We start from the raw sequence: 72,089 nt of genomic DNA on the forward strand, positions 1-72,089 counted from the left end.
TTCTTTCAAATAACTTTAAATTTAAAATTGAACATTTAAAAATAAATAAATATTCATTATAACTTTGAATTAAACAATATCAGAGTTCTTCAAATTAGAATATTATCAGAGTCTTCGAGAACTTGTAAATGCTCACAATCCAAAACACACTAAAAAAGGAAAAAGGTCTGGCTCGGTCCTCGTCGCAATCTCCCGTCATCGCATGGTCCGTTATTCACTATCTAAAAAAAAAGTAATTATAATATAGTAAGATAATTAAGTCTTCCGTAGGGCAGAGCTATTCAACACACATAAATTAAAATACACATTAAAAAGATTAATTCAATACTCACATGTTTAAACATCAATTAATTATGCTAAGAATACATGCGTACAATATTTTACAGGACTTTCAAACATTCCTTTACATAACTCTTTCAATCAAAAGCAAACACTTAACCATAAGCATTTAAAATATGCATGAGTAGTTAAAAATGCATGCACTTACCATTATGGAATTCGAACTCTATGCATGAGTAACTTTAATATCTTTAATTAATTTTTTTTTAGATGATGCATGTCATGCCTAGCTAAATGCATATTGTAATACCCATAAATTTTATCAAATAAATAAACTTGAAATTTATGTCCTTGAACTGGTACAAGGGTATTTTTTATTATTTTATGTGTTATTCATATTCGGATATTGGATATTTTGTTTGGATCTTCAATATCGGATCCATAATATCATGTTCGGATCTTTGATATTCCATTTGGATCTTAGATAGCAGATCACTAAATTTGATAAGGGATTTTAGGCAAATGTATCAAATCTTTGATATTGGATCCAGGATGAATAGAGTGGATCCACGAAGTTTAAATCAGATTCTTAATAAGAAAATTTCTATATCGGATTTATAACACCTTATGGAAATCCGTAATAGCCTATGCGATGTTTGGATCCACACTACTTCATTTGGATCCTGGACTTCAGAGATTTAAATATGGTAAGGGTCCAATTAAAATTCTAATTGGATCTCGGATACTTGATATTTTGAAATTTTAATGGAGATTGCACATTGGAAACCATAATGCCCAAATAAATATTTACTTTTGGATCCATGATACTCTATTTGAAATCGTACCAAAAAATTTATTTTGTTTCAGATCCTTGGGCGGATCCGGATTTGCTTAATTGGATCCATGAATATATTGGGTCCTGGACCCATAGCATCTATTAGGGCATGACCCAAATCAAAAGATTTGGATCCTTAGATCCAAATGGTTTTAAGTTGGACCCAAAGTTTAAATGGGTCTCGGGTCGTAGTCGATCCAAAGTCGCACATACATGTGCGTTAAAATAAAAGATGACATGCATTAAAGAAAAAGGAAATACACATTAAAAAGGGTAAGAAAGAAAATATATTTTAAGAAAAAAAACTTATATAAGAGAATGTGAACCCCTAAGAGGGGTTTACGCTCTTAAGCAAGGGAGAGGAGGGCAGCTGCACACCGCTGTGAGGTGGGTAACCGACCCACGACTTTCCCGATTTTTCCACCCACGATCTCTCTCCCTCATCTCTTCAAAACCCCCTCCTCTCCGATTCTCTCTCACTACCTCGTTATCTCTCCCTCTCTCTCATTCACGATTCATGGAGACTCCGCAGAGTCACGACTGATCATGAGCACAACGATAGGAATCTCAACAAAAAGGGAGAAAAGCTTAAAAAAGGGTGGGTTTTTGCGATGATTTTAGCATATATATATTGAATATCAAGCATGCATTGGATTTACTGTGAAACCTAAATAAAAAATTTGGGATTTAGGGTTGCCGTAAATCCCAAATCGAAAGCAAAGAGGATTTAGGGTTGCTGTAAACCCCAAATCAAAAAATTTGAGGATAAGTGGCCATGAACCCCAAATCGATTTTTTTTTTGTTGTAGAGTTTTACTATGATTCTGTGTGTATTGTGTTTCAAAGTCTGCACTGTGTTGTATCCCACCGCAGGTTTCAAAAATTTTGAAGGGGTTTTTCATATGGATACCCATCTTTGTAATAGGTAACAAATGAAGAAAAGTATAAATGAGTTTGGTGGTTCTGGATATAAACGTTGTAGGTAACTTGACCCAAGTATATATGTATGAAAAAAATAGATTCCATGAAATGTCTATCTTCCATTTTAAATTTGTGCAAATGTTTATTATCAGTCAGCCATATTGTTGCTGGACATCAAGAGTCAATTCATGGTCGTAGATTTTTGTTTTCCTATCATGAATTCCTGATATTATGTTTCTAATAACCACGTTAGTGACACAAAATGTTAATCTGTGCATTTTCGATTTTCCCCGTAGTATGTGGTTCACATTTTTGTTTTCACAGCAATGTCATGTTGGGAATACAATATTTAATTGGTAGCTTCTTTAGGATGACATGGCATATTGTTAATCGATGGATTTCACACACAATTAGATATGTTTTATGGGTAGATTGTCTGTTGAAAAGATTTTTTTTTATGTTTTCCTAGCATATACAGGAATGTGAACAAAAATAAAAATAAAAATAAAAATCATATGTAAATAATTATAAATATCTATACCCTTTTTATGCCTATGATAGTACTGGATCTGGTGTGAAATAAATTTGTTTCAAGCATCGATGCATGTTTATATTAAGTGTGCGACACAGGTGTGACCTACAATTTCTAATATGTTTTGAAAATTGTTATGTTCCCTGTTTGTGAGTAATGTTTACAACACATAGGTTAATTCAATGTTAATCAACATATGTTGATAACCTTATTTGTTATTATGTGATCTGAAAATTTGGTTGCACATGCCTTCATGCTTATACTCTTTGCATCTTCCTAATTACTTAGACTCATTATGTAATTGGTTCCAAAATACTGACCATGTCTGCGATGCTTTTATTTGTTAAGTTGCACATTCTCTTATATTCACATGTAAATTAAACTGCATAATTTTCTGGTATTCCAATGCATAGTTAGCAGCATGTTAAGACAATGCTCAAATGCATATTAAGTGATATAACTTCTGATATTCAAATGCATATGAATACCAATGGTATAAGTGTATTATCCAAATTTTGATACTTAGAGACTTGTGTTGATATCTTTTGTTTCTTCCTGAACATTAATTACAACAAAGTGAGGGTGTTTGGAAGTATAGACACACATAGATTGTAAATTGAATTTTTTCCAATGAACACCAGTTGCTTGTACTAGGATCTGCAAATATGTACATATTAATCTTTGCTAAGAAATGAAAGATGCACCATTCTGTAATACTCACACATATATTGCTGCACCCCTCACTACACACCATACTGTGCATACACAATAGTTTATACGTGTTCTACCTCGTGGTGGTTATACAAAACCTTTGATATGTCTGGTTGTATCTATTTTTGTGCACATAGTGATAAAGATGCACGTTAGGTTTAAGAAAAGTTTCTACACATTCCCACAACACTCACACACAGTTGCTGCACATATCACTGTACAACCACAAAATCTCGCAAGTATTCTTGGATGGTGATCCTCATGGTGAATGAAATGCGCCGTTAATATAGTCTTCGACATACATTCTGAGCACAAAGAGATAGTTACATAGGGGTTGGCCATGGCTGTTATGCCTATGCTTATATACTCATAATGTCCATAAGAGAAAATTCTCCATCTAGAGAACTAACCTCTATGGAAATATGCAACTTGGGAGGACTAGAGAGTCGACCCTGTCACAACATGAGTCAGTCCTTTGTTGTCTGTGTATGAGCATTATGCTTATAGCTGAAAATGGGTGATATGACACATTTGTAAAAAAAAAGTGTTTTAATTTCCATTAAGAATTGTAATTTGCTATGAAATTTCATATGGGCTTTCCACTTGTAGTTGGATATATGTGATGCTACCGATTTGTGAAGCATTGTGTTTTATGCTTTATTAATAGAATGAATTGTAACTTGATATAGAAATGGGCGTATGTGCAATTTGTTATATCTGAAATTACGGTGATGACTTGAGAACAAAGCTTACGCTCTGATAATTAAACAAATGTCATGATTGGCCAAGCAGGGGATTCGGGAGTCTCGATTGGGGGCCCTGAGCTTATACAATTAATATCCAAGAAAATGCAAAGTTAATATTTTGCCCGACTGGTTTAAAGGAACCAGGTCATTCGTGCTTGACTGGTTTAAAGGCACCAGAGCACTTTGAGTGGGTGTTTAGGAAATCTTGCCTAATTGGGCAATATGAGTTGGGTACCTGATGCAGGTACTTGGGTTGATGAGCTTGCACTCAATGTCAATAACACTGGTGAGAAACTTAAATTTAAATTTTGTGAGCCTGACTGGTTTAAAGGTACCAGGGCATCCGTGCTTGGCTGGTTTAAAGGTACCAGAGCACTCTGAGTGGGTCTATGCAATCAAATAGAGAAAAACTTGGATTTTATACATTTGTAACATAATAATGGTTAGGGATGTACTACTATGGTAGTAGAAAATTAATTTTGGGGGAATACTCTTGTAATTCAGAATAAAGAAAATAAATAAATAAATAGAGCAACCCACTCAGATTCGAGCTTACCTTGGAGAGGGTAGGTAGTACAAAACTCTGATGACGTGTTTCTGGCTTCGAGCGACAACGGCTCGTTGGTTCTCAGTTCTCAGAGTTAGGAGACCCGAACTACCAAATTTGTCCTAGGCGGTAGCTCCACGTTATTCTGCAGCAGTTAGGGATGCATCCTGTTTTGGTTTTGGGCCTTTAGGAGGTTCTCTCAGTCACTGACCACTCTCTTAAGATTTACAGTTTCAGTTAGAATGTTTGGGTTAATAAAACACTAATGAATAATGAACCCTCGAATGTTCTCTTATGCAATGGTTGCCTTGGCCCGCGTGTACCCACGAGATAATTTAAAAAAAAACACTATCTAAAAACATCTTGTGTACATCAGTTGAGCAGAGAATTGGCAGGTTTACACTTTAACATGTTAATAGTTACTTTTAGTATGTGATTGTTTAAATTAACATAAAAATAAATTCAATATATTCGTGAGTTTCATTTGAGCCTGCTATTATTCATATATGTTAGTTAGATTCTAGAGGGTGTTGTGGTAATACTTCAGTTCATGTTATTTACTTTGCGTTTTTACCTGTCACTAGTTAACATAGCATGAATTAAATTCTTTATTCCTCTAATTGTTAATTTAATCTTGTTAATGTTCATATATATTAGTTAGAAACTTAAATTGCCAATATGTAGTAGTTTAGTCATGTTCATATTCTCATGCTATGGTTAGAGTCATGCCTTATTGCCTGTAATTAAACAAATCCCTTGCATACTTGTTACTTAGTATATTTGCCAAATTCACAGTAATTTTATACTTAGACAGTTGTAGTCTAATTCCAATCAATTTACCATTTTTCAGGTGAAGAATAGAATATCATGAGCTGCTGCAGGATGGGGCATTGATCGAGATATTGATTTATTGTGTTCCCGGGACATCTCAGATTAAATTTCAATATATTATTATTAATGTTATTTGGAACTCTGATGTCATTATTTATTTGGAATAAATTTAATATTGTTGCTTGATCACTCTTGTAATGCGCCTGAATGCTTAACCCAATGAAATGATTGTTTCTGCTGTTATAAAAAAAATATTCTCAAAAGTTTGGGTTAAAATTTTGGGGTGTTACACATATTCACTTTAGGTTTCAGTTCTTATCCCTGTGAGTACTAACACAGGCAATTACCTTGATCAGGGCTATGGCGCAGACTGTGTTTTCAAACAATTATGGTTTTGTCTTGGCTAAACACCATTCATCAGTGTCAAGTGAGGGACGACTAGAGTGAGAAAAGCACCCAACACCACCATCTCGATGCACCAGACTTTACTTATGAGATTTTGTCCTCCACACTGCAATCTAATGTGGAAGGTTCTTTTATCTTCGTGGTTGAGGATGAGTAACCTTTTTTGCTCAAATACGGTATCCACAAAGCCAGATAGTACCGCTTACCTTCTTGTAAGCATCAATATTTAGTGTTACATGTTTAACCTCATTTAGTTTGTTGATTCCATGCAATACACAATTGAATAATATTTACAAAATTCAAGCCTCTTCAGGGCTTATGGATGCACATGTTGCAAATGTGAGACAATATTCATGTATCCATGCATTTTTAACTCTAACATTCATTCATGAACATGCAATGGTCATACAAAATTAAGCATCCACAATCATTTACAATACATGTTCATTTTGCTCAATTCAAAAACAAATGACAACAAAGCCAATTTGTGCGTAATCATTTCATTCAACACGTTCCTATGTTGAGCACTCAATCCCTATATAAAAAATATTTTAATAGCAGATATGCAACATGATACAATTCGCAAAATCACACTCGAAAGCCATAGAGACATCACACATATTTGCTCACCGGCCTTCAGTCAGTTCAGAACACGTCGAACCTCAATTCTATCTAACTGTTATAACTATCACAGAGAAGTATACACTTGTTGAACAAAGCTGAAATTGTGATGGGTTGTAGAAAATTCTGTCAGTTCATAAAAATTCTTCTATACAAGGGAGATATGGTCAGTTTAGTGCATGTCTATGCTTTTTTGTTATGACTGTCACAGTTCAGTGCTCATTCTGATCCAAGAACAAAACTCAAAATTTTATAAATTGTGTGAAATGTTGTTAGCTTTCTAATGCAATAAACTGTTCATAAAAATGCCTTTGGATGATAGAGATACGAACAATTTACTAGTTGGGTGTCATGCTAAAAGTATGTAATAACGGGCAATATGCATTCAGGTGAGCAGAAATAGGCCACCCGAATTCATATTTTTTTTTTCATATTAAACCATCAAATAAAATCTTAAAAATATTAATATATGATTTTTACATAATCTATCATAGACAAATCCCATTTTGTAGCCGTTATGCTAAAAAATCGATCCATCTTCCCAAACACTATTTCCTCATAAATAATTTTGGTATTTTTGTAATTTTAAGCATAGAGATGCATATTTTTTCATGACAAAAAATAACAAAATCATGACTAGCAATATACATGCATGAGATCATTAGATCAAGAATTTAGCTAAGATCTTTGCAAGAAAACAACATATATTAGCCTACCGCATTTCAAAAATGGTTTTTGTTTATGAAAAACTCATAACACATGACATGCATAGAATTATTTGATTTTATTTCAAGTAAATCATTTTATCTAGGAGTTGAACCAATTCTTTCCTGAGAAAATCAGATTAAACCTCTCTTCACTAATCCAAATCAAATTTTATAAAGACTTTTCTTTGTGACAACTTGATATTTTAAATTTGTGCTAATCGGCTAAGCCCGATTTGCCCGTATTCGAACCTCATAGTCGTTTAGCATATTTTTGTTTTTTTTAGGGTTTAACTTATGGTTTTTATCATACGTATGGGCACATATACACTCTTGATTTGGAGAGTATGCACGAACATTATTACTAAAATCTAATTTTGATTTGGTTCCAAGAAAACCTGAATTTTTGCAAAAAATGATTTTTTGAGAGGGGTTTTCTTCCAAAAATCCTCTCTATTCTAATTTTGATAAATCCAACACCAATCCCTCACATGGGGGGTTTGGTACAGGGTTTATTTTATTAGAAAATAGAATGAATTTGTGCCTACAAGTTTTGATCTACGTATAGAGAATAGAACCCCCCGCCTTTTTGAGAAAATTATCCTCTCAACCAAAAAAGATGTCTCCCCAAGTCGACCGTCCGCATCTTGTGGTGGCTGCAGCTAGATGCTCAACCCACTTCCTCCAACGCATGTAGGTTCACCCCTTGGTTGCAAGAGGAAAACTACAAAGAAGATAGAAGAGAAAGAAGAAGAAAGAGGAGGAAAGAAGGGATTTTGAGAGAGAGAGAACAAAATCTTAAAAAACTAAAAAGGGCCAAATAGGGGGGGCATGAGCCCCTCCTCCCTTTTTATAGACTATAGAGATTAGATCAAGGGGCTAGGCTAATCTTAGCCCTTGATTTAATCTTCATCCTCCTTTCCTTTCTTATATTTTTTTTCTTTTGCTTAGTATTATATATATATATATATATATATATATATATATATATTGGCAGGACCCATTGGCATTTTGAGTGATTTTATTTTTTTCTCTAAGTCTTAATCTAAGACTCTATCAATGTATATTGTATAATACATGTTATCATTATCAAATTATTACTTAAAAAAATATTTCATGAAAATTTACAAAAATTTTAAAAAAAATTGTGGGCATTACACTACCTCGTTTCATGCTTAGTATGATATAAAGTGTGAACTCTAATGCCATTATGAAATTGAGAGTGAGATCCATCATGATTATTTCACGATATCATTCATAGAAGAACAAGTAAAACACGAGCTTGAAAGTAAGGTTCAAAGTAATAAACTTAAAATATGACTTAAGGTTATATTCATACAGTATCTGAGACTCTAGACAACCATGGATGATTGAAAGTCATTATGGTTAGGATGTAGCATGGACCATGCCAAGTTTGAGTTTGAGCTTGAGCTTTACCTCCCAGCTAGCTTTCAGTGGGGTCCCCATTGTTGTTTCACTGCAGTGCCTGGTGATCCGAGAATCAAAAGGAGTGTATGATTCATAGTCTAGCCAATATTATAGAATTGAGGTGTTCTACGCGGTTGCTACGCCCATAGACGATTATGACCAGTATACCTGACTTAGTGTTATAGTCTGGTGTGAATGAGTGTCTGATTAAGAGAGTTAAGTGAGAAATTTAAAACATACAAACCTTATGTGATGTGTCAAAAACTAAACTCGGACTAGGGGCTTAAAGTTTACTACAATTGTAAGTTAAAGTCATTATTTGCTTATAAATGTTCTTTACTGAGTTGTAGATTCATTTTCTGTATAATTACAACTATAGGTTTCAGACACACTAGCGTAGACAAGACGTGATCAGCTACTATGACTTTGCAGTAGAGTACCTGTGAGTTTATTTCTTGTCATTGAATACTCATATAATCATTATTTTTGCATTGTTATGAATGATAAAGTTTGTTAAAGAAATTGAGTTTATTAGAAAAAAAATAGCCATGTTTTCTCTACGTAAACTCTATATGATTTCCCTCCAGGAAGTAATACCAATCGGACTTGGACTCTCGAGGTCTCAGATCAGGGTGTTACACAATGATATCAAATTCTGGTTTACACAAAAATGTTCATCCTTCATAACAAGTTTAATGACATAGAATATAATATAAGTCTTTGCTCGCTAAAAACACGATAGTGAGTTGATTGTTTTATGATTAAGAATGACTAACATGCGCGATAATCACAAAGACTCTAGGGCGTAAAAACCTTCTAAGCCGTCGATCATAGGGAGAGAGGAATTCAAGAAGCTAAAGCAAGGGGATATGACTGTAGCCTAGTATACAGCCTGATTTAACTCTCTTTTCTATTTTGCGAGTCCTTGGTGGTGAACAAGAAGGAGAAGTGTAGACATTTTGAGAGGGTCTTGAGACCCAAAATTCTGATGTTGGTAGGGCCAGTGCAAATAAAGAAATACAATCGGCTCATGGACTATGATTCAAAGTATGAATTTTAAGATTTGAGGATAAAGGAGAAGCCCCAAGACAAGAAAAAAACCCAAAATTGAAGAGAAAGCCAAACACAATGGCAGTGATGGGGCTGGGGCCACTCGAAGAAAGTTTCAGTATAAAAAGAAAGTTCCAGCGAGAGCACTATAGATACTATGTAGGTTAGACCAATAGTTAGACTTAGGGTAAGCAAGTCAAGAATTTAGGAGGGCATCAAGCTAAGAGGCAGAAGACTCAGAAGTCGACCTACTCAGACAATTCATGTAGGACTTGTGGCCTTCAGAGGCACGAAGGCAGATGCAACCTAAAGAATGTCAAGTGCTTCAATTGCCAACAGATGGGTCACTATGCCAATGTGATTGAAGAAACAATACAACCCTGAAGCAGAAGCTGGTAGTACTAAGTCACGCATATGATGTTGCTCTCTAAGAAGCTCTTGCCAGCCCTGAGGTGGTTGAAGGTACACTCGCTATTTCTAGTATTTTAGTACATGTGTTGTTTGACTCTACAGCTACACATAGTTTTACCACTTCAACCTTTGGAAAACGATTACCCGTTGCACATTCACGGTTGATTGTTTCTTGATAGAAACATCCATAGAAGAGTCCACTATAATGGACACTGTGTACAATAATTGTGTAGTGAGAATAGAGATCTGTGAGTTGCCTTTGAACTTGTTACAACTGAATTTCAAGAATATGAGTGTTGCCCTAGGTATGGACTGGTTGTCAGACCACCATACCACTATTGATTATAGAAGAAAATACATTATTTTTTAAAACCTTCAGACTCCAACTTTTATATATCAGAGTATTAGGAAACTACCCAGGCTGACCATTATATTATGCTTGAAGGCCAATAAATACATTTAAGAAGGATGCATTGAATTTCTGGCTTACATGAAGACCCACGGGAGAGAGAACCTCATCATATGAGATATGAACATAGTTCGAGAATATGCTTATATTTTTTCTGAAAGAACAACCATGTTTTCCTCTTGATTAAGAGATTGAGTTTCAGATCAATCTCATCTCAGAAACAACACCTATTTCAAAGGCCCTTTATCGGATGTGACCTATAGAAATTAAAGAACTTAAAAAATAACAGGAAGAATTATTGAAGAAAGGTTTTATATGACCACCGGTATCTCCTTAGGGTGCTCTAATTCAGTTCATCAAAAAGAAGGACGGATCACTGCAAATATGTATAGATTATTGACAATTGCACATAGTGACCATAAGAAATAAATATCCTTTGTTGCAAATTGATGACTTGTTCAATCAACTTCAAAGAACTACATACTTCTCAAAGTTGGATCTGCAATTGGGTTATCATCAGTTGAAAATTAAGGAAGAGGATGTGGCTAAGATGACTTTTCGATCAAGATATGACCATTATGAGTTTTTGGTCAAGTCTTTTGGACTGATTAATTCACCAACAACTTTTATGAATATGATGAATAAAGTTTTCAGACCATATTTGAATAAGTTTGTGGTGGTATTTGTCGATGACATCCTTATTTATTCAACCATGAGGGAGCAACACATGAAAAACTTGAGGATATTTTTTCAGACACTTAGAGAACATCGACTCTACGTCAAATTTTTAAAGTGTGCATTTTGGTTGTAGCAGGTGTTCTTCCTTGGTCATATAGTATTCAAAGAGAGAATTATGGTAAACTCTACATAGATTGAAGTAGTCACCAATTGGGCTAGACCTAAAAATCCTACAAAGATTTATAGTTTCTTGTGATTGGTTGGGTACTACTAGCAATTCACGAAAGGATTTTTTATGTTGGCAGCTTCAATGACCAAACTCTCTAAGAAAGACATAAAGTTTGAGTGAAATGACAAGTATGAATGGAGTTTTCAAGAGATAAAAAAAAGTGTTTGACCACTGCTGCAAAAGAAAGATATATTGTCGGTATTGGTCAGATGGGGTCATCACAATAAAAATGATGCCACATGGTAGCGTGAATCATACATCCATGCATAATTTTCACAATTGTTTCCAAGTAAAATTTGAAACAAATATTCTTTTAAGAGGGGTAGAATTATAAAACCACCGACAAGTTCGGCGGGTGGAAACAAAAAAAAAAGATTAAGGAAAGACGATTCCCCCATTTGTGGAACTGCCTTCCCCATTAACGTCACAGGAGGGGTGAGGATAAACCTCGCCCCCCATGATTGATAGGTGGGGTGAGGTTTATCCTCACCCACCATGAGGGTTTTATAAAGAGCTCTCACGGTGAGGCTTCCACCCCTCGATACGCAGAGAGCAAGACTGTGTGAGGAAAAAAAAACACAATGAGAAAGAGTTGCAGAGAGAGGGAGAGAGTATAAAACCTGAGATTTTTCTTTGGCAATTAAAATAAATAGATGTTGAGCTTTATGTGCATCTACGACGAGTTCAATTTCTTCATTTTCTTGAACTTCTTGATTTTCATGATTTTGAAATATTATGAAATTAAGTCTCAAGTTATAAAAAATATTACAAGAATAATTTTAAAATTTAAAATATGTAGACTAAATAAGAAAGTAAATGATTTGTATTTTTAGATTATGGATATTGGACTTTTATCTAAATCTTAGCATTCGAGTTTAATATGATTTTGGACCTTAAATTAGGTAGTGGATTTAACTAATGTTATTTGGATCTAACCCAATTAGGTTGGATATAATCTATGACATTTGGATCTAATTAGAGATGGGTTGGATTCGATATAACTCAGGATTTTTTTTATCTAATTTCATTGGATTGGACCTATAGGGTGGGATGCTTTGAAAACATTATTATTGTTTTGATAGAAATTTTGGCTGATCAGTATCTCACCTATTAAATTGGAGTTGATCTCAACGTTTCTAATTTCAAGGGCATCAAAATCGACTATCTACATGACCAAATTGGTGTCGATTTGAGCATTTTATCATCGACTAAAGTTCATGTCTAATTGTAGGTTAAAAATTAATATTTTTTGACATCGACTAAATTTTCTTGATGATTCGTGTGCGTACGATTAAATTTAAGACCACAATGATGATCTACATTTTGATGGCTATCAAATCAACTATTTAAACATCAAATTTTGTTGAGTCTTTGGGTCTGTAGGCCTCTCAAAAGGTTACCATATCACTAGAGCCCAAACCAATATTAGAAGACCCCACCTTTCTTATCTTGCTTAATTAATTTTGAAATTTAATAAGTTATGGCCAATAATTTATTTACTTATTTCATTAATAAATAATAATAATAGATATTAATCTCTTATATTGGAGATGAGACTCTTGCTTAGGCCCATCTATAAATAGAAGCCCTCATGATAGGGATGCACATCTCTCCCTTCTTCTTTCTCACGTCTCCTTCTTCCTATAAGCCATTAGGAAAGTTCAGACCTCTATTAGAGACTTGCAACCACCCTGGTGAAGGTCTAATCCAGCCCATAATGAGGTACTAGTGGAGGAAAAAGTGACGATGTCATTGTGAGAAGTGTATTTTCGGTAGGAAATTTCTACTTTTATGATGTCCAGTTTTGAAATGCATTAGCATACCCTCTTTCTGATTCAGGGCTTGGATATTCGTGTAATCTATGCCTATTCGATCTACATGAAAAAGATTTTTGTAAACCCAAAACAGTGTTTTAAAAGATCAGTTTTTATAAAACGATTTGGTAAAGACTAGTTTCAAAGCCTTAAAAAGCAAAAATCATGTGAATAGATAGATCTGTAGTTTATTTGATTGTTTAGCATGCATAATGAATGTAGAAGCATGTTTTTGAGTGTTGTTTTATAGATCTTGATGCTATAAATATGTCTCTTGCATAGTTCTTGGTTAAAAATGCGCAAAAATTATTTTGAAGAAGGTTTTGATGCTTTATGATAAAAAAAGTTAATCTGATCATATATGGTAGATTAAAACATGTATAACATGATTAAATAACATGTTATTGAATAAATAATCTATGATTTTATGTTATTTTTATGTATTTTCTGATTCTTGCATAGATGAAATCATATTTGAGATATTTCATGAAGGTTTTATGATTTTTGAATTATATTTGTTAATGTTTTAGCAAGATTAACATAAATATGATCAAAGATGTGTTGTATGATGTTATAAATGTGTTTAGAGCATCTAAAAATCATGATTGTATGGGTTTCACCATGTTTCTTGTTATTGCTTAATAGATCTTGCATGAGTTTGGATCTTGGTTATTCTGTCCTTATTTTTTTGTTCTGACCAGTCTCAGAAAAAAATTGATCTCTATAAAAATGAGGTCAATAAAAAAAAATACTGGAGTGTTTTATACATCTAGGGCTTGAATTTAGAATATTGTTTTGCCCCATTTGGTTTAGTTTGAAGGCTAAAATATCCACTGCAACAGAGCATAGATTTTCTGCTCTGTTAACAGGACTGTTTCGACCAAAGATTTTGCAAGCTCTAAAACCCTAATCAAAACTGATCAAAATAAATTATGAAAAATCTAGATAACATGTATAAAAAGATTTTATAAAAAAAAAGTGTCAAAAGATTTTTCTGTAAATCTTGAAACATTCCTCAAACCAGATTAAATTTCTGCAGTTAACAAGATTTGTCTGATATATTTTCTGAATAGGGTTCAGTCCTAGAATTTTCTTGATTTTATTATAATGAATCTTACAATTGCATTTCTTGGACTGTATTTTATAAGATGATGGGGCAATCCCAGTAAAATTTTGGTACGTATGATTTTTGGTGGGTTTTTCAAAATTGGGTTAATAGGGATTTGAACTGCACAGTATGGCATGTGTTAATACCGAGTTGTATTTTATGTTTTGCATCATGTTTGTTGATGCTTAAATAAGATATTGGATTGATATGCATGTTAAATGAATGTATTTCATTATTGATTGAATTGAGCATGCATAAATATCAATGATTACCCTAAATTGACTGTGTAAATGCATAATGATTGCATTATTGTATTAATTTTATAGTAGAGACTAATCAAAAGCATGCATAGAGTGCCATGAATATTGTTGTATATGAACCCTGAATGTGATTGCATGTTTGCATTGGTACTATTAACAAGAGAGTTAATTAAGAAATCAAAATAAAATTAATTCTCTTGGAACTTATTGAGAGTAAGCATGGTACTGATAGTTTTGTGGGATATTTAGCTTAGCACAAAAGGTTATTCTTAACCTATATCCACATGACCAGTAATCAGAAGAACTACCATGATTTGTCTACGGTGTGATAAGTAAGACTAATGAAAAAAAATATGATATATCAGGATTACAGGAGTTGGAAACTCTTTCTATAAAATTATATTCCCTCTCTGAATTATGCACAGTTGGGGTGTCGTGCAGGTTAATAAAACACAATTGTTTGAAAATAAAAACCTAGGTCATACCTCCATCTAGGAGAGTCTGTGTTGTACCCATAAACAAATATTGGCAAGTAAAAAGATAGAATATGACATGCATCATTTAAGCAAGAAAACAATGATTCAAGAAAAAAACTTATTTATGCATGAAGGACACACAACACTGAAATGGTAAGCTCATGCATCTTATATATGTTCAAGAATTTTATAAATATTCATTAATATGGATAATTTATTGTGTTGATGCAAAACTTAGGATGAATGGATGTGCACATAACTGATCTGTTATTTTAATTGTTAGTATGATTTTTATGTTATAGTCTGCTAAGATGTGTATTGCATAATTGATATATTTGAGACTGTGTTTGAATGTATTCTTATATCGTACATTATGCAAGTATGTTATTTTCTACCAAGTTTTCATGAGTCTGACCCATTTTATGGAGTTTCTGGTAGATTAAGATGTGCAACTACGGAGCGGATGCGAAATGCTTAGGCACCATGGAGAGCTAGTTTTTTCCTTTCCCGAAGATAGTTTTGAAAAAATAAATGCTGCTATCAAAATACTCTGATATATATTTTAAATGATTGAAATTCAATTAAATCTTAATGTTTATATTTTAATTTAGTTATGATAATTGATTGTACTGTAACCCGCTCAGAATGTTTAACCTAAAGAAAAAATATTGTTTTTATTTTAAAAAGAAAAAAAGAATTTTCTCTGAAATTTTAGGGTTAAAATTTTGAGGCATTACAGAGAGGCTTACCGGAGCTCATTGCTGGCGATCCCCGCAGGTATGCATCCATATTTTCCTTTCTTTTTTCGTTTGTTTAGAGGGCCAGCAACCATGGTTGCCTGTTGGCCTTATTGCCAAGAGAGAGAGAGAGAGGGCCAACTCTGGTTGCTGGTCCCTCTACAACTAAGGGAGAAGAAGTCAGAAGGGGTTGTGCCCCTTCCACCTTATATATGAAACCGACTTGGGTCGGTCTTGGTGCGACCCAGACCGAACCAAGTAAAAAAAAATTCAATCATACCGATTCGAACTGAACTGGTCTGGGTGTGAACCAGACTGAGTCAGGTTTGACCAAGACTGACTCAATCTAGTTCAGTCTAGATCCGGTTCTGATATGTTTTGAACTCGACTCAGTTGACTGAACTGGTTCTAACAGAATCAGACCGAATCAGGTCTGATAGGGTCTCAGTTTCATATTTGGGTCTACTCTGATCTGGATCAGACCGAATCTGGGTCCAGTGCCATCCAATCAGTCTAGATCGATCCAAATTGAACTGGATCCAGACAAAATTGTGGTCTAGATCCTGTTTGACAAATCTAGATCCAGATCAGAACTAGATCTAGTTTGGATTAATGTTGGATCCAGATCAGAGCTGGATCTTAATCTAAATGGATGGATCAGTTCTAGATATATATCAGAACTGAGTCTGGATCCTGTTTGACAATTCTGGATCCAGATCAAAGCTGGATTTGTATCCAACTCATAACTAGATGGATCAGTTATAGATCAAGATGAGAAGTAGATTTGGATCTAGATCAGAACTAGATCTGGACCTAGTTTATGATTAATTATGAATTTTGCTAATCCAATTGAGTTTTTAAACCAAACCCATATGGGTCGACACTAGGTTTAGTAAACCTAGTACTCTAAACTCAGACCGAATCTGTTTTGACCTAGGATAACTCAGGTCATATCATAAGAGTTGAAATAACCAAATTACCTTTATGTGTACCCAATATCCGATTACATAAAATGGGCATAACTTTGCACTTCAAACTCATAATTGAGTAAAGTTTGGTACTTTCAACTCGTATCGTAGAGGAGAATCTTCTTGTCCTCTGGTTTTGGTCAAATTAGGGGCACAAAAATTGAGGTCTGATGAATTAACTTGAGAGGGGTATTTTGATAAATTTATAAAAATATAAAGAAGTTATGTGTATTAATATAAACATATTTGTGTGATGATCAGATTCTATTGTTAGAGTCACTTGAGATTCAATTGCAGCAAAAGTATGACATTCATGTTTGAGGTAAGAGATATTATAAGTAATCTTAATTGTGAACAAATCATATTCCGTTGCATGTTATTATTGATGTTGTATATTAGCATGTTTAGAAATATATCTATTGAGTGTGAGCATGATATGCATGAAATGCCCATGAATGAGATTATTGCAATGAAATGATTATATATACATGTTAGTCATGTCATGCATATTAGAAAGAGATTATTTTTATGATAACATATCTATGTTATAATTTACAAATAACATGCATTGTGATGAGATTGTGATTAGCCTCGAGTTCTTTAAATCTAGTCATGTCATGTAAATTTTATATTGAGTTTATCATGCATAATCTCTTAAATTCTGAAAGTGTCGACTTGTGGAAAGGGCTACCTATTTTGCGTCCTAAGTGCAACCACCATAGAGAATGGACCGCCAATGATTTAACGACATAGAGACTTTACCTCATTGCATGCTTAGTATGATACAGAGTGTGAACCTTAATGCTATTCTGAGACTAAGAGTGAGATCCATCGTGATTATTTTATGATATCACTCGTAGAAGAATAAGTGAAATACGAGCTTAAGACTAAGGTTCAAAGTAATGAATTTAAAATATGACTTAGGGTTATATTTAAACAGTATCTGGGACTCTAGACAAACATAGATGGTTGAAAGTCATTATGGTTAGTATGTAACATAAATCATGCCGAGTTTGAGTTTGACCTCCCGCTCCCCGCTAGCTACTGGAGGAGTCTCCCTTGTTGTTTCACTATAGTGCCTGGTGATCCGAGGATCATTGGCAGTGTATGGTTTATAGTCTAGCCAACATTGTAGAATTATGGTGTTCTATGCGGATTGCTACGCTCATAGATGACTATGACTAGTATAGCTGACTTAGTGTTATAGTCTAGTGTGAGTGAGTGTTTTATCGAGAGAGTTAAGAGAAAAATTTTAAATATACAAATCTTGTGTGGTGTGTCAAAAACTAAACTCACACTAGAGGCTTAGAGCCCACTGTAAGTTAAAGTCATTATTTACTTATAAATATTCTTTACTGAGTTGTAGACTCATTTCCTGTATAATTATAACTATAGGTTTCAGGCATACTAGCGCAAGCAGGACATGATTAGCTACTCCAACTTTACAGCAAAGTACTTGTTAGTTTATTTTTTGTCATTGAATACTCATGTAATTATTATTTTCTCATGTTATGAATGATGAACTTTGTTAAAAAAATTCAGTTTATTAGAAAAAGAAAAAAAAATAGCCATGTTTTCTTTATGTAAACTTTGAATTCTTTTCCTCTGAAAAGTAATACCAACCGGACTTGGACTTTCGAAGTCCCAGATCAGGGTGTTACACAAGGGGTTTGGCATAGTGGAATGAGACCTAAATCGTATGGTGGTTACCCACCTACGTAAGCTGTAGCTTGGTGTCTCTATGGAGTCAAGGGGTAAGCCCTTGAAGTTTTACGATGACATGAGCAAAGACCATAAGTAGGGCAGGTTGAGCCAATGCAGCTAGCTCTCTGCGTCTGAAGTGGTTTCTCCGAGTAAAAAAAAGAAGACATTAGGTGAGAAAGGAAACACTCGAGTACGAGATGCATATTCATAAAATTAAACGATGAATATTTTCATAAAATATTTAATAAATATCATAAAATGCTTAACAACTTTATTTTGGTTTATTTATTACTCAAGCTTGAATTTCATTTGGAAGGATAATATATCCTGGCCTTGAAGATATGTAATTATCTCACAATGTATTGGTAGGGGTCTGCCTAATCGCAGTTTGATTGTGCTAAAGGAAACAAAATAATGACGTAGATGGCCAATTTTGCTTAGACGAAATCATGGAGCATGATTTTTTAAGGTGACAAGTTAGATGTAGGCTGATTTTTTCAGGCGACAACTTAAACAAGTGGTTTGACCAAAGCACCTAAAATTTTCAGACAACAAAATAGCAAAACCATCAAGCAAAAAAATTCATTTTGCTGGATTTTTTTTTTCAAAAGAGAAGAATTTGTTTTTTTATAGGCAAGCTGGGGTTAGGAAGACCGCCACAAGTTACACAAGGTACCATTGGGTTTTGAACTTGCAACGTTCCAACACAAGGTGACGTGCACTAACAGCTCCTATCAAACAAGCGGAGCCCCTGTTGGTAAGAAAACTTAATTTTATTAAAACAGAAAACTGCAAGAAGTTCAGGGCGATGAGATATCGACCCCCCCCCCAGCTTTACAAGAAGGGCAGGGTGGCGAAAAGGAGATGAATCCAATGAAGATTCATTGAGGGGCCACTTAAGAGCAACCATATGTAGAACATCAATTGGCCAGATTTGTCATATTTCTTATGACCAATCTTAGATTCTGCTTAAAAACTGGTGCCATCTACATCTTTATCGAAATATAAATGATATTTCCTGTATTTTAAAAGCTACTGTAGTCTAAGTGTACTGCCCTGTGAGCAGAGAGGATCTCAAGGCTTTTACCAACAGATGTATCGTCGTTGGTGGGGGTCATTATTTTTTTTTTTTAAGGCCAGCTGGGGTTAGGCAGACCCCCACCAGTTACTATTTAACGTACCACTGGGTTTTGTACCTGCAACGTCCCACCGTTTGATAGCATGAACATGTCACTGTCATTTGAGTCTGGAAATATCTCATCCAACGTTTTAAAGATTTTCAAGCCAATGATATTTTTTCAAACAACAATAAACCGATTTTTGTTTCTCTTTTCTCACAACCAAATTTGATAATCAAATCATACAATGATTAGACATTAAGAAGTCTGAGATCGACACTCAAACATGTTCGTGGAATGAGTTTTCATATAAAAAAATTGCAATAATGAATTTTGGAATTTATAATCCATGTTTTCTCAAGAAACCAATTTTTTTTTTCTTTTTTCTTTGTTTTGGTTTTAACAAATTGATGAGGGCAGTACTAACACTTTTAAACGTTCATTCCTGGCCACTGAAGTTTCAAAATGAAAATATCACTTAATGATGCAAGCAACATCATGACACTGGAGCTAAACCAAACAGGTATAACTAGGGCTGGTAAACAAGCCAAACGAAATGAACAGGGCATGTTTTGGGCTCTATTCGTTTACCAGTAACTTGAGCTCGTGGCTCAGCTTATGTTCATTTTTAGCTGAGTCCAAATTGACATTGGCTCATCCCTAAATGAGCTGAGCTGAACATGAGCTGACTCGTGTAAAAACATTTCATATATATATATATATATATCGAGATCATGCTGCCCTCTTTTTTGTTAGGTCACGTTAAGATCCTCTAAAAATTAGAGTTTTAGGTGTTTTATGCTAGATTTGAACTGTTAGATGTATTTATCATTGTTTATTCAATAGATTCAATTGAAAACATGTTTCTGATTAAGCTTCTTTGTGTGTATTTTGAAGAGGTAAAAAAAAATCAATGATTGATATTGTACTAAAATTTGATGGTTAAGTATTCACCTATGATAAACACATTTAATACTTCAGATTTAGCATAAAGCTCATAAAACTATGATATTTCGAGGGTCCTAATGTGACCTAATGACAAAAAAGGGCAACACAATCCTTATTACTACAACATGAGAACTAGAAATATGGGCATTTTCAACACTTTGCTGCAAAAAAAAGTGATAAAAATTTCTAGGTTGACTCCTCGATCTCGATCCAACAGTGGTATCGAAGCTTCTAGGTTAACAAAGGCTCTTCCGCCTTCGACAATTGAACTCAACATCAAAGGGGAACAACGACAAAAAAAAGGTCAGCGTATTCTTTTTTTTTTTTTTTCAAAAGCAGAGGTCGGTGATCTCTGCTTTCATTATTTCTTCTTTAGAGGACACAAACTCAATACAGGGTCTGCTGGTTCCTGGTTACAGATACCTTCCTTGAAGGGGAGGTTACCCTCCCGTTTTGGTCACCAGTAGTCGGCAACCTTATTTGGTTGTTGATGTATTTTTTTTTCCACATACTTAGCAGGTTGCTAGTAACAGGTAGGGGTGGCAAAATCTGTCACGACCCGCCAACCCGCTTCTTAGCTGGGTTTGGGTTTGGCTTAAATGGGTTCATGTCGTAAACGGGTCGACCCGCCTAACCCGTTTATTAAACGGGTCGGGTTCATGTTAGGGGTATGCCAACCTGCCAACCCAGCTGACCCGTTTAATAAATGGGTTAGTCGGGCGGGTCAACCCGTTTATCCGAACCTGACCCACCAACCCACCCGCCAACCCGTTTACCTGACCTCGACCCGCCCACCAACCCGTTTACTCGTATCTGACCCGCCAACCCGTTTACTCGTTTACCCGAACCCGATCTGCCAACCCATTTACCCAACCCGACCCGTTTATTAAATGAGTTAACCGTGTCGTGTCAGGTTACCTGTTTAATAAATGGGTCGGATTCGTGTTTGCCACGGCCGACCCGTTTAATAAACGGGTCGGGTTCATGTTGAAGTATTCTGACCCACCAACCTGCTGACCCGACCGGCCAACCTGACCCGATTGCCACCCCTAGTAACAGGCGAACCCCTATATCAGGCAAAATAAATAAATAAAAGGAAAGGAGAGGGGTAGAAGAAATAAATTTTTTTAGCCTGGCAATCCATCAGGTTGAGAGTTTAAACCGGATGGTTTATCGCACAAACGACACATAGTTTTAATAATAATAAAAAAAAGAAAGCTTTTTTATCGATTTGAGTATCCAATCACCTGAGCATCCGATCATATGAGAATCGACAATGAGGCCTATATACCAAAACAAAAAGGAACAACCATTATCTTTTTTCTCTCACCGAACATCTGCCATTTTTTCCTGAGTATCTGATTACCTGTATTTTTTTGGTAGCCATCCTCCCTGTTTTCTGGCAACCCAACCTACAGGCTGATCGAACTGGCTGATTGGCATCATCTTCTCTGATTTTTTTAAAAAGGGGATAAACATTTTTTTGTTGACATCTTCATCATCGAAAACCAAATAACCTTTTTTTTTCAGCGATCAATTTGGAAAGTAGATCGCACCGACTGCTATTCACCTGATCGAATTTCTTAATCTATAATTAAAAACAAAACAAAAACAAAAACAAAACAAAAAAAACAAAAAAAGGAAAGAGGATTACCATTTTTTTACTGCCATTTTTTTCTCTATTTTCCAACAATCTCTGGACAACATCGACATTCCTACATTTTCATCTCAATGGTTTTCATGTTTTTTCTGGCGAACGAGATGAAGGAGATCAGCGTTCTCTTATCAACTGCAACAACAAAACAAAGAAAAAAAAAACGAAAAAAAAAACACACCGACATAGATCGGTCTCTTCTTCCCTTTTTTGGCGAACAAACCGATGAAGATCGACCTTTTTTTTTCTGGCGAATAACCGATATTTTTTTTCTCACTGACTGAAACAAAAAGAAAGAAAAATGCAAAAGCTTCATCGAGAAGCTTCTAAATTTTTTGAGAAATTTGGTTTTATACTCTTTTATTTATAAAATTATGCTACTGCCGCCAATCATTTTTTTAAAATTTTGGTTGTATCCCTGTCAGGTAATATTACCATTTGATCGAGGTGTTTTTCATTATTCTTGGTCAAGTCCCTGAATAATTAAATTACATGTTTATCCTTGTAATTTACATTAATGTCAATTTTGTCCTATTATAGTTTATTTACAATACTACCCCTACTTTTAATTTAATTACCATTTATATCCCTCAGTTATAAAATTATAGATATACCTTTACTCTTTGTTGTATTTTACTTATGTGTCCCTAAATTATAGCAAAAGACCTCATTTTTTGGTAATTTCAAAATAGGACCCACACTCAAAAAATATTTTTTGAAATAGGGTAAATTTCTTATTTTTGCGGAAAACTCCCAATTTTTTTAAGTCCTATTTTTTGAGGGATCATTTTTTGCAGTATAGTTCTCTGACTTTTTTGAAATTACAAAAAAATGCTCAGAGTTTGCAGATTGGCTCATTTTTATTAAAAATCACAAACTTGATTGACATACATTTTTTATTTGGTATTTGCATGACATAATAAGTTTTATATCATGAATTTGCTGATTATCAACATGATATTTTATGAGTTCATGTCTAATATTCTCTTACTTATCTACTTGTTGAATGTTAAACTTATACTTATCATGCTTTGCCATCTTAAAATAACCAAAAATAGAAAATTTACAAGTAGGGTTTGTGCCACTGGACTAGCCAAAACTAATAAACTTAATGGTACTAATTTGTACATTTGAAAGAAAATAATACCTCTTGTTTTAACTTTAGAGAGCATTGAAAATGCCCTCACTACTGAAATGAGGGGCCCTGGTGATGTAGCTACCCAAGAGGTCAAAGCTGCTTTCATAAAATATAAAAGGGACAACATGTTGGCCGGAACTATCATGTTAACTTATATGAACGATGACCTTATTAAGGTATTTGAAGATTACCCTACAGCTAAGTCCATGTTTGAAGTCATCTCAAAGAAATACAACACTACTTTTGAAACACACATATAATTACTGTTAAAACAATACAATTCATGTCGTATGCAGGAAAATGATAATGTAGTTGACCATGTCAACAAAATGCTTGTTATGGCAAAGGACCTGATTATTGTTGGGAATGTGATTCTTGACCGGATGTAGATATCCACCATTTTGTATGGTCTACTATTCTCCTAGAAGATGGTGCAAACAACTCTTAGGTTAAATTCAAAAAATCTAACCTTGGAGAAGCTTCTTGCTCAACTAAAAATTGAGCAACAACATATACAACAAGATAGAAAAAGTGAATTACACTTCGTTAAAGATGCTCCCTCTCGAGGCTATAGTTCGTCTAGTTGCCCATAATTTAAGAAGAAATATTTTAAAGGCAATGACAAATTTGATAGGAAAAAATGTCCAATATTTTGCAAGCCGCAGACGCCTCACAAGTGAAGTGCTTCAAGTGTGAAAAAACTGAACACTTCAAGAAAAATTGCAGAAGCCGGTCAAATAACAACACTGGAAGGAATAATAGAAATAACCAGCAAAAGGAGATGAGATATAATCTGTGTGATATCATAATGCTCTTATGCAGACCAAGCACTTTTCGGTTGGTGGGTGGACTCTGAGGCAACGCGACATATAGAAATGACCAAGGAGGGGATGGTAGATATGATCGACTATAAACTTGGTGAACATCGAGTATACACGGGCAACAACTCCTACTTTCATGTTATGAGAGTCGAGAAGTATCGCATTGAAACCTCTAAAAACAATGTTCTGTTGTCCAATGTCCTGTTCGTATCATCCATGAGACCTAATGTAGTGTCTGTTTTGATATTAGTTGCCAAGGATTTTGAAGTTCATTTTTTATTAGGGAAGGTCACTATAGGAAAACATGGTTAAGTCCTATTTGATGGGGTCTTTGATCAAAATCATGGATTGTTCAAAATTTATGACTCGAATATGAATAAAATTTCTTTAACTTCTGCTTATATTGATATTGTCCTTAATGTGGATGTAAATGTTTGGCACCAAAGACTTGAACACATTAACTGAAAAAAGATAAAAAAAACTTGTTGAATTAAAATTAATACTTGACTTTCATGAATCTTCATTTCATAGATGTGAACCTCGTATTTATGAAAAATGATAAGAAAACCATTTCCACAAAATATTATTAAAGCATCAGATCTATTAGAAATCATTTGCATTGATATTTATGGTCTTTTCAGGACTCAAACTTATAAAGGAATACAATATTTTATATCATTTATTAACGATTTTTCTAGATACAGTTATGTGTATCTTATAACTTACAAGTATCAAGCATTAAATAAATTTAAGGAATATCATCAGGAAGTCAAAAACCAACTTGGTAGGAAGATTAAAGTTTTATGGTCTGATCGGAGAAAAGAATATACCTCAAACAATTTTTTTGAATATTGCAAAGCCAATGGGATCAGACCACAAACTACTACTCTTGGCACACTTCAGCAAAATAGTTTTGCTGAAAGATTTAATAAGACTATTCTTGATATGGTTAGATGTATGTTATCTAACACTTCATTACCCAAAATATTTTGGGAAGAAGCTTTACATACAAAAACATATGTCCTAAAAAGGGTTCAATATAAAGTTATTGTTTCAACCCCTTATAAGTCATGGACAGAAAGAAAACCTAGTCTAAGTTACCTTCGTAGGTGAGGTTCTGTAGCTCATATAAAAGTTATAGAGTGATCAAGAGATAAACTTGATACCAAATTTATAAGGTGTATATTTATTAGATATCTCAAATGATCTAAAGGCTATAGATTTTACCACCCAGATAATGGTTTAATTGAAAGTAGAGATGTTATCTGCTTGAAAGATCAAAACATACAAGAAGTTATTCCAGAAATTAATGAAGACGATCATCTTGATCTACAATATGATTCTGATGACTTACAAGAACCTGTAAGAATCCACGAACCTTATGAAATCTCTTCATCTTCTTATCCTCAACAGTCTCAAGTTGGGCATAAAAGTTCTAGAGCTCCTCCACCTTACTTAGATGACTATTATATCTACCTATCAGAGGAATTGTGTTATACTTTAGACATGAATGTCATGGAAGATAACATGTCATATGGTGAGACAATAAACTCACGTGAGTCAACAGACTGGGTAAAAGCCATGGACAAAGAAATTGAGTTCATTGAGAAAAACTAGGTTTGGGAATTGACTGATTTACCTGAGAAAAGGAAAGCCATTGGATGTAAATAGACTTTAAAGAAAAAAATTAAGTCCAATGATAGCATTGATAAATTTAAAGCAAGATTAATTGCCAAGGGTTTTTCTCATAAAGAAGGATTAGATTATATTGACACATATTCACCTGTTGTAAAATTCATCTCGATAAGGATAATTCTTGCGATAGTAGTTCACTGCAACCTAGATCTACATCAAATGGATGTTAAAACCACTTTTTTAATGGTGAACTTAAGAAAACCATTTTTGTGGAGCAATCTGAAGGTTATATAATAAAAGGCAAAGAAGATAAAGTATATAGGTTGAAAAAAAGTTTATACGGACTCAAGCAATCACCATGTCAGTGGTACTTAAAGTTTCATAAAGCAATTACGTCATTAGAGTTTATTGCAAATAAATTTGACCACTGTATTTATGTCTGAAAAAGTGAGAGTAAATTTGCTATTCTCTTACTGTATGTGGATGACATTCTTCTGACTGAAAACGACAACAATATGATTGTTAAAACCAAGTCATGGTTAAATTCTCATTTCGAAATGAAAGACATAGGGAGAAGCATCCTATGTTCTTGAAATTAAAATCACTCGAGATAGAAACTCCAGACTTTTAAGCCTAAGTCAAGACAGATATTTAAATCATATACTCAAGAAATTTTAAATGAGTGATTGTAAGATAGTTAGAACACTTATGGTAAAAGGTATCAAGTTGAGTATGAATGATAGTCCCTTATGCTCAAGCTGTCCCTTATGGACAAGAAAGACTAAATGTCCCTTATGCTCAAGCTATTGTAAATTCATGTATGTTATGCTATGCACTAGGTCTGATATCAGCTTTGTTGTTGGCCTCGTTAGTCGCTATCAGAGTAATCCTGGTTGGCCACACTGACAAGCGGTAAAAAGAATATTTTGATATTTAAAAAGGATTATAAACTCGAAACTATGTTTTCAAGCAGATTCTTTAGAATTAACTAGATATTCTGATGCTAACTTTGTTGGCAACAAAGATGATAGTAAATCCACCTCTGGATATGTTTTCTTTCTGAGCGAAGGAGCAATTTTTTGGTCATGTAAGAAACAAAGTTGCGTAGCACAGCATATTCAGGAAGCTGAATATATTGCATGTAATGAAGCTGCCACATTTGTCCTTTGGATAAGCCACTTTATTAATGATTTAAAGAAGAAAATAACTAATGGGCCAGTCTAGATTTATTGTGATAATGAGGCTGTCATCTTTCTTATGAAGAGTGGAGCTGATAATTTAAAAAGTAAACACATAATGGTAAAGTACCATTACATTCATGATATGATTGAAAGAAATGAAATCAAAGGTAGTTATTTACCCACATCTGATATGATTGCTGATAAGAGGAAATGTTTTCAAAACATGTATCATGCATGAAATTAAGATATGTCTAAGAAAGACATATGTCTGGATGATAAACTCATTCTAAGAATGTTGATGCAAGGAAAATACTCCAATAGTGGAAGGCTAAATCTTGCATCTAGTTTTTGTTTCACATGTTCAAGTGGGAGATGTTAATCCATTAGAGATCACCGTGGCATGTTTCACAGAAGATCTCATCCGTTAAAGAGAGATGTGGACCCACTCTCTCTTTAACAGGTGAAACCGCCTTGGTTGAAGGCCTTATCCAGAATAATCTCTTTATTTTGTATAACCTCAAAGTGAAACAGAGTAACTGCTATGCTGGGGTAAACAACTACTCAAGGAGAGGTAAATTTTCAGCAGCCCTTCTACTATGAATAGAAGGAAGACTTACCGAAAACCAATCGTGCGTGAGATAAACCCCCTTTAAAGAAGACCATATATAATCTACTTTGTCGACTCCTCGATCTCAATCCAATGGGCATATGGTGGTGCACTCTCTTGTTTGCATGTATTGATCTACTTATTTATTTTCTATATTACTGTGTATATTTATCTTCAAAAGATTTTATTTTTCATGTGGTTAATAATAAAGATTTAGCTAAAAACAATGCGTTGCTGCCAATTTTAAAGACTGAAAATAGAAAATAGAATCTGACAGACACTATCCCAAGGTTATCTTTTGCTTGTAGCTAGTGATTTTTTATTTTGCTAGGCTAAGTGAAAACACCTCCCGACCGCATAGGTTGGTAAAGCCCTTAAGTTCTCTCTTGTCTGCCAGCTAGTTTCAGCCTTGAATCAAGGGATGCCGTCCTTACTGTGTGTATGTAAATTAGGGTGGCAAAACCTGACACGGCCTGCCAACCCGACTCTTAGGCGGGTTCGGGTTGGGCAAAAATGAACCCATTTAATAAACGGGTCGACCCGCCTAACCCGTTTATTAAACGGGTCGGGTTCGTGTTAGGGGTATGCCAACCCGCCAACCCAGCTAACCCGTTTAATAAACGGGTTAGGCGGGCGGGTCAACCCGCTAACTTGCCAACCCGTTTACCTGACCCAACCAGTTTATTAAGTGGGTTGGCGGGTCGTGTCGGGTTACCCATTTAATAAACGGGTCGGGTTTGGGTTGAGGTATGCTGACCCGCCAACCCGACCCGATTGCCACCCCTAATGTAAAACAAGAGTATACCGTACCATGACTTAAGGTGGTTCAACACGTACCACAATATGGATATAAACTATCTTTATTGAGCAGAATCTCACGACTCTTACATGTTCATGTACATCGAATCATATGGATAATTTATCCATTTATTGGAGGTCATGCTTTCATTATATATATATATATATATATATATATATATATATGGTGCTGACATGGCTTTTGAAGGGCTGACCATATACAGATGTGTTGGACACGATTGATTTATTAGAAAACGATACTGGGATCATGTTTTTTTATCAAAAATATGTTTTTATAAGATTTGAATATTAAAAAACCATCTTAGACTGATGAATTTTTAAACTTTATAAAAACCTATCAGCATAGAGAAATGGGATGATCCAAGAGTCAGTCCTATAAAATCAAGCTTGTAGAACGCATCTTCGTGATCATATTTAAGGAAAACATGAAAAAACCCATCTAAAGCTTGGTTAGCACAGTGGTTAGCGAGAAAATGGTTAGCATCTCTCTTTCTATATATATATATATATATATATATATATATATATATATATATATATAGAGAGAGAGAGAGAGAGAGAGAGAATATAGAAACCCTAAAGGTTGATGACAAAGCTTTCATGCTTTCTTTATATATATATATATATATATATATATATATATATATATATATATATATATATATATATATATATATATGGTGTTGACATGGCTTTTGAAGGGCTGACCATACAGATGTGTTGGACACGATTGATTTATTAGAAAACGATACTGGGATCATGTTTTTTTATCAAAAGTATGTTTTTATAAGCTTTGAATATTAAAAAACCATGTTAGACTGATGAATTTTTAAACTTTATAAAAACCTATCTGCATAGAGAAATGGGATGATCCAAGAGTCAGTCCTATAAAATCAAGCTTGTAGAACGCATCTTCATGATCATATTTAAGGACAACATGAAAAAATCCCACAGTGGTTTGGCCAACTATTCAGGTGGATCCGTCGATACCGATTCTCAAGTGAATCGTTCTGAATCAGCCAAAAAATAATTAAAAAATATTACATGTCATTCAGAGCGTAACATGTGTTGTATTAAAATAATAGTACAAATTTAATTTTAAGCTATTTTTATATTTATTAAAAATAGCAGATTCAGGTCAGTATCCTATGGATTTTCTGGCGTCGATACGCACTGACAACACTGGGATAAACGGTGCAGCTGGCGCTCCAGACCCGGAGTCAAGCTATCTTAACCCTTGTGGGAAATAGACATCGTGGATAAGTGTATCACCAACCCTTAAATTTAAATTCCTCTCACCAGTCACCACCCTTTACTACAAATCTCAATAATATTTTTGTACGTTGCGCTGTAATAACGGAGAGAAATTCCGTTACGGTGACGTTATTTTAGTTTGAGGGGGAGGGGGACGCACGGCGACATCGTCCGAACGGGGATGTCCTTATCGTTCATCTGTAAGATGCACGGCCCTGTTAGGTCGTAAGAACGTTGACTGACACGTTAACACGCCCTAGATTCTCACGCCGTCCGTCCTGGAGATCAACGGCTGACGGAAAGGGATGGTCTATCACCAACCAAATCACGACGTGCAGCTCATTCTGCCAAACGGGATTTATGGAAACTCTAGACTAATGTTGTCAGTATCGGTTCGAATCGACATAAAATCAAAACGATATTAACCTGAATCGGCTTTTTTAAATAAATAAAAAATACTTAAAAATAGAATTTTGCTATTATTTTAATGGTTTTAACACATGTCACGTTCTGATTGACATTTAATTATTTTTAGCCGATTCAGAACGATTCACTTGAGAATCGTTATCTTCCGATTCACCAGAATTCGTTGGCCAACGATTCGATTTGGACAACATGGCGCCAGACCGTTATTCCAAAACGAGCTAAATGCAAAAATATAAAGAAAATAAAAAAGATGAACAAAAAAAAGAAAGAACCGGACTCTCTTTTAACAGAGGACTCTCTTTTCACTTAAATTACATTAAAGCCACTACGGTAAAAAAATAGCGATAAACACAACTAGGAAGGGTGACAAAATCTGACCTGACCCACCAACTCGCCTCTTAGCTGATTTAGGGTTTGGCTTAAACGGGTTCATATCATAAACGGGTCGACCCCCCTTAGGGGCATGCCAACCCGTTTAACAAACGGGTTTAGCTAGCGAGTCAACCCGTTTAATTATTTATGTTTATCTTGATGATTGTAAGACAACTTGGTGGATATGTTTGTATTATGGTTGTTTTTATGTTAATGTTGGTAGTACAATTCTATATTGAGATTTGCAGAAAAAAATTATAATATGTATTTTTTGTGTGTGTTTCTAATTGTGTTATTGGGGTTAGACAGGTTATTCGGGTTACTTGGGTTGTGTCTATGTTATCCGGTTGACCCGTTTAATAAATAGGTCATCGTGTCGTGTTGACTTGACCTATTTATTAAACGGGTTAGTCTGTGTCATGTTGGATTACCCGTTTAATAAATGGGTCATGTTCGTGTTTGCCACATCCGACCTGTTTAATAAACGGGTCGTGTTGGTGTTGAGGTATTCTGACCCGTTGACCCGACCCACCAACCCGCCGACCCGACCCGATTGCCACCCCTTATGTCGATATTTCATCCAAACGAAAAGAGCATTAAGTTCATCTGACGTATCACTCCGTCCGTCCCTCTTGTTTAATGGGCGCCAGCCTGGTCCCTGGTAAGAACTGCGCTATGAGTACGAAAATACGTATGTCTGGCATTATACGGATACGGTTCCCGAAGATTCCTCACGAGATTGTCGGCACTCGCCAGGAGAGTCCACCTCACCGTACCGGAACTCAGTTTACAGGTGTCCGGCCACGCGTATAGATCTCTGGCCCTCCATCTCCGATATGTGTACGTCCCGTCCTGACCCCGACCCCATCGCGTACGTGTGCGTACATCCGCACCTACACCTTCGCTCGTGTGGGCCCAAACTCCTTTAAAAATAAAGATGAAATAAATAAATAAGTCTGAATAAAATAAAGGAGAAAAATCCCTGGAGAGTTCAACGTGGATTTCCATGGCGGAAAAGGCTACAATTTTTCATCCCTCTATCTTTGTTCCCAACCAAACGGTACAGTGAAGAAGAAGAAGAAGAGGAAGAAGGGTGGGAGAAAACGACGGCCGTTGATTGAACTCTCATTCTGCATCACCACCGTCGATGGGCGTCGTTCTCGAGCTGCCAATGCTGGAGTTGGTGCTTCGTTCCGGGGAAGCGGAGGGGGAGAGGATCTGCGTCTGATTCCGGGAGAGGCGAAATCACGTCCGTTAGATGAAAATCTGGGGTGTGTACAGAGACCAGAGGCTGGCGGACATCAAGGGAACGCTGGTCATTCTCCAGCTTCTCATCAGCCTAAGGTACATCGGCGGCCGGGCGAAGGCCCACCGGAGAACTCGCCGGAAAATGCTGTGGTTCGTGAAGCTCTCCGGCTTTGCCTCGGCGGCCATGGTGATGATCATCCTGTCGCCCTCGCTGCAATCATTCCCCCCGGCGGAGGCGTTTCGGGAGGGCTACCTCCGGCTCCCGTCGCAGATCCCGCCCGCCGGAACGACTTCGAGCCGGTTTTCCTTCCAGACGGCGCCGGCGTTCCGCAATGCCGGAGAATGCGAGGGTCCGGGCAGCGAAGGGAAGAACGTCTGCGACCCGTCGCTCGTCCACATCGCCATCACGCTCGACTCCGAGTACCTCCGCGGGTCTATGGCCGCCGTGCATTCCGTTCTGCAGCATTCCATCTGCCCGGAAAACGTCTTCTTCCACTTCCTCGTCGCCGAGCCGGCCTCCGATCTCGAGCTCCTTGTGAACTCCACCTTCCCCTTTTTGAAATTCAAGCTCTACTACTTCGATCCCGATCTCGTCCGGGAGCTCATCTCGACGTCCGTCCGGTCGGCGCTCGAGCAACCGCTCAACTACGCCCGGAACTATCTCAGCGATCTCTTGGAGCCCTGCGTCCGGCGGGTCATCTACCTCGACTCGGACATCGTCGTCGTCGACGACATCGCGAAGCTGTGGGGGATCGGGCTCGAGTCGAAGACCGTCGGCGCGCCGGAATACTGCCATGCGAACTTCACCAAGTACTTCACCGCCGGATTCTGGGGCGACGCCCGGCTTTCCGGTACTTTCCGGGGTAGGAACCCGTGCTACTTCAACACGGGGGTGATGGTCATCGACTTGGAGCGGTGGAGGCGGTTCCGCTACACCCGGCGGATCGAGCGGTGGATGGAGATCCAGAAGGTCCGGCGGATCTACGAGCTCGGCTCGCTCCCGCCCTTCCTCCTCGTCTTCGCCGGAAAGGTCGAGCCGATCGACCACCGGTGGAACCAGCACGGCCTCGGCGGCGACAACGTCCGGGGGAGCTGCCGGGACCTCCACCCGGGTCCGGTCAGCCTCCTCCATTGGAGCGGAAGCGGCAAGCCCTGGCTCCGGCTCGACTCGAACCGCCCGTGCCCTCTCGACTCGCTCTGGTCTCCCTACGACCTCTTCGGCTCATCGTCATCCTCCCCTTCCTCCTCATCATCATAGGGCGAATCACGAAAACCTTCCTCCTCCGTCGGCGATGACGTATTTTCCCGGCGACGGCTCGCCGGAAAAAGGGAGCTGTTCGTGGTCTGTTCTCTGTTCCTCATCCCCGCCCTTCTTTTTGTTGTTCGCTGTTATTGATTTTAGTTGCGTTTTTCTTTTTTCTTATTTTTGTTTGGTTTTCATTTTTCTCTTGTATTTTAATATTATCAGATTTGTCATTGACGATTTACAGTTAATTTCGTTTCTGCAAATAATCAAAAAGATAAATTCGTATTCTTCTCCTTCTTTCATTCCTTTCCCTCTTGTATTCGTTAAGCTCGCTAATTATTCCTTAATTTTTTTTTCTTTTTTTTAATTTTGTAATTATCTCTGTACACGGTGGGCCCCGCGTTCACAACCCGCCAACTTCCAGAGCATCCGATGTTGGTGCTCCTTTCACTTTTCGCCCCCCCCCCCCCCACTTTTTTTTTTTTTGGATTATTTTCTCTCTCTAGACATATTAAAATATAGCAAATTGGGGGATTCTGAATTTTCTTGGTGGAATTTCCAGATTGGTGCCTCCTGAGATGGCATTAGTTTGGGGGTGAGGGTGACCATTCACCAGCCAGGTGGCAGTACAGCTTGGCATAAATAATTCAGGGTGGGATTTTACAGATTTGGCTGCTTTTCCTACGGAAAACGTAAGGGAGAGGGAAATATGACAATGAATCGTGGGAAAAGCAATGGGGTCTCAAATGCCAATTCACAAGTGATGATGATACGGTAGCATGTGGGAAGAAGGGTTCCAAAGAAAAGTTGGCCGATCATTGTTGTGATTTTTCCTCAAGCTGCTCTCGGGGTGGTCTCCTTTTTTAGGGCAAGTTTGGAATGAAGAAAAATGTCATAAAAGGGATGCAAAATAAAAAATTCTGTATGGATTTTTTGACCCTTTTGAAGGAGAGTAGTTTTTTGGCTGAGAGAGTTTTTCTAAAAAGTATATTTTTTGATAGAAAACATTCTTCCTGAGAAATGTTTCCTACCAAAAAATAATTTATTTTATACTCCATCACCCATCTCACCACCACCCACCCACCTCTCTCTCGTTTTTTCACATTTTCTCATGCTAGAAAAACAAGAGAAAATTTTTCTTTTGAAAAACTCCAAGTATCATAAACTCTCATAGGCAAAACTTTCTTTTCTGAAGAGAGTTTTTCTCTCTTCCGAACTTGCCCTTAGGGTTGGTGTTTGCTTTAAGTGGTTACTCATATGAGGTTTGGAGTGTGTAATTCGTGCTTATCATTAGGCTTTGTATTAATAGCAATTTTTTTTCTTTTTTTTCTTTTTTTTTTAAGTTTTTGCCCGGCGGGTTGGTTGGTTGGTGTTAGAGGGTCGGCCTAGTAGGGCTAGACCCAAGTTGGGGTTGGTTGGGCTGGGACTAGTCCAGATGGGGAAAGCTCATCAACCTTCATCATCTTGGTTGTGTGATGAGAGCCAACTAGAGTTGTCACTCTCCTACGAGTCCACGTCATGTGGTTAAAATCTCGTGACCCTTTCGTTTTCTGGTTCATTTCTATTTGGAGCTGATTCATTAAAATCTCTCCCTCTCTGGGACATCTACTCGATTAATCCCTTTCTATAAAAAGCAGCACCAACTAGGGACGGCAGTGGACCGGGGGACAACCGGCCTCCGCCCGGCTTCGCCCCGTTTGGACCGGGGATGAAGGGCATGAAAGCAGGATGGAGGCGGGGATGAAGGTTAAAATCTATCCCCGTGCAGGGATGGAGGCGGGTATGGACTTAAGCTTTTCTCCGTCCCATCTCAATCCCCGCCTAGCCCCGCCCTGTCTCAATCCCCGCCTAGCCCCACCCTGTCTCAATCCCCGCCTAGCCCCACCCCATCCCCAATCCTTTAAGGGATGACTATAGACTAAGGGGAAACGGGCCCCGCCCCGCCTCACCCCTGTTTGAATCGGGGATGGAGGACATGAAGCAGTGATGAAGGCAGGGGTGGAGGTTGAAATCCATCCCTGTGCGGGGATGAAGGTTTGGATTTTGAAACAGGGTAGGGGTGGAGACCCTGTCCCCCGCCCCGGTCCACTGCCATCCCTAGCACCAACTCTACATACCGGTAGTGGGATGGGCATAGGCCACTAAACGGCTGGTCTGGGTTCGCATTACAGCGGAATTTAGACGACTCTTTGGGGGCGAGGGGTGTGCTCAATGTTGTCAGTATCGGTATCGGCCAACGCCAACTATTCATCGGGCAAGTGAATTGTTCTTAATCGACTAAAAAATAATTAAAAAATATTGTGTCAATCAGAACGTGACAAGTGTTAAAACTATTAAAATAATATTAATTTTTTAAATTTTAAGCATTTTTTATATATACTAAAAAATAGCCGATTCAGGTTACTATCGTATTGATTTTCTGCGGGATACACTGATTTTCATGTTTGGTTTAACCGAAAAAACTCTACAAACCAGCACTTAGTTCATGTTTGGTTTAGTAGAAACTGATGCTTGGATCATGTTTGTTTGACGTGTATGCTGATTTTCTAGGGGTTTGAAAAATCGCAAAACCAGCCTACAATGTATCGAATTTTCAACTTTCGAAAATCTTATTTTTACCTAAAATGTAAATTCTAACAAGTGCAAATTTTTATTTTAACATGAGAGATAATTTTTATATCAAGTGCATTTTCATGGATGAAGAAGCTTTCTACCAATATGCACATGCGATTCTCAAGTGAATAGTCCGCATACCGATTCTCAAGTGAATCGTTCTGAATGGGCTAAAAAATAATTAAAAAAAATATTCTGTGTCAATCAGAACGTGACATATGTTAAAATCATTAAAATAAAATTTAATTTTAAGCATTTTCATATTTATTAAAGAATAGCCTATTCAGTTTAATACCCTATCGATTTTCTGCCGATACTGACAACATTGTCTCAACCACCCACAAACATGTGCCGATACTGACAACATTTTCTGCCGATTTATTGGCATGGTCCTTTCGGAGGGCAGTCCCGATGATTGCTGCCTTGGGGGTTCTAGGAGTTGTGGTGAAAATATCAGGTGCAATATGATTGCAAAAATATGTGTGCATTAAGCACCTGTTCACCTTCCATCTTGTATGATAGGGCTGGTCAGGTGTGGGGCCCAAGACCTGATGGAGGGCGATCGTGTGCTTAATGCACAATTTTTGTGCAATCATATTGCACCCGACCCGGACTCCAGGGTTGTGGGCCATTTTTTAATGGGTTGTATGTGTTTGCGATAAACATGGCAAACTCATGACACAATATTACAAATGTTATCAATTGATATTTTTCTTGATGATTTTACTTTTTTCTCACATGAAAAATTAGGGTGTCTTAGTTAAATCAATTGTCTAAGTTGTCACCTAAAAAAATGAGGCACCAAGTAAGTTGTTGGATGAAAAAATTAAGCACCATAATTTCCACCAAACAAGAAAACAAAACTGTCAATAAAAGCATTAAATCGGCCATGTTTTGCGGTCAGTTTTGGTATTGTACTAAAAATTAGTTCCATGCACATTATTATGCATTTGAAACATAATCAAGATTTAGTTTTGATCATATCACACATTGGTAGTACTGATAATGTAACTATTTAAATCATGCATAATATATTGATGTAGCCTATTGGCAAGATACATTTGTGCTTTCTACCAATATGCACATGCGTGTGGCGAATTATTCTTCACGAAAAAAAGTCTTATTTAATATGTGCAACGAGTCGGGTTTACCCGGACCTGACCCGCACCAAACCCTATACGGTCCGGGCATGGTGATAAATAAGAAGACCCAATTAAGATCCGGGTCCAGACTCGAAGGTCCAATTAATACATGTAGCCGGGTATAGTTTGTGAAATTTTATACCAGACTTGGGCCTGACCCGAGTTTCGATTAACCTGCAAAATTTCAATGTAAAAATTATAAAAAATAGTATTTTACCAGGTATGGCCCAGATCCGGTTCATGTAGTTCTTATCAGGTTCGTGTATGGTTTCTCTTATGATGGGTCGAATTAAACTCAAGTCCAGACCCAACACCAAACCCAAAAATCGGGGCCAGAATTTCACCTGGGTCCGAACCATATCGATCCGACCCATTGATACCCCTAAACGTGCTTAAGTGCCCTAGAGGAGCATGGTGACTAGAGCTTTTGTTGGTCAACATTTTAAAGCTTTTGGGCTGCACCACTGGAAAGAGAGGCAGCTGATCTTCTCAACTTGAGATACACCGGTCAATGGCTCACATCACATGAGATATGTGGGCACGTTCTTTCCTTGCATTATTGCTACTAGCGCATCTAAATTTGACTCAACAAGTGAGGCTTTTTTTTATAGCCCCCCAAACTATGAATAGAACTTGGCCTTATGTCATGCGTGACCCCAACTTCGTGTCTCTAAAGATTTTGTCATGTTTGGAATCATACAAGAAAAGTTCATAAGTCAATTACAAGCTTATGATGACAATATTTCTAATAATTCATGATCTTGGTATTGAAATTTTGGTATCATATACTTTTTTTTGGGTGATGAGGAACTTGCCTAAAAACAGAGGTTGCTTAATGCCACCTCTTGACCTAGACTGCAAAGAGCACCAATCAGGCAAGCTATCCGTATATTCCAGGGGGGATTCGATCCGGCGACCGTAAGTACAGCAAGCAAAGCCAATGCGGCGGGGTCTCTGATCGTGAGGGCGGTTTCTCCGTGTAGATATCCAAAAAGTCTTAAGTGATGCCCAAGTAAACATCATCATGTGCGTGCAATACATGATGATCCTGCCTTGGAGAGCAAAACATGTTTTCACTCAAATAGGGTATCTTGCATGTGCAATGTCCCACAGCTATGGGTCACTCTGAACTCTCTTTGATTTTTTACATGCCAAAGAGAAACTATTACACGAGGCATGTGCTCATGTATCTTAAATGAGCTCAAAACTTTGATCCTTGAACTCAGGTAAGTGATAGCCCAGCTAGATCAGTAGAGGGATCCCACTTTAGTAGACACGTATGGTCAGAATAAATCATGATGATGATGACCCTGACATGCATATGCACTGCGACTGTATACGTACTAACCAAAGAATCCGATTACTTGGTGTTCAAGTTCATATCAAAATCATGTGACATGCACATGAGCATGTGCATTCAAGCAGACACACACACATACACTATGCATGTTGGGTGTTCCTCCACTTGGTTAGGTTGGTCATAAATTTGATCCAGTTGGTTCATTCAATGCAAGTTTGTCAAGGTCAAGCAATCCAAGGTTGTCCAGAATCATTTCATCAACGATTCAGGTGACTGCTGATACATGTTCTCAAGTGAATAGGCCAACTTTTAACATGAAGACAATTCTGATCTAGTTCATGACCTATTACAAAGTGTTCTGCTCTGGTGCGATAAGCATAGACAGATTGCAGTCAGTTTGATAATTGTGAGTGACATTGTTTTTCCAGCCCGAACCAAAAAAATCAGTTAGATAAGATGCAAAATGAATCTTGTACTATTATTGAAGGGGATGGAGAAGGAACCCTTGAGATATGGGTTGGAAGAAAGGGTGGGAGAAGGAACCCTCGACCCGCAATAGGAGAATGAGTATTTATTCAATCACATAGTTTGGGCTTTTAAACAATGGGACCCCCATGGCATGCAATCTATTTGATTGTATTGAGTAGAAAACTTTTTTCTAGCATTTTTTTATTCATTTGAAAAAAAAACAAAATTGGGTCAGTTGTGAATCGATTTTTTAACAATACGATGCAAATTGGCCGATTCACAATGATAATGACAACATTGGGCTTATATGATACATTGTTTTGACTTACCTACTTTTCATAATTAACAAGAATTACGGTTACATGGTCCCAATGATCATATATCTATATATATATATATATATATATATATATTTAACCTTCTTGTGGGGCACACTTGGCATGTTACCCGATCCCAACCCATGCTGGATGCGGTAAGTTTTGGGTTTGATAATAAAGAAGGAGGTTTGATTAAGAATTCTGGTCAGACCCATGAGGTGCTAAACCAGATTTGGATCCAACTTAAATTTCAATTAAGGTCCACAACATATCAATCTAAAGCAATGTTGTCAGTATCCTATAGGCTTATTCTGAATATTTAAAAATATGTAAAAAATATTTTAATATTTTTTAAAATTAAAAAACCGAATCAGCCATGTACCGTATTGATTTTTGGCCGACATGATATGAATCGTCCGATTCAGGCCCATAGACACTGATATTGACAACGATGATGAAAAGTATTAAAAGGGAAATATGTTATTTTAGTTGATACTAACTGGATCTGGTTTATATAATCATCACAAGGCCCTAGGACGGTTGTTTCTACGATAATTTTTGTTAGACCTGTCAGATATGAGTTTGGATCAAATAGATGTAGTGAAGGTCTGACCCGTTGACACACCACCTACCATGTGAGACCTTACAGATCGATTACAGAGATGATAGTCTGGTTTTGGGTCACTGTAACACCTAACACCCTGAAATTTAGCCCAAATTTTGAGATTTTTTTTGTAAATAACAGAAATATTCAATTTAACCGGGTTGAGCTTTTTCAAGCACGTCACAGGAATCATCAAAGCAACCAACATTCATTTCATTTCTAATAAAAGTTAAAACATAAGTTCAAAGTTTCGAATAACGAAATGACATAATTGACAATAACCAAATTAAATTTAAACATTTCGAGAATACAATAAATCATGTATCATGATTCACACATCATCTCACAACTTCTTTTGATATTTTACTCTTCTCTTAAAAAAAACAGTAAAATAATTTGTGTCAGACTATAACCAGTCTGCGTAAGAGAATACTATGGTTTTGCAGATGTATTATGTAACAAGTATGCAATGTGATTGAATAACTATGGACAATAAAGCATGATACTAAGTATGACATAGAGGAATAAGTAACAAGAAACTAATTTATTACATATCACAATTCTAACTCACGAAATAGCATATCATGAATCATCACCTAATCTAATAAATAATCATAGGTTCAAATAATTAATCATATGCTCAATTAACTAATCACAAGTTAACATGTTCAAGTACAAAGCTCACAATCTTTTGTTTGAGTGATAAGAAATTAATTTTAATGTTTTTCTGGAATTATCCCACGGGTACTCATAGGTCAAGGCAACCGAAATAGAAGAGAACATTTAGGTGTTTATTATGCATTGGTGTTTTATAAACCCGAATGTCTTAACTAAAACTGAAATCCTAATGGAGCGGTTGAATAACTTAGAGAACCTCCCAATAGCCCAAAACAATAGGATGCATCTCTAACTTCTGCAAAAGAACATGGAACTACCACCTAGGATAAATTTGATAGTTTAGGTCTCCTAACTTCGAGAACAGGAGACCAATGAGTCATAGTCACTCGAAGCAAGAAGCACATGTCCTCGGAGTTGTTTACCACCTACCCTCTTCAATGTAAGCCTGAATTTGAGTGAGTTGCTAGTTTATTAAATTTGCATTTCTTGATTTGTCAGGGTTTTCCCTGACTTAAACCCAATAGCTCAAAGACACTAAAGTTTTTCAAAATTTTGAATCATACCACAGTAGCAGTAGATCCCCAACCGTTCATACCTTAAATAGGTATGTTAACCAACCTTTATCCATTTAATTGTGCAAACACACCCAGAGTGCCCCAATATCTTTAAACCGATAGGCACGAATGCCCTGGTGCCTTTAAACTAGTCAGGCAGAAATATAATTATTTCTAATTTACATATGAATTCACCTTATAATTTTGAGGGCAAATGTGTGACCCTCACACCCTGGCTTGACACTTATGTGCCCACAGTAAACTGACCCGCAAGATCAGTTAAGAGATTTTTTTTTTCAATGGCCTGCTGCCACGACATCCCATTAGGTTTTAAACTCGCAACGTCCCAACACATGGTGACATGTGATGACAACTTTTGTCAAACAAGTATAGACCCATTTGTTTCTTTTAAAGAGCACACAATGAAATCTTGGAGATTTGTTAGTACAATTATATACACCTTTCTCCAAATATATTCGCATTTGAACATTCTAGAAGATATACAACTTAGTAGGCATTTGTACATTTGAATAGGCAATTGATCATAAAAAAATATGCAGCTTAATAGGCATTTGAACATTTCATAAAGTATATATCTTAATAGAAATTTGAATATTAGAAATTATGCAGTTTAATATACGCTTGAACCTCAGCAAATATGCAGTTTAATATGCATTTATCATCAAAGAATGTGCAACTTGATATGCATTTGAACATCAGAGAATGTGCAACTTGATATGCGTTTGAACCTCAGCTTAATATGCATGTTTCTGTGCACTAGCAGGTATAAATCAAATCGGTCATACGCTGATTGCGTATGTGCAATAATATACATCCAGGGATATATATATGCCCATACTGATCATAAAATAAAATATAATTGGATTAACAATATAAAACTAGTGTAACCGCTGCGTGTGCATAGTGATGGGTGAAACGATATGTGCAGTATCTATGTAACCAATCGAATGCGGGTGTGTGCTACAACATGGCATCCTGATCATCTGTTAAGTCTGGACCCCAAATAAATTTACTCTGGTTTTCATATAAGATTCATCTATTATGCTCTTCACAATTACAACAGAAGCATCTTCCCTTACAAGGGATAACATACCATGTTGTATATTACAGTCTCATATGAACCAGACACATTTGCAGTTGAAAACGTAACGAAAACAAAATTTATCAATTTGGATACAAACTTAACACATTTCATTCATGCACCCCCGTTACTGCATACCTAAACCGTGGATCCCGATCCGAGATGATGGAGACTGGCACTTCGTGCAACCGAACAATCTCTCTGATGTATAGATCTGCTAAGCTCTCAAGAGATTGATTGATCCGTATGGATAAAAAGTGAGCCGATTTGGTAAGTCTGTCCACTATTACCCATATGGTGTCATGTTGTCTTCGGGTTTTGGGCAAACCCACTACGAAATCCATGGTGATCTCCTCCCATTTCCATTGTGGAATCTCTATCTGATGCAACATTTCACCAGGTTTCTGATGTTCGATCTTGACTTGCTGAGAAGTCAAGCACTTTGAGACATAATTAGCAAATCCAAGCCAATAACTAATGTTATATTGCATCATGATAAAAATGGACTCATCAAAATAAGTAATTAAAGTTTAATTTATTTGTCTTACCTAGAGACCTCACACTTTATTATGTTTCACCAATACCCTTGTTGTAAGTCTTTAAACATCTTTGTACTTCCTGGGTGTACGGTGTACTTGGACTTATGTGCTTCACTCAATAGTTATTCCTTTAACTTAGGGTCACTAGGAACCCAAAGTCGCTTTTGCATCCAAATATTGTCATCTTTCTTGAGTGTGAACGAGGAATCTTCTTGTTGAGCAAGTGACTTAAGTTTCTCATATTGGGGATCCTCCTTTTGACCCTCAACAATTCTTGTGAGAATTTCAAGGCAAGCAGATAGACTGGATAGTTTGATAGTTCCAAGTTCATCATCGAACAACTTTCAGTCAATAAACTCTTCTACCAATTTCCATCCATTTGCCACTAAACTAGACAAAGTGCAGCCCGCTTTGCGACTAAGAGAATCTGCTGCAACATTTGCTTTTCCCGAATGATAGGAAATAGTAAAGTCATAGTCCTTTATGAACTCCAACCAACATCGTTGTCGCATATTTAACTCCTGTAAGAACAAGTATTTAAGACTTTTATGATCTATAAATACCTTAAATTGTTCTTTGTACCGGTAATGTTGCCATATCTTCAGAGCGAACACTATGAATGCCAATTTCATATCATGTGTCGGATAATTTTATTCATAAATCTTTAGTTGGCGAGAAGCATATGCTATCACTTTGCCATTTTGCATTAAAACATATCGCAACCCTGTACCTGATATATCTGAATACACCGCAAAACCACCCTGACCAGAGGGTAAGGTTAGGACGAGAGCAGTAGTAAGCCTCTTTTTCAGGGTTTGGAAGCTCTCCTCGCACTTATCAGTCCATTCAAATTTGACACCCTTCTAAGGAGTTTACTCATAGGCACGATGATTCGTGAAAAGTCCTGAATGAACATTCGGTAATAGCCTGCCAAGCCCAGAAAACTCCTGATGTCACTGACATTTTTCGGTTGTTCCCAGTTTAATACATCCTCCACCTATACATTCAACGCTAATTAACACAGTACTTTTATTGGATATATATTATTTCTACATATAACTATGAAAAAGTAGTTACCTTAGCTGGGTCAATCGATACTCCATCTTTCGAGATCACATGGTCTAAGAACATGACCTTCTCAAGCTGAAACTCACACTTGGAGAATTTAGCGAACAACTGATGTTCCTTAAGAGTCTCCAATACAATTCTCAAGTGGCTCAGATGTTGCTCCATGCTTTCAAAATATATCAGTATATTGTTAATAAAGATGATCACAAAAGTATCCAAGTAGGGCTGAATATCCGATTCATTAGATCCATAAATATGATGGGAGCATTCGTGAGTCTGAACAACATTACAACAAACTCATAATGTTCGTACCTTATTCGGAAGGTTATCTTCGAAATATTATCATCCTTGATTCTGAGTTGGTGATACCCAGATCTGAGGTCAATTTTTTAGAATACCTTTTCCTTTTGTAATTGATTGAGCAAGTCTTCAATGCGAGGTAATAGATACTTATTTTTTATAGTTAATTGATTTAACATCTGGCAGTCTATGCATAAACTCATAGACCCATCCTTCTTCTTTACAAAGAGGACTCAGGCTCCCTATAGCGATACACTTGGTTAGATGAAGCCTCGCTCCATTAACTCCTGTAGCTATTTATTTAGTTTCTCCAGTTCCACTGAAGCCATACGATAGATACCTTGGAGATTGGTGTCGTCCCGGGCACCAACTTGAAATGAAAGTCCACCTCACATTGTGGAGGCAGTCTAGGCAATTCTTTTAGAAACTCATGAACTACCTCGAGTTCATCTAAAGGTGTGACCCTTAGTTTAATTAAGGATACATTAACTAGAAAAGCCATGCATCCTTGTTGCATATATTTTTGAGCCTTCGATGTCGATATTACCCGGTCCTTCACAGCGGGTCTGAAGAGTCTAAATTCTATTTTTGGCAATCCAGGTCAGGATAACACCATTTTTTCTTGACGGTATAGAATATTGGCGTGATGTTCATATAACCAGTCCATCCCTAATATGACATCATACTTAGTCATATCGAGTAGGATCAGGTTGGTAGGTAAATTCTGCCCTTCCAACATGATTTCTAGGTTCGGTATGTAGTTCACACATATAGAGTTATATGCAACAGGGTTATACACATCTAATACATGTTTCAATGGTTCAATGTTCACACCCAATTATTTAGCAAAGTCTATGGATATAAAAGAATGTGTGGCACCAGAATAAAAAAGAATAAGTGCAGCATGACCATCAATAAACATCGTACCTTGTACCAGGTTTTCCTTCTCTAGATTCTCGGCAATGGTTGCATAAATACGTCTCAACACCCTCTTCTGGATGTTTTGTTGTTGTTGATGTTGCTGCTGTAGAGGTGGTTGTTGTTGTGGTTGTCCTCCTTCGGCATTCTGCCTCTGCATGTCTATAGTCTTATTGTGGCACTGACGAGCATAATGATTCATCTTGCTACAATAAAGACACGTGCCAGTGTCTCTAGGGCAAGGTTGTCAGTTGTTGGATCGATTGCATTTCTGACATACTTGATTCTGGTTCTGTTGGGGACGAACACCACTATTCTGCTTCTGTTTCTTATGAGGTGGTTGATGCTTTTTGTCACCCTGGTACTGTTGCTTGTTGGCTCCACTTTTACTAGCAGGTCTAGTTTGGTCCTTCTTTGATCTCTCCCATTCTTCACTCAAAGTGGTAGTCGCTTTTATGGCTTGATAGAAGGTGGATGGTAGACTAGTCATCACTCGGTATTATAGTATGTCCTTGAGTTCACGAACATACCTCGTCGCCCTGGCTTTGTCGTTGGTGAACAAGTTAGGGCAATACCTCATCAGGCTCTGGAATTAGGTAATATAGTCTACCATGCTTATGTTTCTCTGAGACAACTCTAGAAACTCCTGGTGTTTTTTGTCACGAGCATACTGGGGGAAGTAAGTCTCCAAGAATGCCTCCCAAAAGACTCCCCACGGGATATGATCCATCCTGGCGAAATTGACTGCCTGGGCTGTATCCCACCATTTTTGTGCATCGCCCTTCAGGCGATAGGTGCCGAAATTTGTCTGCCTATCCTCTGGTACTGGCAGAACACATAAAGCTCACTCGATTTCTTTAACCCAACTTTTGGCTATCTCCGGGTCAGCCTTTCCAAAAAAATTTGGTGAATCCAACTTGAGAAATTTCTCATACGTGATCATATTGGCATTATGACTTTCACTGGCGACCGCGACAAGCTTTGTTTGGTAGCGTATTTGAGTATTCATCGTCTGAGCCAGACTATTGAGGGCTTTCATCATGAAAGCCTTCTACTCTTGCCAGTCATTGCTCGCACTCGTACTGGTGTTTGCTCATCGATACATCTAGTGAAATTTTTATTAAACACATGTTTATAATCAACAAATTGTAGTATTCTTATAATTATTACAAGTGTGTATATATATATATATATATATATATATATATATATATATACTTTAAGGGAATACGCAAGTGACATAAACAATAAAAATAAAATATACTCACAGAGCGCTTGTCGGGTTGTTGTACAACCATGATTCATGAATTATTATTCCCAGGCTCTGATACCATAACTGTAACGCCCTAAAATTTAACCCAAATTTTGAAGATTTTTTTTTGTAAATAGTGAAAATATTTAATTTAACCAGGTTAAGCATTTCAAGCACGTCATAAGAATCATCAAAACAACTAACATTCATTTCATTTCCAATAAAAGTTAAAACACAAGTTCAAAGTATTGAATAACGAAATGACATAATTGACAATAACCAAATTAAATTTAAACATTTTGGGAACACAATAAATCATGTATCCTGATTCGCACACCATCCCGCAACCGCTTTTGGTCTTTTACTCTTCTCCTAAAAAAATAGTAAAATAATTTATGTTAGACTACAACCAGTCTGCGTAGAAGAATGCTATGGTTTTCCAAATGCATTATGTAACAAGTATGCAATATGATTGAATAACTATGGACAATAAAGCATGATACTAAGCATGACATGGAGGAATAAGTAACAGAAAACCAATTTATTGCATATCACAGTTTTAACTCACCAAATAGCATATCATGAATCATCGCCTAATCTAATAAATAATCACAGGTTTAAATAATTAATCACATGTTCAATTAACTAATAACAAGTTAACATGTTAAAGTACAAAGCTCACAATCTTTTATTTGAGTGATAAGAAGTTAAATTTAATATTTCTCTGGAATTATCCCACGGGTACTCAAAAGCCAAGGCAACCATAAAAGAAGAGAACATTCGAGGGTTTATTATGCATTGGTTTTTTATTAACCCGAATGTTTAACTGAAACTGAAATCTTAAGGGAGCGATTGAATAGCTAAGAGAACCTCTCAAACACCCAAAACAATAAGATGCATCTTTAACTTCTGCAAAAGAACGTGGAGCTACCACATAGGACAAATTTGGTAGTCTGGGTCCCCTAATACCGAGAACTAACGACCAACGAGTCATTGTTGCTCGAAGCAAGTAGCATATGTCTCTAAAGTTGTGTACCACTTACCCTCTCCAAGGTAAGCCCACTTACCCTCTCCAAGGTAAGCCCACATCTTTATTAAATTTGTATTTCTCGATTTATGAGGGTTTTCCCTGACTTTAACTCAATAGCTCAAAGATACTGGAGTTTCCCAAATTTTTGAATCATACCACAATAGTAGTAGATCTCCAACCGTTCATACTTTAAATAGGTATCTTAACCAACCTTTATCTATTTAATTATGCAGACCCACCCAGAGTGCTCTGATACCATTAAACCGTCAGGCACAAATGCCCCGATACCTTTAAACCAGTGAGGCAGAAGTATAATTGTTTTTAATTTGCATGTAAATTCACCTCATAATTTTGAGGGCAAATAAGTGACCCTCACACCCTTGCTTGACACTTATGCGCCCACAGTAAACTGACCCACATGCTAGGTTAAGAGATCATTTTTTTTTCAATGGCAAGCTGCCATGACATCCCATTAGGTTTTAAACTTGCAATGTTCCAACACATGGTGACGTGTGCTGACTGCTCTTGCCAAACAAGTAGAGACCAATTTGTTTCTTTTAGAGAGCACACGGTGAAATCTCAGAGATTTGGTAGTACAATTATATACACCTTTCCCCAAATACATTCGCATTTGAACATTTCATAAAGTATACATCTTAATAGACTTTTGAATATTAGAAATTATGCAGTTTAATATGCAATTGTACCTCAGCAAATATGTTGTTTAATATGCATTTATCATCAGAGAATGTTCAACTTGATATGCATTTGAACCTCCGCTTAATATGCATGTTTCTGTGCACTAGCAGATACAAATCAAATCTGTCACAACCTGAGTGCATATGTGCACCAATATACAACCAGGGATATATATATATGCCTATATTGGTCATGAAATAAAATATAATCGAATTAACAATATAAAACCAGTGTAACCGCTGCGTGTGCACAGTGATGGATGAAACGATATGTGCAGTATCTATATAACCAGCCCAACATGGGTGTGTGCTACAACACGACATCCTGATCATTTGTTAAGTCTGGACCCCAAATAAATTTACTCTGGCTTTCATATAAGGTTCATCTATTATGCTCTTCACAATTAAAATAGAGGCATCTCCTCTTACAAGGGATAACATACCATGTTGTATATTACAGTCTCATATGAACCAGGCACATTTGCAGTTGAAAATGCAACAAAAACAGAACTTGTCAATTTGGATACAAACTTGACACATTCTATTCATGCACCCCCGTTATTGCATACCTTAACGGACTTAAGAAATTTGTTTGTATTCAGATGTCGTAATGTGTTTATCATTCTAAGTACAATACTAAAAAATCACATCACCCATTGCTTAATGTTGTTGGTAAGTAATAAGGTTTACCAATGTGCTTCATGGTACATGCTTACATGCTTCTAACATATCGCAACAGATAGGTACTAAACCAAACTCTTGAACATAAAATCATCTGAAAATAAAATTTTAGAACATGTTCTACTTCAAGCAGGGAAGCTAAGCGATTCATGCTAGAGTCTGGGTATCAAGATTTTAAATCAGGCGGTTTATATTCAGTAGCAAGAAGATTTTTTTTTTTATAAAAGTACATCCTGGTAATTGTAGCTTGCATTCATTTTGCAGGGGATTAAAATCATTTATCATGCAAACAATTACAACTGACATTTGCTATATGTACACGAGTGTGTATCATTCAGCAGATCTGTGTTCTTGTTATTTGTTTTTCACAGCATTCATTAACCTCAAACCTAATATCAGATGATCAAGATGCATTTTCAGAACTTAATACGTGCAAATTCCATTGTACCTTGTATAGCAAACACGCTGGGACAAGATTTTGCATTTACACAATCTCAATCTTACAACGCCGAGTTGTGTTGCTACATTTGCATTCCAGAAATACAAACACTACAAAAGGGCATAATATTTCCCACCTTAACAAAGCTTTTTTGTCGATTTTTCCCTTGTTGTTGCCCTAACTCCGAGTAGCCCCTCCTTTTCTGAACCATGCAACCGAGTGACAATAAAAAAAGAAGAGAGAGATGAAAAGAGGGAGGAGAAACACATAATAAAAAGAGGGCTAACGAGGGGTTAGAGTGTTGAGAAGGTGGGGGTGGGGAAGGGTGAGTCGGTTACCCTTTCCCAGCTGCGTGAATGGGAGTTTCACAAAGCTTCTCATCTGCCCCTCATCCTTATCAAAAGGAGAGAAGTAAACCTTACTTAGGGTTTACGTTCATTTTTCATTTTTTTTATTTAACTCACATGCAATTGCGTATTTGGATCGACCGTGACTCGAGACCTATATATCTTTTTGGGTCCACACTTCGAGCTTATCTGGATCTATCCACGGATCTAGATCTTCTTTTAAATTTTTTTTAAAGTATTAATATTTAAATTTTTTAATATAAACCCAAATTAAATTACTTTGGATCCAATTACATTATCATGGATCTCCACTCACTTATTATGGATCCAAGATCCGTTGTGTTTATAGAACCCTTTTAAAAAAAATACAGATCTAAGGATCCAAAGGTTTCTTCACACTATGGATCTGAATTAACATACATGGATCTAGATAACTATTATGGATCCAAACAAAAAAAAAATAATTGGATCCTTTCCATATTTAAATCTCTAATGTCCATGATCCAAATACAATATTATGGATCCGAACATCGCATAGGCTAAACCAATCCCACTAAAGTGTTGTAGGCCCAATATAAAAAAAAATTCATTAAAATTTTGATTTAAACTTCGCGGATCCACTCCATTTGTCATGGATCCAATATCAAATTTGACCATGATATTGAGGATCCAATCCCAAAGATTCGATCCATTTGACCGAAATCTATTAGTTGATATTAAATTAAATGTTCATGATTTGATATTTAGGATTCAAATGGAATATCGAAGATTCGAACAGGATATTTGGGATCCGATAATGAAGATCCAAACATGATATCTGAGATCCAATACGAATAAACAAATAAAATGATGAAATTATCCTTGTACTAGCTTAAGGACATGAATTTCAAGTTTATTTAAATCGATAAAATTTACGGTTATTACATCATTTCCTCCTAAAAAGAATTTTGTCCTCAAAATTCTCATACAAGGACTACTCGAAAAGACTGGGGTATTTTTCTTGCATACTGGCCTTAGGTTCCCATGTGCTTTCATCGATGCTATGATGTTTCCATCTAACCTTGACGAGAGGGATGGTCTTCGATCTCAACACTTGTTCACCTCTTTCTAAAATTTCCACCAGCTTTTCTTTCATAGTCAGGTCTTCCCGTATATCCTTGTCCTCGTTCTGAATCACATGGGACAAATCGTGAATATACTTTCTCGGCATAGACACGTGAAATACATTATGAATTTGTGCATACTAGGAAGGTAGAGCTACTCAATAGGCTGTTTCACCAATTCGTTTCAAAATCTTGAATGGTTCCACGTATCTGAGACTCAATTTTCGTTTTTTTCTCAAATCAAAAAACACTTTTGGTTGGTGACACCTTCACAAAGACCTGATCTCCCACTTAAAAAATGAGTTCTTTGCGCCTTTGGTCTGCATAGCTCTTTTATCGGCTCTAAGCTGTCAGCAATCTATCTCTTATCATCTGGACCTGTTGGGTATAGTAATATAGTACGATTGGTGATTCCATAGCTCGTTCACCAACTTCATCCCAACACAAAGGCGATCTGCAAGGTTGTCCGTACAGAGCCTTGAAAGGAGCACTACCGATGCTCACATGATAATAGTTATTGTAAGCAAATTCAGCCAAAACTACATGCTTGTCCCATTCACCCTTCGAATCTAGCATACAAACTTGCAACATATTTTTAAAGTATGTATGGTCCTCTCAGATTGGCCATCGGTTTGGAGATGAAAAGCGGTACTCAGTTTTAGCTTTGTACCTAAAGCCTATTGTAACTGTCACTAAAATTAAAAAGTAAATTGTAGATCCCGATCCGAGATTATGGAGACTGACACTCCGTGTAACCGAACAATCTCTCTGATGTATAGATCTGCTAAGCTCTCAAGAGATTAATTGATCCATATGGGTAAAAAGTGAGCCGATTTGATAAGTCTGTCCACTATTACCCATATAGTGTCATGCTGTCTTCGGGTTTTGGGCAAACCCACTACGAAATCCAGTCCATCTCCAATATGACAACATACTCAATCATATCGAGTAGGATCAGGTCGACAGGTAAATTTTGTCCGTCCAACATGATTTCTATGTTTGATATATAGTTCACACATATTGAGTTATATTAAGCAGAGTTATACACATTTAATACATGTTTCAATGGTTTAATTTTCACACCCAATTGTTTAGTAAAGTCTACAGATATGAAGAATGTGTGGCACCATAATAAAAAGGAACAAGTGCAGTATGACCATCAACAAACACTGTACCAGGTTTCTATTCTTTAGATTCTCAGCAATGGTTGCATAAACATGTCTCGACACCCTCTTCTGGATGTTCTGCTGTTGTGGTTGTCCTCCTCTAACGTTTTGCCTCTGTATGTTCGCAGTCTTCTTGTGGCACTGACGAGTATAATGACCCATCTTGCCACAGTAAAGACACATGCCAGTGTCTCTAGGGCAACGTTGTCAGTTGTGGGACCGATTGCATTTTTGACATACTTGATTCTGGTTCTGTTGGGGATGATCACCACCATTCTACTTCTGCTTCTTATGAGGTGGTTGATGCTTCTTGCCACCCTGGTACTGTTGCCTGTTGGCTCCACTTTTATTAGCAAGTCTGGTTTGATCCTTCTTTGATCTCTCCTATTCTTCACTCAAAGTGGTAGCCACTTCTATGGACTAGTGGAAGGTGGACGGTAGACTGGTCATCACCTGGTATCGCAGTCTGTCCTTGAGTCCACGAACATACTTGGTCATCCTGGCTTTGTCATTGGTGAACAAGTTGAGGCAATACCTCCCCAGGCTCTGAAACTTGGTAGTATAGTCCACCAGGCTCATGTTTCCCTTAGTCAACTCCAAAAACTCCTGTTGTTTCTGATCACAAGCATGTTGGGAGAAGTAAGTCTCCAGAAATGCCTCCCAGAAGACTCCCCACGGGATAGGATCCATCCAGACAAAATTAACTGCCCGGGTTGTATCCCACCATTTCCTTGCAGCGCCCTTCAGGCGATAGGTGTAAAACCTGTAAAATTTTGATAATTATCAAAATAAATAAATGTTAAAATTCTTTAAAATAAATATGGTAACGTGATATGGATTTGATCCAAATGGATCTTGAATCCAAACAGGATCAAATGGATCCAGTATTTGGATTCAGATATGACAAATAGATTTAGATCTTGGATAGATCTGAAACCCAATTAGAATTCAATTGGATCTTAATGGATCCAAATATGGTCGAATCTCAATCAAGATCCAAAAATCTAGTTAGAAGGTTTAGAAGATCTAAAACATATTTTTGATCCAACTTGTATTTGAGATTCGTCAAAAACCAATTCGTATATAAATGAATTAATAAAGACCACTAAGGCAACAAGTTGTGAAGTGGTGTTATGGCAAGAGGTATTGCCTAATTATGAGGCAACCTGAGTTCAAATCTCATTAACCACACACACGGATTTTAGCAAGAGGATGTGGTTTTTTGTCAAAAATGTCTAACGTCTATAAAGACTTAAGTAAATTAAGTAAGATATGAATTACAACGAAATAGAAAGTAGTGCACTGGTGGGGTTGGTTGCCCCTTAGAGAGAAGGACTTAGGTTTAAATCCCCTGTGCGCCAGATTCTTTTTGAAAAAAAGAATTTCAATTTGTTTTTTTTTTATTTGTAACTCCTCATTAAAGTGGCTTTAATAGGAAAACATGTTTTCAAGGTAAGAGGGGCTGGGCGAATTTTTCCAAAGAGGAAACCCAACCGTTTTTCTTTGGAAAGGCCTCCATTCCCATGAATTCTGAAAAGGAAGGGGGGTTTTACGGGCATTGAATGGGGGAGGACAGTTTCAAGAAAAAAAAATGGAAGGAGAAGGGACTTTATAAAAATTGAGTTTTTGGGTGGTTTCATCTTCCTCTCTTCACATTTTTTTTTAACTCCAGCCCATTCTCCATCATTTCTTCTCTCACTTCTGGTAAGAACCAGCAAGTAGACATGCGAAGCAAGGGGAAACATTCTCGCAGACTTCTTCGGTCTTCAATGAGGTAAGGGCATAACTTCTCTATGCATGTGCGCAGTGTTGTGAGGCACGTATAGGCATTTGGCCATGTGAATACATGTACCGTGATACATGTATTTCAGCAAGCAGTCATGAAAATAAATGAATCTACATATTTTCTGCAGATGTAATTCTAAATCCATGTATTCATGTTGATCATAGTGTTTTTTTGCATTTATTTTTTTGATTATGCATATACCAAAAGACTAGTTATTAACCTGCATAACGTCTCTACTAACTGTGTGATATAATATGCATTTTGCGGATTGTGCATATACAAAAGAAAAAATTATAATCATGTATGCTTACTGTAGGGTAATTATCATTTTATCCAGTAGTTTATTTTAAGCCTGTACACATATAAAATCTAGTTGCAAATTCTGGACCATATAGTGATTGACGTGTATCACGCAAGTTATTTTGGATCTATTATCATTATTAGATCAATTAATGTATACAAGGCTGCTATTGTGTTTCAATTTTCTTCCAAACTGATATGTCTTGCAATAAAAAAAGAGAGAGGAAGTATATACATATAGATTCTGGTTGATCAGATGATTATTCATTACATGATTGGTTCACATAGTTAATTTTACTATGTTCTTTTATGAATCAAATTAGATTTCACGCATATGACCAATCTATTATTTATTGCATATAGCTGAAAAAATATATTTAGTTTTGAGTTGAACACGTTGAAGGTTTCCAAACGGTTACTATAAATTTTAGTTATTTGATAAATAGTCATTTTGATTCATTAGATGTATAATATGACAAGGTCTAGTGACAACATATTGATTTGTTCATTATAAGCACACGATACAATCTTGAGACTGTATATTTAATTTTGATTGGAAAGACACAATGTGATTTTATGTTATGACATCATTTTTGATATACAAATTATGAATTGATTTTAGTAAATAGTGTGAGTCTGATCTGAACAGTGTGGTTGAGTATCATGCACGAGTGGGTTCAACTGGTTGAATATATTACCTTGGTTATGCGATTTGGACATGGTGGTATAGATAAAAAAAAACACTGGGTTATGCCAGGTGTAGTAGACCTGAATAACTATGGTCGGATGCAGCCCAGAGATGCAGACCGACTGGAGTCTGCAGACCCACAACCGATTGCCCCTTCTTTGCTTCACAACAGGTGCGACACCCTGCCGAACAAAACCATTGTGGTTGGTTGTGCCAAACAGGGTTGCTTGTAACAGCAGCCCGCACACGTTAGCTTGTGTTGGGACGTTGCTGGTTCAAATCCCAACGGTATGTGGTTGTATAACTGGTGGTGGTCTGGTAACATACATTGTCTTTCAGGTGTACCCAGAACGTTACAATAGGTGTTGAAATCCGTTTGCCTTTCCTCCGGTACAGGCAGAACACAAAAGGCTCGCTCGATTTCTTTAACGCAACTTTCGACTATCTCAAGGTCAGTCTTTTCAGAAAAAGTTGGCAGATCCAACTTGAGAAATTTCTTATATGTGATTATACTAGCATTATGACTTCCACTGAGGGTCGCAGCTAGCTTCGTTTGGTTGTGCATTTGCGTATTCATCGTCAGAGCCACACTATTGAGGGCTTCCATCACAAAACCCCTCTACTCATGCCAGTCATTGCCCGTGCTCATACTGGTGTTTGCTCGTCGATACATCTAGTAGAATTTTCAATAAACACATATGTTTACAATCTATGAATTGTAATATTCCTACAATTATTATAAGTATACATATACATACACATATATACTTTAAGGGAATATGCAAGTGACATAAGCAATAAAAATAAAATATACTCATAGAGCGCTTATTGGGTTGCTGTACGACCATGATTCATGAATCATTGTTCCCAGACTTTGATATCATAACTGTAACGCCCCAAAATTTAACACAAATTTTAAATTTTTTTTATAAACAACAAAAATATTCAATTTAACCAGGTTAAGCATTTCAAGCACGTCACAAGAATCATCAAAGCAACTAACATTCATTTCATTTCTAATAAAAGTTAAAACATAAGTTCAGAGTTTCGAATAACGAAATGACATAATTGACAATAACCAAATTAAATTTAAACATCTTGGGAACACAATAAATCATGTATCCTGATCCGCACACCATCCTATAACCGCTCTTGATCTTTTACTCTTCTCTTAAAAAAATAATAAAATAATTTATGTCAGACTACAATCAGTCTGTGTAGGAGAATACTATGGTTTTGCAGATGTATTATGTAATAAATATGCAATGTGATTGAATAACTATGCATAGTAAAGCATGATACTAAGCATCGCATGAAGGAACAAGTAACAGGAAACTAATTTATTGCATATCACAATTCTAACTCACCAAATAGCATATCATGAATCATCACCTAATCCAATAAATAATCACAGATTTAAATAATTAATCACATGTTCAATTAACTAATTACAAGTTAACATGTTTAAATACAAAGCTCACAATCTTTTGTCTAAGTGATAAGAAGTTAAATTAAATGTTTATCTTGAATTATCCCGCGAGTACTCACAGGCCAAGGCAATTTTAACAAAAGAGAACATTCTGGGGTTTATTATGCATTGGTGTTTTATTAACCCGAATGTATAACTGAAACTAAAATTCTAAGGAAGCGGTTGAATAATCAAGAGAACCTCCCAAAGGCCCAAAATAATAGGATGCATCCCTAACTTCTGCAGAAGAACGTGGAGCTACCACCTAAGATAAATTTAGTAGTCTGGGTCCCTTAATTTTAAGAACTGGGAACCAACGAACCATTATCGATTGAAGCAAGAAGCGCATGTCTTCAGAGTTGTGTATCACCTACTCTTAACATGGTAAGCCCGAAATTGAGTGGGTTGCTAGTTTATTAAATTTGTATTTCCTGATTTATCAGGGTTTTCCCTGACTTGAACCTAGTAGCTCTAAGACATTGGAGTTTCTCAAAATTTTGAATCATACCATAGTAGTAGTAGTAGATCCCCAATCGTTTATACCTTAAATAGTTATGTTAACCAACCTTTGTCCATTTAATTATGCAGACTCACCCATAGTGCTCCGATACCTTTAAACCGTCAGACACAAATGCCCCAAAACCTTTAAATTAGTCAGGCAGAAATATAATTATTTTCAATTTACATGTGAATTCAACTCTTAATTTTGAGGACAAATGCATGACCCTCATGTTCTGGCTTGACACTTATGTGCCCACAGTAAACCGACCCGCATGCTAGGTTAAGAGATCAATTTTTTTTTCAATGGCAAGCAGCCACGACATCCCATTTGGTTTTAAACTTGCAACGTCCCACACATGATGATGTGTGCAGACAGCTCTTGCCAAACAAGTAGAGACCCGTTTGTTTCTTTTAGAGAGCACATGGTGAAATCTCGGAGATTTTGTAGTATAATTATATACACCTTTCTCCAAATACATTTGCATTTGAAGATTCTAGAAGATATACAACTTAGTAGGCATTTGTACATTTAAAAAAATATGCATCTGAATAGGCAATTGATCATCAGAAAATATGCATCTTAATAGGCATTTAAATATTTCATAAAGTATGCATCTTAATAGACATTTGAATATTAGAAATTATGCAGTTTAATATGCACTTGAACCCCAGCAAATATGCAACTTAATATGCATTTATCATCAGAGAATCTGCAGCTTGATATGCATTTGAACATTAGAGAATGTGCATCTTGATATGCAGTTGAACCTTAGCTTCATATGCATGTTTATGTGCACTAGCAGGTACAAATCAAATTTGTCATCACCTGAGTGCGTATGTGGAGCAATATATAGCCAGGGATATATATGCCTATACTGGTTATGAAATAAAATATAATCGGATTAACAATATAAAACCAGTGTAACCACTACGTGTGCACAGTGATGGGCGAAACAATATGTGCAATATCTATGTAACCAACCTAACGTGGGTGTGTGCTACAACATGACATCCTGATCATCTATTAAGTTTGGACCCCAAATAAATTTACTCTAGCTTTCATATAAGGTTCAACTATTATGCTCTTTACAATTAAAACAGAGGCATCTCCCCCTTACAAGGGATAACATACCATGTTGTATATTACAATCTCATATGAACCAGACACATTTGCAGTTAAAAACTCAACGAAAACAAAACTTGTCAATTTGGATACAAACTTGACACATTCCATTCATGCACCCCCGTTACAGCATACCTTAACGGACTTAAGAAATTTGTTTGTATTCATATGCCACAATGTGTTTATCATTCTAAGTACAATACTAAAAAATCACAACACCCATTGCTTAATGTCGTTGGTAAGTAATAAGGTTTACCAATGTGCTTCATGGTACATGCTTACATGCTTCTAACATATCGCAATAGATAGGTACTAAACCAAACTCTTGAACATATAATCATCTAAAAATAAAATTTCAGAACATGTGCTACTTCAAGCAGGGAAGCTAAGTTGTTCTTGCCAGAGTCTGGATATCAAGATTTTAAATCAAGCGGTTTATATTCAGTAGCAAGAAGAATTTTTTTTATAAAAGTACATCCTCGTAACTGCAACTTTCATTCATTTTGCAGGGGATCAAAATCATTTATTATGCAAACAAATACAACCGATATTTGCTATTTGACCACGAGTGTGTATTATTTAGCAGATTTGTGTTCTTGTTATTTGCTTTTCACAACATCCATTAACCTCAAACCTAATATCAGATGATCAAGATGCATTTCCAGAACTTAATATGTGCAAATTCCATTGTTCCTTGTATAGCAAACATGCAGTGATAAGATTTTGCATTTACACAATCTCAATCTTACAACGACAAGTTGTGTTGCTACACCTGCATTCTAGAAACACAAACACTACAAAAGGGCATCAACAAAGTGTTTTCGTCGAACTTTCCCTTGTTGCTACCCTAACTCCGCGTAGCTCCTCATTTTCTAAACCGTGCGACCGAGTGACAATGAAAGGAGAAGAGAGGGATGATAAGAGGGAGGAGAAATGTGCAATAAAAAGAGGGCTAACAAGGGGTTAGAGTGTGGAGATCGTGGGGAGGGGAAGGGTGAGTCAATTACCCTTTCCCAGTTGCGTGAATGACAGTTTTACGTATCTACTCATCCACCCCTTGTCCTTATCAAAAGGAGAGAAGTAAACCCTACTTAGGGTTTGTGCTCATTTTTCATTTTTTTTATTTATTTAACGCACATGCATTTGCGCATTTGGATCGACCGTGACCCACGACCTATATATCTTTTTGGCTCCACACTTCGGGTTTATCCGGATCCATCCGTGAATCCGGATCTTCTTTTAATTTTTTTTAAGTATTAATATTTAAATTGTTGAATATAAACCCAAATTAAATTACTTCGAATCCAATTACATTATCATGGATCTCCACTAACTTATTATGGATCCAAGATCCATTGTGTTTATAAAACCCTTTTAAAAAAAATATGGATCTAAGGATCAAAAGTTTTCTTCATACTATGAATTTGAATTAACATACATGGATCTAGACCACTATTATGGATCCAAACAAACAAAATTAATTGGATGCTTGCCATATTTAAATATCGGATGTCTAGGATCCAAATGCAATATTATGGATCCAAACATCGCATAGGTTAAACCAATCCCACTAAAGTGTTGTAGGCTCAATATACAAATTTTGTGCATTAAAAATTTGATTTAAACTTCGCGGATCCACTCCATTCATCATAAATCCAATATCTAATTTGACCATGATATTGATGATCCAATCCCAAAGATCCGATCCATTTGGCCAAAATCTATTAGTATATATTCAATTAAATGTTCGTGATCCGATATCTAGGATCCGAATAGGATATTAAGGATCTGATATTGAAGATCCAAACATGATATTCAATATCCAAATATAAATAAACAAATAAAATGATAGAATTATCTTTGTACTAGCTTAAGGACATGAATTTCAAGTTTATTTAAATCGATAAAATTCACCGTTATTATAGTCACTGTGTTGGGATGTTGCAGGCTCAAAACCCAATGGTATATATATATATAGTAATGGGACTGTTCTAAATTGCTTGCTAAATGGGTTTTTCGGGCTTATTTTATTTTATTTTTAAATTTTAACCGTGTGATCTATGTAATTGATTTTAGAAGGATCATTTTGATTCCAACACATTGGTGGGTTTTTATAAAGTCTGAAAAATCAACAGTCCAAAATCTTTGTAAATTTTTTAGGCTCCAAAAATCATTTTTTCATCAAAAATACGTAACATCATGCACCTACACATTTTCTTATATATATATATATATATATATATATAGTCAAGACATATGACTAAGTGCCAATCTTGAAAGATAGGTAACATTGTACCTGAAGGCGATAGGTGTCTGTTTTGCTTCTGTCTGCACGCCTGGCTAAATGACCTCTGATTCTGAGATAAGACAGGCTGCACCTACCAAGAGGTTATCAAACTCATTAATCAACCATATAAAAGTTGCAGGTGGTTTAGGTTCAAATCTCATAAAAGTCACTTCTTGCACAAGTTAAAGCCACAGAGTTTTAGTAAGCATCAAAGTTACAGAGTTTTACGCTGTCAGGACAACGACCTTTAAGTACCCAAGGCAAAGCCAACACTGCTAGTTTTTTTTTTATCTTGAGAGTGGTTTTTTAGTGTAAATATAAATATATATATATATATATATATATATATATATATATATATATATATATATATATATATATATATATAAGCAATTTATTGTAGGGCTGTCAAAAGGTGGGGTACCTGTCCCATTCACATTTCTCAGATCCGACAACACAATATTTAAGCATGTTTCAGTTCGGGTTTGGGTATTTTTCTGATCAAATATCAGAGATCCCATACCTGACCAGATTTAAATTGCTGAATCCCATACCCGGTATTATCTAACAGCGGATCAGGTCAAGGTTTGATGTTGGATCTTTACTTGGTTTTGTTTATTACTTTAGACCATATTTACCAGGAAAGGAAACGAATATGAGAACCGATGCATGAAGCGGAAGCGGGAAAGCGACTGCTAAAAAGTATTATGAAGCAAGATACAATTATGAAGTGATTATGTAAGTGTATGAAAAATGAAAAAAAAAACACATAGACCGCAACACGAAGCATGGGCAAAAGCAAATAAATTAAAAATGACAAACAAATATAAAACGATATAAAAGTTAAAAAAACGTGGAAAGTGAGAAGTGATAAAAAGCAAAAGAAAAACTTCAAGCCAAAGAAGAAGCGAACTTCACACAAAAGAGAATCGAGTTTCTCATATTTTAAAAGCGGGTTTCCCAAAGCTTATTATTTTGGAAAAACAAAGAGTTTTTGGCTTCCGAAGCGAGCTTCCTGGAAAACGAGTTTCCCAATGCTGCAAGAAACTTCTGGTAAGTATACTTTAAACCAACAATACAAGAAAATAAACCATCTTGTGGTGGGAAAGCTTTCAGAGGTTAGACAAGAGGGTCGAGTTAGAATCTCAGCATTAAGAATACATGCATCTTAGCATTCATGAGTGAACGGGATCCGCCATCCACTCCAAACGTCAAAATAGAAATATACTTTAATCGGGTCCAGTATCCGGCTATTGCACACTAACCATACCCAGACTAGACTCTAGTCGGGTTTGAAAAATTGCATCTAAAACCGATAATAATTTATACGGATCTTTGCTTTTTCTGCCAGATCCAAAAATATGAATACGGGTCAGGTTTGGTATCTGAAACAAACCTACCCCTTGACAGCCCTATTGATATGACACCGACCTAGATAATTAGCTCTATTTCAATGATGTATCATGAACCTCTCTCTCTCTCTCTCTCTCTCTCTCTCTCTCTCTCTATATATATATATATATATATATATATATATATATATATATATATATATATATATATATATATATATATATATATATATATATATAAGGTACGTGACACGTAATTCAATATGCTGGCCATTGCGCTTGATGGACAGCCAGTGTAAAAAAACAAAAAAAAAAAACAATAGCGGTTGCCACTAAAGGTCAATAGCGGCCACAAAATTTGCGGACAAAAGTTAATAGCAGCGACATAACCCATTTTTGACGTAATTTTTTTTTAATGCTGACCATCCATCATGCACGCGATGGACAGCCAGCATGATCAATTACCTAATGTTCAAGCACCTACCACTTTTCATATATATAGTGATGGTTATCATTTTTTGGCCTACCACAAGCAAACAACTGTTTTCAAGTTTTTTTTAGCAAATCTATCCTTGCATGTGTTCGACATAGTTGATTTGCTATGAAATGATACTTGGATTGTGCTTTTTCTATAAAAACTATGCATTTTTAAGCTTTTAAAATTTATGAAAATTTTAGGTCATTGATTTTTAAACCTTATAAAAACCTATTTGTGTGTCTAATCAGATAATCCAAGAGTCAATTCTTATAAAATCAAGCAAACAGAACACATATGTATGGTTAGATTTAAGTAAAATATGAAAAAACCTTCAAAAACATGGTAAGCTGACCATAAAAAGCTACCACCTACTCTCTCTCTCTTTGTATGTATAAGGTGGTAGTTGCTAACCAATTTTCTAGCTAACCGAGCTTTTGAAGAGCTTTTCCCATTTTTTACTTAAATCTGAACATGCAGCTGTGTTCAACATGGATGATTTACTAGGAAATGACAGTTAGATCATATTTTATTTTACAAAAACATGAATTTTTAAAGCCTTGAATATTTAGAATCTGATCATTCAGATGTGTTCAACATAGATTATTTACTAGGAAATGACACTTAGATAATATTTTTTAAATAAAAATATGATTTTTTAAAGCCTTGAATATTTAAAAAAATCTTAAACCATCAATTTTTTAAACCTTATAAAAGCATACTCTAAGAGTCAGATTCTTATAAAAGAAAGTATATAGACCACTGGATCCTCATATTTTAAGAAAAACATCAAAACAAACCTTTGAAAGTCTGATTAGCTAAAGAAGTCGTTAACAACTATCATCTCTCTCTCTCTCTCTCTCTCTCTCTCTCTCTCTCTCTCTATATATATATATATATATATATATATATATATATATATATATATATATATATACCACTAGTAAATGGTAGTATGCCAACTTTCTATCACTTTTTTGGCCTACCACTAGTAAATGGTAGTTTTTAGATTGTTTTTCACAAATATGACTACAGGAAACAACATTTGGATTATGTCTTGTTGATAAAAAATAGGATTTTTAAGCTTTGCAACTTTATAAATATTTTAGATAATTGATTTTTAAACCTTACCGGCATGTCAAAATCAGACAATCCAAGAGCTGATTCCTATAAAAACAAGCATGTAGATCACATCGGTATTGTCAGGTTTAAAGAAAATACTGAGAAAAACCTGGTATGCTAACTGTAAACTAACTGAAATATGTAAACCAGCAAAATACATTAATTTTGCCATTATGGAGAGAGAGGTACTAATCTCTTCTTATGGATCTGGATCAGGAGACAATTTTAGATGTCATTGGGAATTGCTATAGACTTTCCAAAATTCTCAAGTAATCATAAGGCATCATGTCAAAACCTTAAGTCATTTTCTAGTATTTCTCCTCATTGATATTAAGTATCCTTGCAATATGATAATTTTTAGAAAATATCTCCAGCCCATCCCAAGGTATTTGTGATCTTATGACTAAAGGGGTAATCCACCAAAGCTTGTTGCCTATATCTTTTGCTTATACATTATAGCCTTTGAAAATACAATGATGAAATGGCAATTTCCAATTGGTCCAAAAATGTCCATTTAACTAGGGATGGATAAGACAACGACATGTGTGGCAACATTCTTACATTCCAACCCTCCTAAGAGGAGAGGGTGGTGTATGTTCTCCCCCTATGATTCATTGAATCCCACGTCTGTGGTGGGGGGGGGGGGGCGAATGTGCGCCACATATTTATGCACATGGGGCTTGCATTCCCGTGTATGTTAACATAACTTTGCATCGGACTCTGGTGTTGTTGCAAAGACTTAATCACCCTTACTTGCTTTTCTTGCCCTGAAATGACAAAAAATATCCTCCATTCAAAAGTTGTGAAACTACGGTTTGAGAAAAGGACAAAAAAGTCATCCATCCAGAAAGTTTGACCTTAACTATTTAAGGTGTAGATGTTCGCTATTCATTAAACTCTTGTGCCATCTGCTGTAACAGTAGCTCCCATTGTCAACGTAAGCCTTGCCTTCGTCTCCAGTCGAGGTTTCCGCCTTGTTTTGTATCCTGTTTTACAACATATTGTCGCCTTCTCGTGCATGCCTTGTGTTACAAAACATTCCCGTGTCGTCTCTTCATTTTCGTTGTCGTTAGGCATTATAGAAGAAATTAATGATGCACAAACATTCCAACCAGTGCCATTAATGCGTCGTGAGTAGCTTTCCATCTCATCATGCTATCGATGATGAATACATGTCGTCTTGTGTGTCATTGAGGCATTGTTTTGTTACTGCAGGTAGATCTTGTTCTTACGATGGTTGGAAACTTATCAATATTTGTAAGACGCTGGGACTTGTTGACAAGAATGCTTGTTTACAAATGCTAGGAAGGGCCTCCAACCCATCAGGTATCCTACATTCACTCATTATATGCTTTGTATCTCAAACCGCTGTATTAGTAACATACTATCGATTTGTGAGATATTGTTTTGTTAGTTAATATCGATTTGTTTGCTATTAATTATGCCCAATTTCTTCCGTATCGATTTGTAATTTATTGTGCGATATATTTATCGACCTTTTAGATATTATGGTTTTGTATTGTCGATTTGTAAGTTATTATGTTGAACTGCTGTATCGATTTTCAATAGATTATTTGATATGTATATCGATTTGTAAGATATTATATGTTTTGTAATATGTATTTATAAGATATTTGTACACATACTTTGAAAACATGTGCGTGCAGAAACACATCGTTACACGCATTCAAATCGCTGCTCTGTCAGTGTTTTGTATTGAACTCGTTTCACAGCCTCTTGGATCTACTCACAGCGTTATCGTCAACACACATATACAACATTTTGTGTCTTTTATTGGCATGGTAAGTGACAACTCGATGCTCAGTATAAGCAGATATCAAACCGCAATTGCTTTTATACTGTCATTCTTTAAATCGATTCTTTGACTTGCTAACCCTTATCGGTATCCGTTGTTATATGCATCCTGATTAAATCATAGTAAACGTATGCGCTTGCTAATGCAACATGATATATCGCTTACAAAACATTCACGTGTCTTCTCTTCTTTTGCGTTGTCGTTATGCATTACGGAAGAAGCAATGACGCACAAACATTCCGACCAGTGCCATTAAAGTGTCGTGAGTAGCTTTTCATCTCATCATGCTGTCGATGAAGAACGCATGTCGTCTTGTGTGCCATTAAGGCATTGTTTTGTTACTGCAGGTTGATCTTGCTCTTACGATGGTTGGAAACTTTTCGATATTTGTAAGACGCTAGGACCTGTTGACAAGAATGTTTGTTTACAAATGCTAGGAAGGGCATCTACCCCATCAGGTATTCTACATTCACTCATTATATGCATTGTATCTCAAACCGTTGTATTAGTAACATACTACCAATTTGTGAGATATTGTTTTGTTAGTTCATATCGATTTGTTTGCTATTTTGCTGGCAACATAAACTGATATATTGATTATAACATTGTTGAGCTTATCATTAGGTTGTAATGAAGATGATGTAGCTCAATCAATTGAAAGTTATGGAGAATTGAGCATCTATAGTAATGACGCAACTGAAGAATTGAACATTTGCACTAATGATGCACATGATAAGAAGGGTGCAGGCATTAGACCCACTCTTGACTTGAATGTTCCAGTAGAAGAAATGCAATTCAATAATGAGGTAGATTATCATGACAGTACACATAATAAAAGTGTAGGCACTGCGAATGAACATGGAAGTACACTTGACTATGTTCCGGTAGAAGGAATGCAATTTAATAATGAGGAAACTCTATATAAATTTTACAATGATTATGCCCTAAAAGTTGGCCTCAGTGTGAGAAGGTTTTCTTAGTCAAAAAATGCACAGGGTGTCGTGATGAGAAAGACATATGTTTGTTCCAAGCAAGGTTGGAAGAAATCAATGGGAAATCCAACAAAGAGCATGCCAGAATCAAGATGTCAAGCGAGAATGGTTTTGAGAAGACATCCGAATGGGAAATTTCTAGTTCGTACTTCAATCAGTGATCATAATCATGATTTATCTGCATCATTTATGACTCTTATGTTAAGGTCACATTGTAAAGTAACTGTAGCACATGCTGCAATGGCTGAAATAACCGATAGCACCGACATTGCACCAAGGAAGACATACAATTTGTTTGCCCACATAGACGGTGGTTGCGATAATGTGTCATTCACACCTTTGGATCTAAGAAACCACTTGAGAAGGAAGAGGACAGATAACATAAAAAATGGAGAAATATGTTCTTTGGTTGATTACTTAAAGAAGAAATCAAGCAATGACCCTGGTTTCTTTAGTGTAATGCAACTGAATGAAGATGGATATGTTGTGAATATGTTTTGGGCCGATTCAAAGTCAAGAGTAGATTATGAATGCTTCAATGATGTGCTTGTATTTGATACTACAGTAAAATTAATACTGAACAGTGGCCATTTGCGCAGTTTGTCGGAGTGAACCATCACTCACAGAGTTGTATATTAGGCGGTGCGTTTTTGTATGACCAGACCAAGGAATGCTTTGAGTGGTTGTTCAGAGTATTTACACAGACAATGAACGAGAAGCAACCTGGAGTTGTACTTACAGATGATGATCACACAATTGCGGCTACAGTGCTTCATGTGTAGCCAGATGCACATCATCGGCTATGTTTGTGGCATATCTTTCAAAATGCAGCAAAGAACATAGGACACATATTTAATCAAAAGACAGGGTTTGATAAAAAGTTTACTAGGTGTGTGCTTGAGAGCATAGATGGGATCACCTTTATGTCTGATTGGGAGGAAATGATTCAAACATACGACCTTGAAGATTGTCTGTGGTTACAAAATTTATATGCAGAAAAAGAAAAGTGGGCATTGGCATATGGAAGACAATACTTTTGTGCTGGTATGATAAGCACACAAAGAGCTGAATCTATGCATGTCACTTTGAAGAAAACTCTGTATTCATGTTTAACAATGTTTTGCTTCATGGAACAATATGAATTATTTATAGACAGTCTAAGACAGAATGAGCTTGAACAAGACGTGAAATGCTTCAATACACGACCTCCAACTTTTGGCATGAAAATATTGATGTGACCTACAAATTTGTATACATTAATTGTATTTGAATGGATCAAGAAAGAGGTGTTTCATGTCATGAGTTGCAATATTGAAGGACTCGTACAAACCGAGAATATGCGCAAATACCGTATTTTATGGGAGGGCGAAAAGCATCACAAAAGGCAAGAAGCACATGTCACGTACAATGTGAACAATGGAAGAGTTGAATGTTCATGCAAAATGTATGAATTCAAAGGTATTTTATGTTGTCATGCATTAAAGGCACTTAATCAAGAGAAGATATATGAAATACTGGAGTCTTATGTAATGCAAAGATGGAGAAGACAAGCAAAGATTGAAATGCTTGATATGAACAATGTGAGTAAATCTGGTGTCGACGAGAAGTGTCACATAATCTTCCGTTACCAACAACTGTGTAGGTCATTTATGCATGTTGCTGATTTGGCACCGAGAAATGAAGAAGGCTATGTATGCATGAGAAAAGCGTCAAGTGAGTTACTTGAAAATATACAGTTAATTAACCTTCAGTTCGTTGCAGCGAATGAATACCAGTCAAAGATAATGGGATCGAATAGCGTAGGTGAAAATCATGCTTTGCTTGACACTCCTAAGAAGTTGCGTCGTAGCCTAAACATCATCTTCAACAAGTCGGTAGTGAACGTTGTTGATTATGATGAACATATTCATGAAGCGAAGGGTGTCAAAAGAAAACCTGCCTCTAATCACAGTCGTCGGAGGACAAAGGGTGCACTAGAATTGGTTGGCAAGAATAGGTCTAAGAAACAACCAACCTCTAATCAAAAGCAACAAAGCCCTTCTCATGAACAGGTATGTAAGACATTATATTGTTTTCCATTACGTGAAGCTTGTCAATATCTAACTTGTGTAATGTCCAACATGCAGCAATACCTTAAAGACGTAATACCCAACGTGCTAAACTTCATTCCTCCCGACAAAATTTCCGGCAACGATAGCTTCAGTTTTATAAGTCCTTTGGTATGTAATCAATGTTGGGATGAGGTTTGCATTTCTTGTGAAACTTAAGGCAATGTTTTATATTTTGTGTTTCATGACAGGCTCTGATGAATTCGCAAGAGAAAACTTGTACACAGGAATCTCGTTTGGGCTATTAATTAAGTTGTCATGCCTCTTTGCATGACCCGATTACCACATTGTCAGATTTATTAAGAGTTTAGGGTTTCCAACAGAGCTCGTTTACTGATAAATTGTTGGGTTTTCCTTCTTATTTGGACCGTAGCAGAACTCCTAGGACGTCCACTGATCTTACCGAGGAAGTCTGTCATAATCGCTGGATTTTGATTTGTCGGTGACGATTTGTGGTTCGTGGTTGGTGGTGCATGAATCGATTTCGTATTCACTATATAGCAATTTGTGCAGTCATTCGGCTGCGATTTGTATGAGTAATCTATAACAGTCATTCGTATATGCTTAATACATATTTACAACGATTCGTAGTTCAAATAATGTGCATCAATTTTATGAGAAATTTATAACAAAGTAACGATTTCAACACAAAAATTGATGTACGTACATCATAATACAGTACAAATCGAGACGAAAATTGAACATGAAGCCTATAGCATAAACCCTATACCCTAAACTGAGTGAACATCGAAGAACACATTTGCCATTTATGCGGTCAACACAGGCATGTAATCGACGTTCAAAAATGATAAAAGTAAAGATCTATAAGAAATGATTGACGTTCACAAATCGTTGTAATTCTCTACCTCCTGTACTGAAAATTGCAAAATAAATTTGCGTTGTATGCTGTCAAAAAAACATGGTAATGTTCCCCGTTGAATGATAATAGTCAACAGCGATAAGGTACATTTGTCGTTCAGAAATCGCAATTTTCCTCGCCGTCATTGAATGTAAATCGCAGAACACATGTGATTCGTAAGGACAACAAAGGATGTATTGAAAAAAAATTTATTGATCGTACATTATTCATTGATCACGGTGGTTGAGCAGTAGATCTTTTGGCTCATAAATAGTCGCACAAGTACTAGACGGTGTGATTATCTTCTACTTCGTGAACCAGCAACAGTCAAACCGACGGTTCCTTTATAAACCTGGAGTTCCTCACTTGAACATGTAACCAACTGTTAATAATGTTTTGGTTTGCAGACTATCTTACGTCGTTTGCCATACTCTAGTAGATTTAAAGACGACCTATCTTACTGGGTTAACGGTAATCATTGCAGAGACCTTTTGTCAAGTGAAAAAGTAAGTAAACAAACCTAGAGTGCAAGGTTACAACATAACAGTGCTAACAACATTTTTACGATCTATTTACAGATATTGATTCCTACACTCTGGCAATCTGAAAAGCATTGAGTCTTATATATGATGGATTTACATGAAAAACAACTATGGTGTTACAATTCGTTGGAAGTTGACAGTGGTTTACGGCTTGACATTTCCCATCTCGTAAGATTTCATCTATATGAGTATTGTGTCGTGTACTGGGGTCATCAATTTACTTTCGGCCGCATTATTCTCAGATCGGTTTCGTTAAAGGCATTTTGGGAGTCGATGTTAGCGAGTGGATCTATTGCACAACATACCCTGATCCTTTACAAAATAATGGCGTTGATTGCGGCGTGTTTGTAATGAAGTACATTGAAGCAATATACAATGGTGCAGAACCCTGTTTTGACGTTGTATGTCATTTCTTGGCCTCTGTTATTGGGGATTAAATGCATGTCTATTGGTTTCACATTACAAATTTTTTTGCAGGTTGATATACCTGAATTCCGCAAAGAACTCTGCAAAAAATTAACGACCTTTCTAATTGCGGAGGAGAAACTAACGGAGTCACCACGAGGATCTAAAAGGCAACGAACAACAGTGCCCACTACGCCAGAGTAATTTCATGTTCGTCTATTTCAAGTAGATTTTAGAGACGGTACAACCACCTTGTGTGTAATCTATTCTATTTCGACCGAATATTACAAGCCGTTGTTGACTGCATGAATCTCAATCCTATTTCACGGTTTGCATTTAAAGTGTCTCAGCAAAAGAGCAATTCCTAATCAACCAACAAATCTTACCGCTATTGACCTTTATCATGAGCGCATATCTTACAACAAACATGATTTATGCATGCTCTAAAAAACATGTATATGTTCGCCCAAAAATAATAATACTCAACAGCGATAAGGAATGGTTGTTGTTCGGAAATCACAATATTCTTCGTCGTCATTGAATGCAAATCTCAAGGAAAACATGGGATTTATACGGTAAGCATGCGCAAGTAATGAAAGCTTGTAATTGATAAAAGATGTGTGCTCAACCCGCACGATTGAAAGTCGTAGAATTAGATTGCGATGTATGCAATCAAGAAAGGCTTTTAATGTTCGAAATGATAATAGTCAACATCGATAGGAAATGCTTGATGTTTACACATCGCTTTATTGCTGACACTCATAGAATGAAAATCGGAAAAGAGATTCGCGATGAATGCGGTCAACAAGAGCCATTAATGTCACTTTCGTAATTAGAAATAGTACACAGCGATAAGACATGTTTGATGTTCAGAAATGGTGGTCCAACGTCATCTTCACTGCTACTACCATGAAATCTTGTATAATAATTTGAAAAATTTTGGACTGTGAAACGACATTTCCTTTAATTATGATTTTGCAGACATATGAAATAAGTCTAGACGGATACCTCAATTGCGTCGAAGCCGCCTATATACGCAATTCAAGAACAAGTCGTTTATGCAGGAATTGTCGATTTGTCGGTTCCTTATTCACGAAGCAAAGTGGAACACATCCTTAACCTGTGTGATGTGTCATTCATATATAAATGAAACGTCTTATCACCCTCCGCCAGTTTTCAAATAAATACGACAGTTTTAATAAATACAGAGCAAATCTCAAATAAAATACACTCTGCATTAATGAAATTAAACAATGTCATTTCATACAGTTGTATACAAAACTAATCAATGTGATTGGACATAGTAGTTCAAATCACGGTAGCACGTATCGTGTGGGTTTGATTTTAGAAATATTTTTTGGTCTTATATAAATCCACAACTTCGTCCACCCTCGTCCCAACAAATCGCCTTAGGTGTAGATTATGGACTTACACCTCGACAATGGGTCGGCCCGAGTCACTCTCCCAACTAATCCCTTCACAGAAAATGAGACATTGTTCAGACTGGTTAACCATTTGCAATTTTAATTCAATGACATTGAGCAATAGAATGATTTCTAAGCATCAAGCATCTCTTCTAGCTATGCACTATTTTCGTTCAGGATGGGGCATATATATTACGATTTTCATTTTCGTAAGTTCAGCAATACAGCGAATTCTGAGTAACAAACCTTTCTTATTGATAATTACTTCGTCATTTGTTAAGGGCGAACATTACGTGCCATTGTGGACCATAATATGGAAATAGATTTTTACAAAGATTCTGGAACAACAACAAAATATCTTTCGTTGTGCAGTATTTTTAATTACTAAAGAGCAGCATTACTAGCATTGGTTCACCGCATACAACACAAAACTATTTCTCGTTACGATTTAATTTTCGTAGATAAAGCAGTGCAATGATTTACAAGCGTGTTTTGTAAAGTTCAAATTATATTTCAACGAAGACAAATTTACAAAATTTGTAGTCTTACAAAATTTGCCTACGGAAATTGGTTTAGACAGTCTCCAAAATCTGTTACAAATCTATTTACATCCTTGTAAACTTTTCTAGATCGTGTCGTCTGTTTTCTTTGTAAGTAGTCTTGTTGGCTGATTATTTATGTCTGTCGACTTTTAAGACTCAATCAAATTTCGGCATAGTTCGTTACGTACTTCCGATATATCTTCCTGCAACAAAATATGTAATATGAAACCAATATATAATAGGAATCCCCAATAACAGCGGATACAAAGCTCATACAACGTTGAAACAAGGTTCTTCTCCATTGTATATTGCTTCATTACAAATATGCCACAATCGATCTCATTACTTTGTAAAGAAGCATCGTCAGCACAGAGCAACATCCACTCGGCAATGTCGACACCCACAAGGTCATTTAGGAATCCCGCCTGTGATAAATGGAGAATATAGTAAAATCCAGTCTACCTCAAATAGCTATGATTCACCTATGGACAGAAGTTTACCAAATGCATAGCGTCACGTTCTACACCACTGTGGCAGTCCAATAAGTTATAGCACCATAGTTGTTTTTCCTGTAAATTTATCTCGTATAAGACCCAATGTTCGGAATTTTGCCAGAGTGTAGGAAGTAAAATCTGCGAATCGTTAGAATAATTTATAAATCCATAGACATATCATGATGGGGATGTTAGGACTAAACTTTGGAGAAGAAGTTTGTTCACTTGCCTTTTCAAAATTTGAAAAGTCTACGCAGTGATCATCATTATTCCAACAAGGTAGTGCATCTACAAATCCACTGGTGTATGGCTTTCGCCGGATGTATATCTGTTGCACGAAATAGTAAGGTTTAACCACCAAGAAACGTGAGTAAGTCATAAAAGCAAATAAAACAATAGCAGAACAGACATACCATGAAATAAGGGGTGATGATGCGTACGGTATTGCTCGTTGCGTTGCTTTGAATATAATTGACAAAATCACACATTGTCTGGTTTAAAAAATTTACGAACTTCAAAACATACAAACCGATGACCTAGAAAATGATAGTGGTTACATACGTACAAAATTACTGATAGTGTTCTCGTCTGCAAATTCATCTTGTATCTGCTTGATGTTATCTTCGAACTCTTTAGGGCGTTGTCGCCCACCCTTGTCTGTGGATGTTGCACTGAG

At 36.4% G+C, this 72,089-nt stretch overlaps 1 pseudogene across 1 annotated transcript; it reads left to right on the top strand.

The window, feature by feature from the left end:
- Positions 1-31,331: 31,331 nt before the first annotated feature.
- Positions 31,332-33,157, top strand: LOC149846147 (putative galacturonosyltransferase-like 7 pseudogene; annotated as a pseudogene). The gene has a single exon (XR_016430256.1). The product of XR_016430256.1 is annotated as a putative galacturonosyltransferase-like 7 pseudogene (transcript).
- Positions 33,158-72,089: the final 38,932 nt, after the last annotated feature.

Source organism: Nuphar pumila, chromosome 2 (genome assembly GCF_984573655.1).
Source record: "Nuphar pumila chromosome 2, dmNupPumi1.hap1.1, whole genome shotgun sequence".
NCBI lineage: Eukaryota > Viridiplantae > Streptophyta > Magnoliopsida > Nymphaeales > Nymphaeaceae > Nuphar > Nuphar pumila.